Source organism: Abramis brama, assembly GCF_963993115.1.
Source record: "Abramis brama genome assembly, chromosome: 5".
Lineage (NCBI taxonomy): Eukaryota > Metazoa > Chordata > Actinopteri > Cypriniformes > Leuciscidae > Abramis > Abramis brama.
The window spans coordinates 42,787,084-42,859,172 of record NC_139967.1 but is presented as its reverse complement, the minus strand read 5'-3'; the positions used below and the strand labels follow the sequence as shown (position 1 = coordinate 42,859,172).

The 72,089-nt window shown below is 37.1% G+C and overlaps 2 protein-coding genes across 2 annotated transcripts in view; both read right to left on the bottom strand.

The window, feature by feature from the left end:
- Positions 1–6,179, bottom strand: part of rasl10b (RAS like family 10 member B) — a 16,165-nt gene extending 9,986 nt beyond the window's left edge. Inside the window, exons 1-3 of the mRNA XM_084115902.1 lie at positions 5,894–6,179; positions 4,719–5,097; positions 2,034–2,158 (exon numbers count right to left, since the gene is read on the bottom strand). Coding sequence (XP_083972028.1) covers positions 2,034–2,158; positions 4,719–5,006 — 413 coding nt within the window. The 5' untranslated portion in view covers positions 5,007–5,097; positions 5,894–6,179. The remainder of the gene's footprint in view (positions 1–2,033; positions 2,159–4,718; positions 5,098–5,893) is intronic.
- Positions 6,180–12,209: 6,030 nt separating this feature from the next.
- On the bottom strand, positions 12,210–69,164 carry ap2b1 (adaptor related protein complex 2 subunit beta 1). The gene is made up of 22 exons (XM_084114175.1): positions 69,026–69,164; positions 68,480–68,534; positions 66,428–66,533; positions 66,197–66,332; positions 65,867–66,112; positions 63,964–64,154; positions 61,499–61,720; positions 61,177–61,297; positions 60,049–60,144; positions 59,636–59,751; positions 59,102–59,267; positions 58,283–58,381; positions 57,320–57,579; positions 55,421–55,613; positions 46,277–46,318; positions 44,230–44,376; positions 40,916–41,061; positions 37,226–37,355; positions 30,507–30,591; positions 30,253–30,339; positions 19,739–19,893; positions 12,210–13,565 (listed from the first exon to the last, which is right to left on the bottom strand). Exons 2-22 carry the CDS (start codon positions 68,514–68,516, stop codon positions 13,491–13,493), a joined length of 2,856 nt encoding a protein of 951 aa, XP_083970301.1. The 5' UTR covers positions 68,517–68,534; positions 69,026–69,164; the 3' UTR covers positions 12,210–13,490.
- Positions 69,165–72,089: the final 2,925 nt, after the last annotated feature.

Genomic DNA, 72,089 nt, shown 5'->3' with positions numbered 1-72,089 from the left:
TGACAGCGAGCCACTTCTGTTGGTTATTAGCAGATCAGATCAGTGAATCGAACTGGCTCATCCTCCTCCTATTGTGTGTTCGAGGCTGTGAGGCAGTGTTGGGCCAAGGTGACTTAATTGTGTTCTGCCTGGATCAATAAAACATGAATGTTTGACACCGGAACTGCCTGTCTCAATGCTCAGGCCTTGACGCAAGCGAAGCATGACAGCTGACGCCATTGATTACGCTAAATCTGCCTGTGAGTGACAGGCTCAGTGCTGACGCCCTCACTGACCGTTTAAGCCAATCGGTGACTGAGCTGAATTTAAATAAAGATGGAGCATCACTGTTACTGTGTGTATTACTTTGATACACATGGCATTTTAAATCCTATTGCGTAAGAAAAATAAATGTATTAAAAGATATATTCTCTGAAAGCAAGTCAATACATGTATAATATAATATAATATAATATAATATAATATAATATAATATAATATAATATAATATAATATAATATAATATAATATAATATAATATAATATCAAGTCAAATTTATTTATATAGGGCTTTTCACAATACACATTGTTTCAAAGCAGCTTTACAGAAAATCTTGAGATTAATGTCTATAATATCTTACAAATTTATATAAAGAGCTGGATGATAATATAGTTACCAAAAAAATGGTTACCTTTTTTGATCAAGATCAGTTAATTGAGATTTGCTATATGGTATATATTAGCTTATATGAGTGTACTGTAAATAGAGCTGTGTAATAATACAGTTTTTACATTTTGAGAAAATGTAAGTTTTGACATAAACTCTAATGCTCACAATAATTGGTCTGGGATTTCTATTTCCCAATTTGCTTTGCCATGACACTTGAAAGGGACAGTAAATGCTAAAATTGAGTGTTATATAATGTTTTCTGAGCAAGATTAATGTTAAGTGGGAGATTAAGTAGTGTTTAATGTTTTGCTATGATTATTTGGAAGAGTTTCTGATATGTGTGGTTTTTGGGGTACCAATGCAATCAAAGCATTGTGTTACCATTTAGCATTTACTGAATTAGCAAGTTAAAGCTAGCCAAGTTGAGATCACATGATAATTTTAAGTTAAATGTATGAATTAGTTTACTAAAATATTTCAAATTACCATAATAGCAATTCAAATTTATGAGTACAAAATAAAAATCTGCCAGTTCTGCTTTGAATTTCTTCTTTTTTTCTCAAAAAAATTGGATATCATGTAACTGATTACATAATTATTATTATTTTTTAGTTTTGCCAACTTATTCGGATTCACAGTGCAATATAAACATCGTATTATTATACAAATATCATTTTCTTGTTTTAATGATGTTTTGTGATATTTTTACTGAACAAAAATGCTGATTATGATTAATTGTTTCTTGCATTTAACTAATTTATTAGTTCATTTTACTCCTATAAATACACCATTTGGTCTTGGATGGTTCAAGACACTGTGTGACAAATTGGTCTCACATGTCACAACATATCATTTGCACAAAAAGTCCAAGATATCCACAGAGATTGTAGTATATTGACTATAAAACTAAGTTATTTCATCAGAGCTAAAAAAAGAAGGGTATTCGTTCCCACAATAACAATCAATGATATCAAAGAGAGATAGTATGCAGCCAAAAACAACCACAATTAGGCCTCATCATCAAACCTGCTCAGGGTACGAAGCAAAAAGTTTTTGAATTGGCTTTTGAAGATGACCTTTGCAATCAGCAGATGGGAAAAGAAGGCATTTCTTTTGATTTGGATCCAAATGATGAAGAAATGGCCCAGTGTGCTGGCAGCCCATGATTACAGAAGGGTCTCGCCTTTTGAGCGTAATTACAGAACGTTGAAGAAAAAAAGGGTTGAGAAACATGCAGGAGATAAAGCAGAGCAGAAAAAACTGGGAATGGACAAAAAATAGAGATAATTCAGGTGTAAGCAGATAACATGAAGAGAGAAGGGGGCAAAGATGTAAAGGTGTGAAGGAATAAAAAGAAAATTAAGCAAATATTCCCATCACGTACCTGGTCTCTAAGATCTGCTGCCGCATGCTTTTGACATACTCAAAGCTGTCGAAACAGCAGATGTCGTAAACCAGAATGTACACATGAGCGCTCCGAATGCCTCGACAGCAAACATCTGACCATTCCTGCACAGACATAGAGCACATTATAGCAACACAAGACCTTGATCGTGTGAAACACAAAGCTCAGTTTACCCTATAAAGCCTCCTATATCATATTTGATATGCAAACTTCTAAGGCCTCTAAACTATAAACATGTACACAATCAACTACATGCCATCTGGTGTCTGATTGATAGTTTATACTTTTTTAGCAAGTAAAAGGCCTTTTAATTCTAAAAACATGCAGGTCCTTGTACATGTATCTTTTTGCTGTAAAATCTTTACTGACTTTTATAAAGTAAACATAACATATACTTTTATATTGTTCGTATAAGATGAAGTTCAAGTTTACTTGATCATCCATACATCATTATTTAGAAAATGATGTTAAAACGTGAGTATCAAATATGATACATCTAGCTTTTGAGGAACCTTTACCTCTCAATCATCATTGCATTATATGTTTGTCCCCTGCAATAAAATCTAAAGAGCTTTTATCATAAAACTAAGCATTTAAATATAATCTTACTAAGACCTATTATTGGGAGATATAGAGAGACAACTGATATTATTGTATTATATGCATTTTATGCAAAACTCACTGATTTACACTTCAATCAGAATTTAATAAATATCAGCAACTGCATCAAACTGCATATTTCTGCTTAGTTTGGGCCTCTGAATAAAATTGAGGTGTTTTTCCTCCTCAAGTATGAGCTCCATATTTTCACAATACTATATGAGCCATAAAAGCCTGATGTATATGATAGATATGAATATTTTTTTAATGGTTCACTAAACTGTTCCATTTAAATCAAATCTCTGACCTTTCAGATAAAATAATAACACTAAGCATAAACAAAACATAACATTTTCACTCTTGAACCTTGAGATTCATATTACTCATGTTCAGATGATTCATTCAGAACCTTTCTGAACTGATTAATATGAGGTAGTTATAACTGAAGGAGCCAGGAGTGTAACAGGTGATGCGGAAACAAGAGAGATAATGATCTCCCTATTCTTATTCTCTCCATTTCTTTGTGTATATCAGCCATGTGAAGAATGATAGAAGGCACACTGACGCCACATTTAGCACTTTACAAACTAATTATGTTTTATTGGAGGGTGCTTTTTCAGATAAAATCTAGTGGTTAGTCAGGATTTGGGGATAAATGCTCGCTTATGCAGTTTGAGAAAGAAAAACAGTTGTCTTTTACACCTGGTATTTAGATGAGTTTTGTTAGATCGGATCGCAAGTAGACGAGGGAGACACTTTCCCGTTTACACCTGGTCTCTTTTGTCCACTTTTAACCACTTCTGTCCTGATTTCTTCGAGGGGAGGATCTATGGGCAAACCAAACTTGGGTTTTCAGACGACAAAGTTTAAATCGAATGTGTTTTTCGACTACCTCTGGAAGTGGTTAAAAGTGGACAAGCTCAAAACGCTTTAGACCTCGTTTACACCTGTATTTAGTGTCGTCCGCTTGTGATCCGATCGGCCAAAACGCATCTTAATACCAGGTGTAAACGGCCCTAAGTAATGATAACTCAAGGTAACCTCTAGCTCTCTGACATTAAACTCCAATTGAGAATATAATTATAAATGTAAAGTTATGAAAGAATCCTCTCTTCCCATTGTCACTAATTCGAGCACTGAATCATTGTGACAGCACTGAGAAAGAACAGTGAGCTGAGACAAAAGGCCTTTTGCTGCTCAAGTGGCTCTTTTATCTTTTCAAGCTGTCTGAAATCACAAGTGTTACGCAGAACCATGAGCTCTCAGGTTACTGGTTCATTATAAACCAATCTGCAATACTAATGCTCTTACTGTGCAAAACGCAAAATCACTGAAAAGATTCTGTTTAATTGGCCCTTCATAAACCTCCATCACCCTCGGAGACTGTTGCTGATCCGAATATCTCATAATTGTATAACATGCAACTTTTATATAATGTAAATTTTGCATGGATATTACATTAATGTATGAGTAAATTAAGTGTTTCATTGCAACACATATGTATCCCTTCATAAAACTGAGGTTAACACGCCACTGGAGTCACATGGATTACTGTAATGATGTCTTTACTACCTTTCTGGGCCTTGAAAATGGTAGTTGCGTAGACTGTCAATGCCGGGACAGAAAGCTCTCAGATTTCATTAAAAAGATCTTCATATGCGTTTCAAAGTTGAACAAAAGTCTTACGGGTTAGGAACAACACGAGGGTGAGTAATTAATGACAGAATTTTTGGGTGAACTAATGCTTTAAGTGCTTTATATATTATAGAGTATTACATATACGTTATGTACTCTGATGCTGATGAGAGATGTAGACGATTGCACTAGGGTCAGAGTAACCGCCTCGTTTTCGGCATTGCCTTTATTATAGTCAATATAGACTAAAAACCTTACTGTCCATGAATAAAGTTTTTTCTTCGCTGCTTTTACGTTGCCACCAGTGTCAAAATCAAACCTACGCCCTTTGTTTGGGTATCTCAAATGTGCTTTCTCTAAATGTGCTAAACTTTGTCCAGACACAAGGTCAGGTCAGAGTCATATTTTGTGGTATGTTGGGTACCGTACCTGCAGAGAGCTGCCAGGAAAGCTGCTGATGGCTGGGTAATCTGTGATCTGAAGGTCATGCACATGACCATTGAGCACTGCGGCAGAGAGATGCACCCGCCGTGTCTTACTGGACACCGCCACCTCACTGTAGTCATTATGAAGAAAGCGCTTCACAATGGCCGTCTTGCCCACCCCCTGAGCTCCCAGCACTGCGATCCGAAACTGAGGGGACATCGCCCTGTTTCCGCCTCGCCCCCGGTGGGCCGCCCCACCCTCCCTGCTCTCGCAAACAGCTGGCCAGTGCATTCAGAGGGGCACATGGGCAGCACATAGTCCTGACTGAAGCGCAGAAAGCAGTGGTGGCCACAGCACAGTCCCATTCATAGGCCAGCAGTCCCTGCAGAAAGAGGAACAGGAGAGAGATGAAAATGACAAACAAGAGCCCAACTCAACTAAAGAGAGAATACTCATTTGATATCATTCACTTCACATAAACTGACACAAAGACACATTTAAATAACAGAATATTAATAATAATAAATGAGAAAAAAACAAAATATTATAAAAAAAAATATCAATATTCAAATCGGGCACATTATTTAATTCCACATGTGCACTTGACAAACCTTTGACAATATGCCAATATTTTTTGTAGTAATCTAAGCATCTATTGTGTTTATATATCATAATCTGATAATTCCATTAAATATCACAATGTATTTATGATATAAAGCACTAAAATGGGGTCAGGATGATTTAAATGGAGCATAGATATTAATAGAAATTGCCACATATAGGCAAAAGACACGGGCAGCAGGGGACAGGATGCATGATGCTATCCAATAGTTTACTATGAATCTTCTCAGTTTCAATCTAAGTGATAAGACTAATAATACGACACAATGCTTATGCAATGGATTCTCTGCATCCAATAGAATAAAGACACACGTGTCATTTACTTGTTCATTTACTTATATATATATATATACATACACACACAATATATATATATATATATATATATATATATATATATATATATATATATATATATATATATAAGCGCAAACCGTACTATATATATGTATATATATTTAGAACGCATGACAGTTTATCATTCTCATAAAGCTTTTTAGATTTGAAGCGCGCGACTGTCGGTCCAAGCGTATCGCGCGCACAACAGCAAGACTTACCTTATGTACAGGTGAGAAGTTGCATTCTTCGTGAGGTTCGGGCGGCTGAACACCTGCTCGATCGTTCTCTTCGCGTTCTTACTCTCTGGTCGCATTCAGGTGCAGAAGTAACCATCAAACTGTCCTGGAGGAATATCCTGTTCTTCCCGCGTCATGTAGACCTCGCGCACTGCACGGCGCGCGCATGTTTGACCGTGTTGTTAACAGACAGATAAATCAACGCTTGCGCGTAAAATCAGAGAGGCGGACCGCGTCGAGCCCTCGCGCCTCACCGGGTCAGCGTCACAGGTTAATTGAATTTGAAAAAAAAGCTGAGAGCTCTGCTTTGTCTATGGCAAGCCTTTTTAACATTTATTCCTTAAAACAGATTTCTGTGTTACTAATGCTTCTCTCTTTTTTATTATACTAGCGAGTTATCCATTAGTGACTATTTCAATTTCACTACTGTTGAATTATTAATTATAGCCTACTAGAACGTATACTAAAACCAACTAGTAGGCCTACTAATTCAATAAATATCTAGTCTTTGGTCTACTTTTATATAGTATAGTTATATAGTAGTTTTTGCAAAACTCTAACATAATACGTAAATACCAAGTTCTGACATGAAACTCTAGATGGCACACGCTGATAGGTCCTTAACTCATTTGGTAGCGATGCATTGTCAGCTACATAGCCCAGCTGATTGGTTGTTGTATCAGCGGCCAATGAGCTGCGGCTCAACATTCAAATACCCTTAGTGTTGTCCTTTGTGCTTTCAGAAACCCTCCACCTTCCCCAGCTCCACCTGTATAGATCTGCTACAGGGGTTTAATCATGTATGTTACCTGAGCAGCAGCAGCACCAGCATGTCTTTAATGTTAACAATGTCTGTGAATGTACTGGCAGTAGCAAGTCTCGGTACTTGCTCTGCAGCAGCGTGTTTGTTCACCTCTAGGAGTAGCCAATTTTTGTATCTGAACTTTTCAATCCAAATGGTTTAATCTTTAATTATTCTAAGTTCTTTGTAAAGCAAGAGATTTCTGTTGGTTACTCCAAAAGACTCAAGGAGATCTTATGTTTTTTAAGGGTTTTCTTTTGCATACTTTTGTCACTCAGTGGATCCGTGTAAGACATTTAAACAGTGCTTTTAAAAAACAAGTTTTGTTTCAGGAGCAGTCTGTTTCTGTGCCATTTCATTTCTGACTGGAATGTTTTTGTAAGTGATATTCCCTGGAAGAAATTTGGACATTACCTCATAAATACTTAATATCTAACAAAGAGAAGTTAATTAATAGATTTTACCCAGATAAGGGATTTGAGTTGTTACTGTTGTTACTGTCTTTCAAGCATAAAAAAAAAAACACCAGCAATATCCACTTAAGTAAATTATACTCAACACTATTCACAGAGACTAATGGCATGACTGGCTGAGTTCACACAACCGGAATTTGGTTGTCACTGACAAATTTTTAGCTTAAAGTCATCATGAAATCGAAATGATAGACATTTCTTGTTTTTTTATGGAATATTGCAGTATTTATTCTAAATGACTTATCCGTGCACATCATTATTAGTTTTTTATTCATGTGCCCTCGCAATCTTTAATCAAAATAAGTTCCCCTCCTTCTTGTAGTGACATCTCTTCTAATCTCTGATGATGTGTTTACTAGTGTGAGGGCGGGACAACCTGTCACTCACATGAGATCCACCAATAGCAAACCACAACCAATCAATCCAATCAATTCCCAATGGATATACATAACAACGGGGGAAAAAAGCTAATTCCATTTCATGCTGACTTTAATATGATTGCGCTCATAAATTTGTTTGTTACGAGCATGTCAACCACATTCTATAACCGAACTGACACTTGCAAATTGTCAGGACTTACAAACTCTGCATTCTTGGCAAGCATGCGCTGTAGGAACGGAACCACACTGTACAGCTATTTGTCTTTCATGTCATATAATAGTCCTGTGTTAATCATGATGGGTTTCGTTTACTCAAAGAGATAGAGAAATGAGTTGCATTCATCTGAAGATCCACCGGAGCGGCGAGGCGTACGGATCAAAAATCCTCTTTACACTCGTTGTTGGTTCTTTAAAATATCTGATGGATGAACTCATGCCTCAATTGGACACATTTATTTAATAACGTGCTCTCGATTGTAATAAAACATCCCTCATCGATCAACATTATAACACACATTCAATACTGTATCTTACCCTAATAGTTAGTTTTAAAGAATAAATGTTCAAGTGGCTTGCCATAGTTGTCAGCAGCATTATGTCTCCTTGCGTAAATGCGCTGCGCGTGATGAGCGGTAAATACCAGAGAGTAAATACCAGCACGCGTTTGAAGAGCATGCGTTATGAAAACTCATCACTGACATGCAGCACTTAAACACATGGAATATTACCTTGAAATCAATGTATACCTGATCCACAGCAATTGTCATCCCCCTCTCAACGGCTTGTTTATTTGAATGATTGCTCATAGTCATTGCTATCTGAAAATGTACACTCTTCTTTATCAACCGACTGTTGAGTACCATGGCTGTCTCTTAGCAACCTAATCTTTCTTCTGTTGCTAAGTAACCACGTGGTTCTTACCTGTTGGCTTCACATCAGTCATACAACCCCAAATTGAGAAAAGTTGGGACATTCTGTAAAATGAAATAAAATCAAGAATCTGTGATTTGTTAATTCTCTTTAACCTTTATTTAACTGACTAAAGTAAAAGTTTTCACTGACTAACTTAAGTGTATTTTGTAAATATAAACAAATTTGGATTTTGATGGCTGCGACACAGTCCAAAAAAGTTGGGACAGAGGCATCTTTACCACTGTCACATCACCTTCCCTTTTAATTACACTTTTAAAATGTTTGGGAATTGAGGAACTGTGGTCGTCATTGTCCGATTCTTCTTTTCATGATGGGTCATACATTTTCACTGTGTTTCGGATCATCTGTGATGAGCTCGGGCTCAGAGAATGTCATTTCTGCATTGAACAGATGCATAGCTTTCTCCTTGTCTCCTTTTGCGTAAAACTTAAGAGATTCAAGTTGCATTTCTTGACGCAGCGATGGACTGTGTTAAGTGACAAGTTTTCCAAAGAACTCCAGAGCACATGTGGCTGTATTTAACACAGTAGCATGACGGTTTCTCATGTAATGCCGTCTGAGGGCTCAAAGGTCACACACATTCAACAGAGGTTTCCCGCCTTGCTCTACATGTACTGAGATTTCTCTGGATTCCCTCAATCTTTTCACAATATTATGTGGTAGATGCTGAAAGACCCAAATTCTTTGCAATCTTGCATTGAGAAATGTGATTCTCTCATGATATTTGGTGGTGAGCCATGAAGACTGAGATGCTCCTTTTACTCTCAGTCATGAGACCATCACCTATTACCAATTCACCTACTCACTGTGGACAGTTTCAAAAGAGTTTAACTTGGAAATTCTATAATCTTTTCACTTTTATTTTGCCTTTGTCCCAACTTTTTTGTAGTGTGTTGTAGCCATCAAAATTTTTTTAATTTGCAAAACATGTCCCAACTTTTCTGGATTATGGGTTGTGACAGCGCTGTTTGAAGAGAGCAGGGTTATGGTTAATCAATCCCATTTATTCTGCTAATGGCTGAGCTTATTCAGGCCATAAAAGTCTACAGGTGGCGATTACATTTAGTTATGTTTAAACAAGAACAGATTTCCAGTGAACTGAATCCACAAATTACAGTAAACAAGACGTTAATATTTAGCAAGTGACATTTTATTATTTGACATTTGACATTATTTTGTCTATATTTGCTAAGCTAAAGCTGCACGTTTTTGAGCAACACGTGTTTCTGAATGAATCAACGAACTGGTTGAGTGATTCTGTGGCTCACTCGTACATCCTCGTGTCCGAATATGCCTCGTCTCTACTATCCACCTTTTTTTGGTTGCACTACAAATCGTCTGTCAGCTTGACTGAATGAGCTGAAAAAATGTCCTGCATGTTTTATTCTCAGACGTCAGGTTTTAATGTGACTTGGTATAACAAGAATATCTATGGCAAGAGCTCATTTCAGTCGCTGCATTCTTTTCCTCCTCATTCTTTTCTTTTTTCTTTGTATTCCGCTGTAACAGTATGAAAAAAGTGTGGTCTGCTCTCGTGATTTATTATACGATATATCGCATGAATAATTCATTGAAATGCACTAAGAATCTCTTGTTTTTCTCCCCAAATCTTCACATCTCTTTCCAGGTTTGTTTTCACACGGATGCTTTAAAATGTAATCGTCTCCCCTATTAGCAGTGTTTACTGGAATGCTTCTAAAGCAAATAAATACAATTATTGTGTCAAAATGTCACTTTGAAATATTATGTTCCAGTAAATGAACATTTTTGATTGTGATTACAGTGATTAACACATCCAAAATATTTCTGTGGAAATAATAAGGTTATTCATGGTTTGTTGTGGTAACTTGTTAATGCTTTTACACTTTTACAATTTCCTTTTAATGTTCGATTGTTGAAGGTGAGCAGAATCCTCTCATTACCCCGTTTTTGAGCGAACCTTTTGCTAATCGTTTACAGTTTAACAGAAGTTACTCCCATAATTCAAGCAAAGCATCATGAGGTGTAGGAAAAACGTGGATATAACATGAGAGTCTACCATCCCATGAGGTCATGACTCGTGATGATCATGCCAATATGGCAGATTCAGTATCCAGATTGTTTATCCCACACGCATGTAAATAACATACTTTACTAACAGTGCCAAAGTAAGTTCTTCTTTAAATGTAGACTAGAGTGACAGAACGCCATTTTGGACGCAGCGAGTCACTAGTTTGCTCCTGTATAAATCAGTGTTTTTAAATTAATCTTATGAGTGAATTATTGAATGATTCACTCATAAGACATATTAAGTCAAATTTGCCACCACCTATAGGCATAATGATGTCATTTACAGGAAAAGTCACTAGACAATATAGCTTTAATAAAATAAAATAAAAAAGCCAGTGTTTCTTCAGTTTTCAAGGCCTTCAGGGCCTTCAGTTGTCCAAGACAAGGAGGCCTCATATGTAGGTTAATATATTTTTTTCAGCTGTAATTATGATGAAAAAGTTACTTCTTTAAATTACACAAACTTGCACTGTCAATAGATTAAAATAAGCACAATTAATTTTGTTATTCCAGAAGTTCTAAATGCTCTTCTCAAACAATGAATATACAGTGAATTTTCCAGTTATTCTTGATTACTGGATAAGGGTTTTTAAAATACACTACCAGTCAAAAGTTTGGAATACATTATATTATTGTTTTTAATGTTTTTGAAAGAAGTCTCTTATGGTCACCAATGCTGAATTGATTTGATCATAAAATAGTCAAAACAGGAATTTTGTGAAATATTATTACAATTTAAAAGAACCACTTTCTATTTGAATATATTTTAAAATATAATTTATGTATTTATTAAATGTATTTATTCAGCAAGGATGCATTAAATTGATCAAACGTGATAGCAAAGACATCTACAATCTTACAAAAGATTTAGATTTCATGCTGTTCTTTGTAAATGCCGTTCTTTCGAACTTTTATAGTAATTTTGACTGTATTTCTGATTAAATAATTAAGTATACATGAACACTACACTTCATATTTATTATTTTAGGGCTAAGAATCACACTTTTAAATGTAGGAATCCTGGTTCTTGAATAAAAAAAATAAAATGACAGTTGTTTAAGTGTTATTAAAATAAGAATTTTGAAGCTTGTTTTGACTTATTTCAAATAATTTTAAACCATCGTGCGACCCCCTTTAGCCAACTAACCCCTTTTGTTGTGAGTAGCTGCAAACAACAACAAAAAAGCTATAAGTAATGTGCAAAGATGCCAGTATGACTACAGGTGGACAAACCGATCTCAACCGTTTGAACCGTCTCAAGAACGCACCTTAAATCTCAATACTGTGCATGTGACATATAAGAGCTGTTCAGTATTCAGTTCTGGCGCTCTTGCAGACCTGAGTGATTACGACATGCCTGTGTCACCTCCAGCACAGAGCTGATCTCATCGAAAATGACACCTATCTATCTATCTATCTATCTATCTATCTATCTATCTATCTATCTATCTATCTATCTATCTATCCACCCATGCATCCATCTATATTTCACTAGTTTAGTATATATATATATATATATATATATATATATATATATATATATATATATATATATATATATATAACTAATCTTAAATTATGCAAATAATATAATAATAATAAAAATAATAAGAGTAAAAAGGTTAACTGAGAAATTCATAATGAAAAACATAACGAGGGTGCACGTTTGGGAGGCCAACACTGCTGACTTTATTTTGAATTACAACGATCCATAAAATAAACCTAGAGAAATTTCATCAGACTTTTTGTTGAATTTGTGCATGTCAGACTTCACATTTCATTACTAGGACGCACATTGACAGTATAAATCATAATCATTAAAACTTATATTTGCACATATAAAGGTTAATGTATTAATATTTCACCTTCTTATACAAGTGTTCTACTGGCAGATGTTTATTGGACACTGCTTACATGCAGGTTCACAGGCACATTAGCAACTATGGCAACAAAAAAGGTTCACATTTAGTCACCAGCACCACCATGAAGACTAATAAAGTTGGGGGGGGGGGGGGGGGGGCACTCAACTCTACTTAACAGTCCAAAAGTGATTCATCCTTGTATCACTGAGTCTATGTTATTGAATTTTTGTTTTTTTATTGCATCCATATGTTAGTGTATTAGTTGTAAACCAAAGCGGAGCGAGGTTGTATAATAACGTTGAACAGATATTTCTAACACTCCAAAAACTACCGCACAAAACCTACTCACTTTCACAAGCACAATATATCACATATGGATGGATTCAGTCTGGGAATTAATATCAGATGACCCAATTATACAAGATTGATAGAAAACATGTTTTGAGTTTTTTTGTAACACATTAAGTTGATTCATAGCAGTTTCAACGATATAAGACATTGATGGAGTGTCGACATGTTCAGCAGTGGTTAAGCTGAACAAGATAGACAAAACATTAAAAGGAATGTGACGTTTTATGTTGGTCAAAGCATGCAAGGCTAATAGACAGCTGGCAATGTAGTACAATCGCATGAATTAGCATATCAGAGAACGCATGATGTATATAAAAAAAACCGTACTATTTTAGGGGATATAGTGATTTTTAAGTGGTTACCATTAAAACAGTCTTAACTTGCTTCAGTTTAAAGATTTTACTCGTATACTTTTGCCTTCTTCGCATAAGATGACAAATACAGGGCATGGAAACGTGAAGTACTGACAATGCGTTCAAACAATTAAAAAATATATAGCTGTGTTCCAAAATTCCCTTCGACACTATCAACAACATCAAGACATTTGGCTAGAACGGAACATGTGTGATTCACGCGTAGTGGGCACATTGAGGAAACTGGTACCTATAGATGGATTTAAAACAGTGGCAGAAAACATTGGAGAGCTGGATCCTCGGCCACAGAGGTGGTGGTGGCTGGTTGGGGAGGAAGGGACGAATATGTAGAGAGAAAAAAGGACGATAGAGACGTTCAGTTCTTCAGAATGGCATCGTACATCTGGTACACGTACTGAGACACTTCTGGAGCCCTGCATTTCAGAGACAGCTGAAAGAGAAAGAAAAGCTGTTTAAATGTGGATTGCTCTGATAAAAACTGTAACAAAGTGCTTATTTGGGTACATAGTTATACAGAGTAAAAGACAGTGGTTAATTTCATACAAAAAAAATTATTATTATTATTAATATGAAAAATTTAAATGACAGACAGAAATGGTCAATTATGGTTTCTAAATGTCTCACGATTTTCAACTGTTAATGCTCTCAGCAGCCACTCAATGTGGTCGACATAATTGTTTATTATCTATTTTTAAAAAGGGGACCTAATATGCTCTTTTTAAAAGTCTGAATTTCTATTTGAAAAAACACATTATTTTCACATATTTGACATTGTTGCAACTCTATGAAGCCCCTCCTTCCGAAAAGCGCAGTGTGCTCTGATTGGTCGGCTGGACCAGTGTGTTGTGATTGGTCAACTGCTTCCAGTGTGTTTTGGAAATGTCACACCCCTTAACATAACCGCAAGTTTCAACACACCAATGCAACTCAACCAGGCCTTTATTTTGCATATGCCTTGGGTGGGAATTATTTAAATGAGGAATACTGTAACGCATGTTCCCTGAAGAACACTCAAGACTACAATGAGTTCAGAAACAGTAAAAGACACTGATATAGAGAATAACTCCCTTTGGAGTGACTTTGAGCTTTGTAACTTTGCAGACCTTTTTCATGCGCAAACAGCAATATTACACACTAAAGGAAGTTGAAAACGTAAAAACGCATAATAGGACCCCTTTATTGTAGGCTGGGTCATATTTTCTTTTACGCTGCATAATTTTTTTACGAGTTTGCTACCAAATTATAGATGAATTTGCACCATAATATTGTAATGTTGAGTTTGATTGGAAACACGGCCTGTGATGGCAACAAAATATATTGGAAGTCTTTTCTCTTCATTTTTGCAAACACAACTATGCATGATGATCATACAGCAGTTATTGAAAAATCTTTATCATTGTATTTTTACCCTTCTGTCCATATCCCTATCAGAACAGACCTTAGTCTATTTTTAGGTTGTGATCCACCAGATGATAATCAACACCACACTTTGATGGGCTATTTTCTACAGGTATATGTTTAGCACTAATATTTGCTATGAATGACTGCTTAGTCGAGTTACAGCTTTTCACTACAAACCTTTGAGTGCAGTTGGATAAATAAAATGCTACCCATAAAAGTGTTAGAATTAAAGTTCCCTTTAAGACCATTAGAAAATCTGCACAGACTAAAAGCTAGCAATTCTTGAAGTCAAATAATTTGTTAATCTGCATGTCCAATAATTTTCAGTTTGGAACTGCAAGGACTGAAATCCTAAAACAATATGGATTTTAAGTTAATTCATGATAGCAAGAATAGTTTCTGAACATAAGTAAGCCTGTTATATAGTATATCACTACTGGTATATACACCACTTGGGATGTTTATATGTGTACAGTACCGGACAAAAGTTTGGAAACATTAATATTTTTAATGTTTTTGAAAGAAGTCTCTTCTGCTCATCAAGCCTGCATTTATTTGATCAAAAACAGAAAAAAAAATTGTGAAATATTATTACAATACATTCAGAATTCATTCTAATATGTTTATTTGATACTCCGTTATTATCAATGTTGGAAACAGTTGTGTTTCTTAATATTTTTTGGAACCTGTGATACTTTTTTTCAGGATTTCTTGATTAATAAAAAATAAATAAAAAAACAAAAACTTTTGAACGGTAGAACAAAATATTTCTAGGATCATATGACACTGAAAACTGGAGTAACGGCTGATGAAAATTCAGCTTTGCATCAGAGAAATAAATTATATTTTAAAGTATATTAAAACAGAAAACCATTATATTAAATTGTAATAATATTTCAAAATATTACATTATTTTTTAACAAATAAATGCACGCTTGAGCATTACAGACTTTTAAAAAATATTAAAAATAGTAATGTTTCCAAACTTTTGACCAGTACTGTATACACACACACAAACTATGCTATTGACATAATTTGAAGAATTTACATAACTGACATAAACAGAGATTTGCATGAATTACAAAATTTCCCCCATTTGCTAAAATGACAGCAGCATGAACTCCACAAAACCTAATGATCATGATTTGAGATGATACAAAAAGTATATTGAGCTTCAACAGAAGTAAGAACATTTGACCTTCTGTACAAAGAGCCAAATGATCACTATCAGTAGTTACTTGTTTGAAATTAGATTTTGAATGTGAGTCTCAGACTTTCGGACTCCACTGTAAATAACTCCACTGTTTTTTGTAATTGTATTTCAGTATACAATAAAGCATCCTCCAAGCGGAGGTCTACCAACATTTCAAAAAAATATATAATTTCTTTGATTAACAACCCAAAAACAATGGCACAGCAAACAGTCTGTTTTTCTCCTCAGGTGGGCAAAGAACTATATTCACCCTGAGGAGCAAATATAAAAAATAAATAAAACCGATTGCTCTTTTGGCTCAGCTTTTACTATCAATTCCCACTTCCCTTTAAATGTCACCATCTTCAGATCGACCGAAGATAAATCTGTGACTTTTTCTTCAACTGATTGCACTGAACAATCCTCGGCCCGCCAGGAACATAATCCCTCATACAGCAGGGCTTGTATTGGTTACCTTACTTGAGGAATGTGTTTCCAGAGGTCTTGGCAGACAACAGCACTCCATCACTGGCTGTTAGGTCAAACCGCACTGGTTCGACGGAGTCCAGTTATCATCTGTTCAGATCGGAGCCAGATGCTGCCAGGATACTGAGGGCTGAAGTCTCATTAAAAATCAATTGTCTGGGATCAGGTAGGGTTTCTGATCGCACTGATCCGTCCTGGCCTCAGGGGGCCTCAGGCAATCAAGCTCAGCAGAGGTGTCTGAACAGATGCCTTCTGAATAATAAAGAGGGCTCTATTGCTAATCAACCGATTAATCTATTTAGCAGCCTCTTAATTTGGCCACCAACTTCCCAATGGAAATTTATGGAGTCCATGGCAGCTTGCTTTGCTGGCCAGTCAGTCGGGATTGGTTTTATATGTTTTTGTCCAAAGGACTAAGGTGAGAATACTTTTTACTCACTTGAAATGGAATCACAAGTTGAAAATAAATCACTGAATTATTTCAACTGTTCAATCAGATGCCATTTTTATTCTGTCCACCAACTGCAAACTACAAGCACAGGATAGTGTGGAATCAGAGGCGGTGAAGAAGCATCTATGCCAGGGATGTGCGCAACGACTAATTTCATTAACGTTTAAACGGAAATTTTGCAACTATCCACCGGAGAAAGTCTGTAGGCCTATATGTGATCCATTCGAAATAGATATAAACACTCAAATTCTGCACTGAATGCTAAACTTATAAACAATGTATATTAATTTTAAATGAATATACATCATTTATTCCTTACAAGTACTGTTAAGGAACCGTAAGCAGAGCCAGAACATTTTCTTTACGATTCCTATCCCTACACTACAATTACCTGCAAAGACAGCATTATTCAGGCTTCAGACGCTGTCCATCTGCTGCGTACACACATTTACACATCACTTCATGCTTAGCAGTCAGTTGTGAAGATCTGAAGAGGGATTTTCTGTCTAGCTTGTCATAAAGCCAGTTTTATCCCAGTGCTTTGCGTTTAAAGAACAAGCATTAAAACTGTCGAATGTGATGCTGTAATTTGGCTCACCCTCACTCATATGATTATAACAAACCACTGTCAAATGTGCAGCTGGAGCTTATCCATCTCCAAGCAAAGGTTCACTGCAGGTGCTCAACTTGTGTTCTGTGCCTCACTGAGCAAAAGACTATTTCAGTTCACCAGGCAGAGCACTGTTCGGCCGCTGCTGTTTGGCTCCACATGAATTATAAAAACTTGAAAGTGCAAACATTGAACGGATGATGAGCACTCATTGCCATACTTCGCATCTCAATTTCAAAAACGCAACCAGATTTGATATCCGATGAGAGGTTTGTGAAGAACTTCTGATATGAGTTTCATGAAAGAAAGAAAGGCTGAAACTACAAAAAGGTTAAGAGTAGGGTAGGCAATGTTTTTCATAAAGTCTTTTTGTTATTCTGGTTGAAACTCTGTTCACACACATCCTGACAGCAATCAATAATATAAGTCGTCTAAATATATATATATATATATATATATATATATATATATATGAAGAGTTCAGATGCAAAAGCCTCTAAGTGCCATCTGAAATGTTCTTCTAGAATGATAATTTTTTATCAAGCTCGTATATTTAAGTTCAGTAATTTCACTTAAATGACAATTAAAGGTCATTTAATTGCCATTTAAGTGAATTTACTGAACTTAAATATACAAGCTTGATAAAAATGATAAATTTTACATGTATATAAAAAATGTGCATGTATGTTCTGTGGAAGTCCCAGGACCAAAAAATGTTTGTCCGAATGTCTGCCTGCCTGTCAACATATGTATTTTCAAACCTCGGCGCATCACTCTGCAGCAGTCAGGTGGTACAAGTCAGAGCACTGTAAGTTCACGCTCATTAATATTGTAACGTTACTGTTGTTGTAATGTCTTTTGGAGGAGACGTGGCTCTGGAGACGCTCTGAAGGGAGGCTGTTCTAATGCTTGCTAAGGCTAGCTTTCCCTCTCCAAAATTGCCTACTCTAGCTTTAATGATGTTTTTAAAAAAAAGTGTACAAAACTAAAATGCCTTTTAACTCTTTCCCCACCATGGACAAGTTTTTCTTAGTCTTCAACAAAAACGCAATTTTCTCTTTTTTTTTTTTTTTTAATGAAACTTACCACATTTAAGTGTTGATAAAAAATAATGAATGAAGATAAAATGAAATGCATTGCTTGCTTTTGATAAATTGACTGTTTACATGTTCATTCAACAAAATATTCTGGGGGGCATGAACGTTTAATGAATATTATCAAAAATGCTGCCGCTGGCATACAATAAAACGCTGGCGGGGACATAATTAAAGTGTTCATTTAAAAAATATATATATCTCATTTCACTTTCCAGTTAGAGTTCTCATGGGATAACATCTTAAATGATGAAAGTACATGAAAAACTATTATTATACTATAACTATACTACTATAAAACTATATAAAATTCCATTATCATCTGTAAGCAGTTATTGCATTCTGCTACTGAATCTTTCGCAGCATCACATCAAAAGAAATGACATTTTATCCAAGCTAAGTGTCTGCAGTCACCAAAGTTGAATGTATTATTCTGTGGTATCTAGATGTTTTTGTCTTAAAAAGACAATAAATAATTTCAAATGGGTTGTTCTTATAGGCTGCGCTCAACTAGCGTAGTCTGATTCACAAGTGAATGACTCTTAAGAGCTGGTTCTTTTAATGAACTGGGCAAAATCAATCAAAGGTCTTTGAATCAGATTAACAAATTGCTTGCTGTATCTGTCAATGCTGTTACTGAATAAACATGTGATTCACTTATAGAGTGCATGTTCTCTCAGAGGCACACTTTAAAAGAAAACAAAAGTAGAATATAGTTACTTAACTTGTTGACTTAATACAGAATCACAGAGGAGAGGATCAAAAAAGTCATACATAAGCAGTCTGTTACATAAGCAGAATCTCATTAAGTGGCAGCCAACAAGTTTTAGTCAACAAGTTTTGGACCAAAAGTCATGCATGTTGCTGTTTGTGAAGATAATTCAGGAATGTTCCCCAGGGCACTGGGGCTCCATGAGCTAAAACAGGGATCAATACTCTACCTGTCGGCGACAAGCCTTTTCTGAACGCTTCATGCTGCTCTTGACCTTCCTGTTCATTTAATGCATTAGGCAAGCAAGTCGAGCAGAAAGCACGGTTTTCAGGGTCATGAATTTATCAGGTTTAAAAAGCCTGATCTTCGAAGCAGTGAATTACATAAAGTGCTGAATTAAAAGGTGCTGAAAACTTGGAGTGGATTGGTGGACAAATAAGTGGATATACAAATAAAGCAAGTATTATGTAAATACAGTATTCTGTCAAAGTGAGGGGTGAAGGATGTCCTTGAATATGTTCTGGACAACGTCAAAAGCATTTTGTTTGTCTAGGGACAAGATTTATTTTGCTCTTTTGTATTAAATTGGCAAGCATTCGTCGAGTTGGACTTCATTTGAATACCCAATTGTTGAATCTTCGTGCTGTGAGTGATTACCGTGTAATTGGGATTGCCAGGTTGTATGCGGAGTTCGGCGAGTATCCAGATCCCGTTGGTGAGTTTGAGCGACTGATACAGCATGTCCTGGCCTTCTACGTTCCTCTTGGCGATGGTGTAGATATTGTTGTTCTGCAGTTTGCCTGACACCGTATCTGCCAATACCAAAGACAACTGGTTACCCAACAAAACATTCACAGAAGTCTCTCAACAGAATACAGTATAAGCAGAAAAAACTACCATCCATCCAATTTAAAAACCCCATGAAAAGGCCTGATGGACACTTGCATTAAATATTCCCTAAAAAGTAAGTACAAGTATTCCCTATTGAAACAAGAAGAGTACATAGCAATACATATATTTTTTAAATAACCTGTTTGTACCATGGATGAAATCAATAGAGGCTCTTTAAAAATTGATACATTTCAGCCAGTTTCTTCACAACCAGCTTGTGGTTGGGAAAGTAATAAAGTATGAGCATTAGCACAACCAAAGGCACACAATTAACCGAAATTTGCTACTTGCTATGTCCTAATTGGACACAGGTGGTGTTTGGGAAGTTGACATGTAATTTTACTGTTCTCAAAGAAAACAGACATACATCTTTTGTTTCTTTCACCATTTGGCTGGAAAAAAAGGCTTTGTCTGCAATCATAAAATTATCTATTCAAATTAATTTTGAAAACTTGAAATAAATTAAGATAAATTTGACCAATTAGACAGACACACAGACACAGACACACTCTAATTGGGTGCTACTTGACAATTTAAGTATTACCCTAAAAATGTAAAATACCTGCGGTTATTTTTCATTTGTAGTGCGGTAATTTTAATTTTTAATGCTTATATGAAACTACTTCAAAATGTATTTATTCAGTCCTGCAGTGTCACAGAAATTCAGAGATTTTCCGCTTGAATATTATGAAATATTACGGAATACTTCATAGTCCAAATACTTCACATACAGAACCATTGGTGATTAAAAGTGGTGAAAATTATGACCTATTAGATCATCTAAGTAAGATATACAATATGTATAAAGCTCTTCGTGTTAGTGTTTTTTTTTTACTATTTTTCATTTCATCATACCATTTTACCATGATCAACTACAACTACAACTACACATTTTATTGGACAAAACCTTTTATGATCAACTAAAAAAACACATTATATTAGTGAACATGTTAACAAAAACCTCTTCCTAACATTAGAAACTAATCTACTGCATGCAGATTAATGTCTTAAACAACAGATTAATTTACACATCACACTATGACCCTGAGTGATGCTGTTCAGACACTACTGAGCCATATCACTGTGCTGTGAGAGCATTGGAGAGCGTGGAACGAGAGAGAGAAGAAATGATGAAACCCCTGGCAACAGAGATAGATAAGCGCTGAAAGACAAGGACGGGCCGCAAACAATGTAAGAGCAAAGTAAAGGGGCACAATAAAATCCAATCGAGTGTTTAAAGAGGGGGAAAGATGGATTGGGGAAATAAAAAGCCAGAAGGGTCATGGGCAAGGAAGATGAAAAACATTTATACACAGACAGAGGGAGGTCTGAGGACAGAGTCAGTCAGTCAGCGGTTATATAAGCCACAGAATCAGGTGATGACAGCTGGTGTTACCAACATGTGGAGTGTGCTGTGACTCACTCCAGTTCACACTGACTGACTGCACACACTACTGCTGTCAATCCTGTGAGTCTGCCTTCACAATACACAGCGGAAACACAGAGGGAGCTGCTCGAGACTGGGTGAGGAGGGACACAGCGTAATATGTAAGGAATAATTGATGACGGGCTGTTGAATTATTAGAAAAATAATGCAGCCCCGACGCTTATACTACGGTTACCATTGTTCAGATGATGTATTTCAAGATGTTTGTCAGGTTTTTGTCCTTAAAGTAACATTATGGAGCTTTTCAGCCTTCATAATATATTTCCAAGACCCTTGTGATGGTACATCGACTTACAATAGGTTGAATGACACGTTTGCCAGAGCCTGACGGGTCTGTATCGCTTTTACTGGCACTACGTAACTTCAGGGTTCGGGTAGTAACCCGAGCACAAAAAGAACAACAAAATTTCGACTGCTTTACGGCATACGTCACTTCCCCCACCACTTCCTCAAATTTGGAAGTGAGAGGCCAACCAGCGTTTGTTTTCGGCTTTCGTGCGTATGTTTTTGTCATGGGGGCTGTTTACACATGGCCACTTCATGCGTTTTCTCAGATCGGATAGCTATCCGATCGTGAAAAGACCTGGTGTAAATGCCCTCCGAAACACATTCGAGATGGATTTGAATCCGATCGCTCAAACCACTTCAGGAGGAGGTCTGTGCCGCATTCCAGACGAAACTGGACAAGTGTAAATGCATCTGGTTGTTAAAACCACATATGTAAATTGTACTCCTCCCAAAAATGCTAAAAATAAATAAATAAAAAAACGTGTGAGAGCGTATTATAGGCTATATGTTATAGCCAGATATGACGACGCTACTGGAACACGCATCACCGCAGATGAGAAGCTGAGCATCTATTCATTAAGCCAACGTGCAAACTATCGCAAATCAAAGTGAAAGTAAGTCGCAGACGCTTAACACACAATTATCATCATTAAAAGTAAAGAAACGAAATGATCTTACCAGGGCTGTTACTGCTCTCTCTTATTGCGGTCTTTGATTTTGAAATTTTAGCTGATGATCAATAATGCAGTTCATATCTGTTGCTTTCGGTGACGTGCACTCCATTAAATCTGCATATAGCGCGAGAATTGAAGAACGGATTTAAATCCGTTTCGCAAAAACACATTTATGTGACCAGGTGTAAATGGAATCGTTTTGATAAATCAGATAGCTATCCGATCTGAGAAAACGCATGAAGTGACCAGTAAATAAATCTCTTATTTGTAAACTTGTTTGCATTCTATGTTGTATGTTGTTGCGCTTGTAGTATGTCATTTTTTTACATGCTGTTCATTCATCCATTGCTGATAATTAGACCAGTCCAATAATTTCCACATATGTCTAGCTAGCTTTCGATTATCAGAGCTGTTAACAGACTTGCTAACAAACACTCGTTTCTCTTACGTGTTTTTTGCGTTATGTTTTATTGCCTAGCTTGCCTCACGAACTAGTTTGCCAGCTGAACTCAGGTGTTGTGAGGTGTATTTATTACGTAGTCCTGAGGGATATCAGACGACGCTGTTGATGTTGATTCAACAGTTTTCAATATCTTACATAGTTATTAGGACATAAATAAGCCTAACGTAGAGGTTGTAAATAGTGTAAACGAGCACAATTTGCAAACGATTATGATAAATTGCAATAATCATGTCTTCGGAGTCTATCTGTGCCTGTTCCATGCCCGACGCAGGTACCGGTGTACAGGGTGGGAGGTGGTTGTGGGGGGGTGGAGGGGTATTTACAACAGTGCCAGTATTCCACAGCGACTCTAGGGGTCGCTGTTTGACAAAAACACAATTTCTACACAGTGTGCCTTTAAAACGGTCTTGTGTGTAGGACAAATTTCTTACGCATCTAATCCCAAAACATAATTTTAGAGCTAATAACGGAGACTTGAGTCACTGAGAGCAGTGTGTAGTTATTAATGCAGTTATTAGAGAGAGAGAGAGAGAGAGCGCGAGCTTAAGCGTGTGTGAATTACCTCGGTCTGTGCGTCTCTCAACAGTGTTCGGCACCAGCGTCTAGCGAAACTATGTTTATCTGCACCTCGCTAGTGAGAACCGTCATGTAGCTTTTAAGTTGTTAAACTATTTTACTGATAAAATCATCATAGCAGTGCTGACAACACGTTTCTGTGCGAGTGTGTGTCCGTATTGTATGTGTGTTTGTTTGAGTAGGGGAGAGAGCACGAGAAAGAGAGATGTGTTTTTCCATAATAACTAATAAATGCATTAATGCATAAATAAAACCATAATTTTGTGGCTAAAAAACGTGGAAATAATTGGTTGTTTTTTACGGTGACCGGGAGGGGACATGTTCGGTTCACTTAGTTTTGTCGTGGCCACAACATATAAACTCGTGGGAACGTCATATGAAGTCGTGGCCTCGAGATCATATGTTGAGGGAACGATATATTTTTCTCGTGGCCACGAGTTATGTTGAGAGTACCACACTGGTCAATACTGTACATATACAGCAGTCAGAGATGGAGATGACTGATGAAATAACATTTTACTTTGAATTAGGAATGTCATATAAAGATATAGTGCGGTCTCTGGCATTAAGACATGGGTACGTAAGTGAAAGACACCTGAAGAGCATTCTTAAGTTGAATGGGCTTTTTCGTCGGAATTGCTTAAGTGTACTAGTGGGTTTCATGGAGGGGTGAGATGTCTACGTCGCAACATCTAGCTACTGGGGTGCTCTCAAGGCTCGGTGCTTGGACCACTTCTCTTCTCCATCTACATGTCATCACTAGGATCTGTCATTCAGAAACATGGTTTTTCCTATCACTGTTATGCTGACGACACACAACTCTACCTCTCACTCCAGCCAGATGATCTGACGGTAGCTGCTCTCATCTCAGCCTGCCTGACAGACCTTTCCTGCTGGATGAAGGACCACTACCTTCAAAGACTTACAAAGACAGAGCTGTTTGTGGTCTCGGCCAACCCAGCACTTCATCACAACTTCTCCACTCAGCTTTGTTCGTCAACCATTACTCCCATCCAGGACAGCCAGGAACCTTGGAGTTGTGATTGATGATCAGTTAAAGTTCACAGACCACATTGCTAGAACTGCCCGAGTCCTGCAGATTTGCCTTATACAACATTAGGAGGATCAGGCACTTCCTCACAACTCACTGTCCAAATTTTCGGCGGAAATTTGCTGGCTTGAATGAAATACTCGGGTCACGAATAAAGTCCCGTTTAAGGCAGTAAACAAAAACAAATTATGAGAAACTTAAATTAACAAATAACAAAGTAAATTATGACCGGGGTAAAAGGAGGAGCCCGTATCGCGTGTGAAGATTCGGTTCCCACGTTATAAAACTGGTAGCCATGAGAAACGTATGTCATTCACTCAACATACGATCTCATGTCCACGAGATGTTATGACGTTCCCACAACTTAATATCACATTCCCACGAGTTTATATGTTGTGGCCACGACAAAACTAAGTGAACCGAACATGTCCCCTCCCGGTCACCGTAGTTTTTATCCTATTGTTGACTATATTTATTTGCTCGGTTAGTGTCTTGTGGGTTTTGGCTCTGTAAGCTGTAAAGACCTTTGAAATAACTGAAATCATTTGGTGAAGTGATATGGAACTGTAATGCTGTCAAGACCAGCCTGGAACTACTTTAGGCCCCGATCACACCAAACTAGGGAGACCAGACGTCCCGAAAAATTCGGCATAGTCCCGAAATCTAAGCTGTTGTCCCGAATCCCGAATCCGGCCCTAGTTGTCATGAAAATTATACTAAAGCAAAATCTTGAGTAGTTATTGTCTGATAAAATATTAAAAACTGTCCGTGGAGGTTGAGCTGGCTGCTCATTGGCTGCAACATCTTTTTTGTTTCTTTTGTTTTTGCACACAGTGCCGCAACCAATCAATCACTCCTTTACGACTGGCTGCCTGCACATTCACTGTCCTTGCGACTGCTGCAACTTGCACTCTCTTCATCTAGGCCTACTCTATAAAACAAAAAGGAGCAAGTTGCAGCAGCCTCGCGGACAGTGAATGTGCAGGCAGCCAGTCGTAAAGGAGTGATTGATAGGTCGCGGCACTGTGTGCAAAAAAATACTTCGGCCTAATGTCTGATGTCGGGTTACACAAAGCAAATCATCTACACAATTATTTAGTTTTCTTATTTACTGACCGACAATTTAGTTGTAATAATAATTTTGGCATAAGGCTTATCAGTGTTCTAGACTATAGCCTGAAAGGTCTGATTTACGCACAGTCCGCTACAACAGTCATTGGGTTTTTTTTTTCACAATGTTGTTTTTTTGTGGCAGACTAAAGACTAATGACAGACTGTTGATCTTTGAATAAAAATATATTTTATTATAGGCTATGTAGTCTAATATCATAGTAGGCCTTGCATTTTTTCAACTGCAAAAACGAGGCACCTGGGGCGCATAAACAGCGTGCAGAACGCTCACTGCAATAGGAAAACAATTTAAAAAAGGCGCCTCTCACTGCAAAAATCGCGTTTGGTGTGATTGGGGCCTTAGCCGTGCGTTTTCCTGAAAAAAATGGCAGAGCTTAGAACATTCGTCATCAGAATCAAGCATTCAACAGCCCGTAGTAAAATAATACAGATTTGCTCAAGGAAATGCAAAACATGCTGCCACAGTGCTAGGGTGTTGTGGGTGCCTGCCATGCGGTTGCTTAAGTGTACTAGTGGGTTTCATGGAGGAGTGAGATGTCTACGTCGCAAAGTCTAGCTACTGGGGTGCTCTCAAGGCTCGGTGCTTGGACCACTTCTCTTCTCCATCTACATGTCATCACTAGGATCTGTCATTCAGAAACATGGTTTTTCCTATCACTGTTATGCTGACGACACACAACTCTACCTCTCACTCCAGCCAGATGATCTGACGGTAGCTGCTCTCATCTCAGCCTGCCTGACAGACCTTTCCTGCTGGATGAAGGACCACTACCTTCAAAGACTTACAAAGACAGAGCTGCTTGTGGTCTCGGCCAACCCAGCACTTCATCACAACTTCTCCACTCAGCTTTGTTCGTCAACCATTACTCCATCCAGGACAGCCAGGAACCTTGGAGTTGTGATTGATGATCAGTTAAAGTTCGTAGACCACATTGCTAGAACTGCCCGAGTCCTGCAGATTTGCCTTATACAACATTAGGAGGATCAGGCACTTCCTATTGCAGTATGCTACACAACTCCTTGTCCAAGCCCTTGTTCTATCCAGACTGGACTATTGTAATGCTCTCTCGGCAGGCCTTCCAAACCTCTGCAACTGATCCAGAATGCTGCGTCAAGAGTGGTCTTTAACGAGCCGAAAACAGCAAAGACATTCAAATGCACATATGTACTGGTAATTGGTAATGCAGAAGTTAGGTCAAAAGTAGTCTCAGCCTCAGATGTCACACCCACGGACCGCTGACTGAACGTCTGATGCATATGGCACACTTAACAGAAAACACTTCAGGATTTTCGAAGTCGTCATCTGACTAGTTGAATTCTACAGGGTGCCCGGGAGATGAGTTTGTAGCGTTCGGTTGTCCGCCTGGAAACAAAGATGCCGTGACGCCAAACCCCCTCAAGGAAGAAGAACGCTTTTGTGTTTACAACTTTAACAATGAGTGCTTCACAGTATCAACTAACTAAACGCTGGATTTTTAAAAGTATGTTAAGTATGTAAAGTTCGCGGCATAGTTTTACACAACAGTCTTTTATAGTAGGGACATTGATGTTACATTTTCACGCCCCTAAACGTGACGCGGAACAAAACGAACTGTGATTGGTTGCTTTACATGTCAGTCAGACGGCCTCTTTGGCGGTGCTTGGTCAATGAAAGCTGCTATGGAGTCTAGACCTTCTGCCATCAGTCTGAAGCTCTGGCTACACGAGACTAGGTCAAAAGTAATCTAAAAGTAACAAAAAAGTAGTCAGAATACATTACCAAAAATGTGTAATGTAACGGATTACGCTACTAACATTACTAATTTTCTCACTCACACACACACAGGCTAAAAAGATCAAAATAAATGCATCCCTAGTTATATACAGCTAGAAGTAACCCATGTCCTGTCCACACCAGAGATGAGAACCTGTGGCATGAAGCATGAATTTGATTATTCTTGATCCTCTGTAAATGTACAGGCAGCAATTCTGCAGCATATCAATGAGGTTTGTGAACGGTTGTAAAACATTAACGCTGAAAACTAATTAGACATGTTTATTTTCTGCTGAATTAAGCGCTGAAATTATTCATCATTAGGAATGTGCTGATCCACGGACATGAACGCATGCCATCCTCCTGGACTCAAGGACTGTGGCTGCATTCTGATAAAGAACAAATCAACCAGTCTCAACAACAACAAAACATGAAACAGCTGCCTACTTATTCAATTCTATGGGGAAAAAAATCAGTCATTTACAAATATCACCAATGCACACAGTGTGAGGAAAAGGCATTCGGTTATATCTTGCCCTCGCTTGTTTGCTCCATTAGGTGGACATTGTTATTCAAGTCATGGCAAGCTAGAGTCAATCAGCATCTCACAATAGCAGTCGATTATTCTCTACATGCTAATAAACACGACTGAAACTGAACTGCATGGCTTCTCCAACCAAAACAAGGCATCAGAGTGAAAAAAAAAAAAAAAAAAATCAAAGCCTGGATTTGTCAAACTACTGCTGTTTAGCGTGCCACTACATGCGTCGATCACCCTACAGGCGCTTTATAGTCATGGATAAAATTGCATCTGTGTGCCATGTGTGTGCTTGCTAAAATGAGAGCAGATGAAAGCAGGGGAAGTGAGATTGTCTGACGTCTAGTAATTAAGGAACCTCTGGGCGTCTGATCAATAATTTCAGCGAGTGAAACAGGCTCTCTACGCTGGTCCCTGTGTTCGGCTGTGGCTGTATGCTCAAATTGGCTCCAGGTTGATGAATACAAATAGCAAGCTGATAAGCCTAGAAATAAACCAGCTCTGTCAAAGTCTGTGCACACAGCCAGCCACGTTCCACAGCATTTTTACATTGCCACCAGACTAAATAATTAACTATGAACAATAACGAAATGGTGGGAATGCTTTTTCCCCCTTTCATTGGCGTCAAGAGACTCTTTCTGCTTTTTTAAATCTGAAAGCTCACACAGTACACAGTGGATGCTGTAGTAAAGCTTTAAGCAAACAATTCAACAATATTGATGGTTTAATATCAAAGCATTGTGAAGCTGCATACATAAATCGAGAAAGGAAGCTATTCAAATATATTCAGGACTATGGTGAGCCTTGTGCAACAAGCTTTAATACTAGGGGTGTAAAAAAACACTACAGTAAGATTAGTATGTATTACACTGTCATGTCTTATTCAAATCAGAATACAATTCTTGACCGTTTCTCTCTCTCTCTCACACACTTGAATATGTGGTTTGCGGGGACTCTCCATAGGTGTAACACCGTGTCCTAACCAGACGCGATGCGATAAGATTCCAGAAACAAATAATTTGTCTGTGAACACTAGACGCGACGCGACTGCGAGATGCATCAAAATCAATCAATACCCACAGCCAATCAGAACAGCGTGTAGGCGGAGTCTCACGGCAAGTGCACAGCACCAGAGAGTAATCTTAACGGCACTCGCAAGAAAGTAGCTACATAATCAAATTCACAAATATTACACCATTTAAACATGATTAAAAATACATAGGCTGAGTTACTAAAACAATCTTTGTCAAAGAATACACTTGTTTGTTCACAGTTTGAACGTTCTTGTTTCCATTTGATTAATTTCAAGATCCGAGGTGAATAATCCATTGTTGCTTTCACGGCTACAAAGCTGGGAGCACTAAATGATATTCAAAGTCACATTACACACTTTTAACATTAAACAAAGCACATAAACTGTACCTGAGATTATCATTGCCACACTTTGTGTTTGTTTGGCTGGTTAGGACAAAAACTCTGATTAACATGGAAAAGATACCTTTTATCGTGTGTCGCGGCCCGTGTAGTTAGGACACGGTGTGGACACATGGTTTTTATACTGTAAAAACTGTATATTCTATCCCCTAACCCTACCTATCACAGAAAACTTTCTGCATTTTTAAAATAAATAAAACACAAAAACACACAGTTTAGTATCATTTTTAAACCATTTGGATTACGAGGACACAGGAAGTGTCCTCATAAACCACGTGCAAGTATACACATTTGTGTCCTCATAAACCATATATACAGACACACACACTGTAACTGTGTTTTCATTTTTTTTTGGGGGGGGGACTGACTTTCCATAGACGACATGATTTTTATACTGTACACACTGTTTATACTGATTCCCCTTACACTAACCCTACCCCTAAACTTACCCATCACAGAAAATGTTATGCGGTTTTACATTTTTGAAAAACATCACTTAGTATGATGTATAAGCTGTTTTCCTCAAGGGGACCAAAAAATGTCCCCACAAGGACAAGGATTTTGGATATTGCCGTCACTGAGGCATTCATTCACTCGATTAGTTCAATCGGCTGATTCCCTTAAACGGCTTGAGCTGTATTTGTGCTGTGAAAAAAAAAACTGTCTCTCAACCACAGACACATTGTAGCAGGTTGTAACATTCTGCATCAGGAGCCAGCTTGGGTTTAGGCAGAGGCCAAAATACAAAGAGGTAAGAGCGCTCTGCCAAACAGAGCAAAGAGACCTTTGCAGCTGCCCTGCTATTTGCAAACTTTCCTCTCTGCTAAATGCCTTTGATTCAGTGACCACTGATCCATATGTTGCAAAACACCTACACACAAACTCGAGTCATGAGTAGTGCACGTTGAGGACTACATCACCTCACCTGCGTTTAAGTGGCATTCTTTGATCTGGTACTGCAGCTCATTCTCGTTTGGAATGTCCTTCCATGTGGCCAAGAACACCTGACGCTCTGTTGAGGAAAAGTTTACAGGTTATCATATGAGATTGGCCAATCAGTGTCTATAGTATGTTCAATCCTGGCTACATCTCATCAATCCACTCTTTTATTAAGCCTAAGCTCAATCAAAACCGGTGAGCTGTTTTTAGAGTGAGCATGTGTGCGCAGCGTGCTCGTACCCATTTTGCCGTCCTCCACGAAGAACACGTTGAGAGGGATCAGCGTGCTGAAGTAGAAGACATCAATATTGTTTTTCACAGCCACCTGCAGTGAGAAAGGTTGAGTGGTCAGACTTTTAAATACACTCCACCGTATAAGTGGACTAAAACGCCTCTGCAGCCTGATTGCATTTTTGATACAACACTATTTTCCAAATGGAAAAAGCTTTTAGCTGCACGGAAAATGAAGGAATAGGAGAAGGGGAACAAGAAGAAAGGCACAAGAGCATAAGAGAAGGCTAGTAGAAGTCAATGGTCAGACCCATTTGATGAGTTCTTTCATATTTTACACAAATGTTATTAGACTCTAAACCGAGCCATGGAAATCCAATGAATAAATTATGGCATAATTGAGCTTTTCTATTTTTAGACAACCAGTGTGTCTATTGATGGCAAGAAAGTTTATTTGTATTCTTGTTTATTAATAAAAGCACAATGAGCAGACTTTTTTGTTTTTGTTTTCTGGATTAATTTAGAGGAAAATGTGTTATTTTTCATGTTTTGACCAACAACTGACAAATAGCTAATATTAAAATGCTAGATTTTTGTCCAAATAAATAAAAAATAAATATCTAAAAACTAAAATTAATCATTTTAAATGCTAAAGGTAAATTTAGGCATCACAGCCCTTATAATGTACGGTGTTAAAAAAGATTACATTAAACAGTGTTATTAAATTACTAGCATTTTTAAAGAGTAACTAAGTAAGTGTTAGATGATGACAAATGTAATCTTAACAGAAAAAAATTGAGGAAATTAGCATGCACAGTTAAATATCCGATAAAATTGCCGATAAATGTAAAAAAAATCATCTCTAATATAGGCCAATAACCAATATAGTAATAATAAATTGTTTATGCATACATAATATTTAATAGTCAAAAAATAGAAACATATCCATGGATGAATTGTACACAATAAGATCTATAACATGCATTTACAAAATAGATGAATTTTCATTTCATGCCAACTTTAAAGTGGACCTATAATGCTTTTTTTCAAAGTCTTGATTTTGTTTTTGGGCTCTACTAGAATAGATTTTCATGCTAGAATGTTCAACAAACATGTTATTTTTCAAATTTTTGACATAGTTGCAGCACCTCTCTTCCCAGTCTGTCAGTAACACTATTTAGTTCCTGTCTCTATGAAGCCCCTCCTTCCAAAAAAGCACAATGTGCTCTGATTGGTCAGCTGGACCAGTGTGTTGTGATTGGTCAACCATGTTGAGTGTATTTTGGAAATGTCACGCCTCTTAGTATAACCGTGAGTTTCAACACACTACCAGGCCTAGCCCCCCTTTTTTTTTGTATAGGCGGGAATTACTTAAATGAGGAATATTGTTACATGTTCTTTCCCAGAGGAAAACTCAAGACTACAATCAAGGTGTTTTTGCTTACTCATTCAGAGAATTACTCCTTTTGGAGTGGATTTGTGTTTTTAAACTTCACAGACCTTTTTCATGCTTTAACAGCAACATTAAACACTAAAGAAAGTTGAAAATGTAAAAAAGCATAATAGGGGTCCTCTTTAAATTTTATGGAAAAGGGTGGCTGGAATTCTCTTCAAAATGTCTCCTTTTGTGTTCCACAGAAGAAAGAAACTTGCATAGGTTTGGGTGAGTAAATGATATAAAAAACACCTGTTTAATTAACATGGACATGGTCAGGTCATAGCGTCACCCAGCCACTCAAAGGGCAATCAGTGCTCATTAGAAGGTTGAACTCATTAACACAAGCCATACACACTCTGCAGGCAGCTCTGTTTAATAACAAAGAGCCAGATGCTTGACACAAGCAACAAGGAGAAAAGTCACAGAAAGGGATCCTTAAACAGAAGATCAGATTAACCAAAGATATGAGAGGATGAGAGAAACAGAGAGGTGGATGAGTGTCAAGGAGATGGAGGAAGGATATATGGTGGGACATCATGGTGTAAACAGGGTATCTGCACAATTTTTAAAGTCAAATTTAAGGCTTTTTAAGACCTTTTTAAGACATGAAGAAATCAAAATTAATACCGTACATTAGGGGTGCGCAATATTGACAAAAATATGTCTAGATATTTTCAAAGTTTTGTTGATAATAATTAAATGATATTTTACTGATTGTATTTTTGTACTGGTACCCTGGCTGGTTTAGGCCTGTTGTTGACAGAAGACTCATGAAGATATTCATATTTTTTATATTCTATGCAGTGGTCACAGTTCACAGTAGTGACCGAAATTAACATTTTTATTAAGGGGCAATATTTTCCACCTTAAATTGATTTCCAGGGGCATTTTTCACCTATAAATGGATATTGTTTCTAAACGTATTTAGAGGTATGCATCACCTTTTATGTCAAATTCTAACATTCAAATTAAATTATATTAGAATAACACAGTACCAATGTCAAATTAAATCATTAAATTAAAATCCATCCTTGCAGTGCAGAGGTGACACAGAAGCGGCATCAAAACTGGCATTACTATATTTACACTTCATTTACAATTGCATAAATAAAGCTATTCAATATTTAAATATGAAATGATTTATAATTTTAACGTTTTAATTAAAGGATACTTTAACCCTTTCACGCATAGTGGTCACTACAAAAAAGCATTTTCTTGAATTTGCACGGGTTTTTATGGCAAAGTTGCACATCAATCTCTTCATTGGACCCTGGTGCATCATCCTATAAATTGCAACCAAGTGGCAAGCCTTTGTGTTTCGATTTTTTTCCCCCTCCAAACCAAGATGGCCAAGGGTCAGTCAGACATGCCAAGTTGCTCTGGAATATCCACCCATTCCTTCTATCCTAGGAGACTCTTGTAGGTAAAAAAAATATTGCAGCATCAAGCAATATCTAATGAGTCATATCACAGTAAAATTTTCCAAGTTTTGATTTTAGATTGAGAGAAAACTCTGATTAATCACATGTCCACTGTAGTGGACGTCATGCATCAATTGCTATATTTCAGCTACAATTCATAATTATAATGTGAATATTGTTTTTGAAATTTAAAACTTAAAAATTAATCTGCAGTGACTTTTTTTACTGTAAATAAATGTACTGTATTATTAGAATGTAATTTTCATTGACATCGAAAAAAGTCATGTGATTACATAATGTATGACACTTGTAATGCATTACTTTACTTGTTAGATCAAAAAGTAATCTGATTTCGTAATGCATGTTATTGTAATGCGTTTTTTTACTCATAACATCAAAGTAATCTGATTACGTAATGCATGTTACTTGTAATGCGTTTCTTTACTCATAACATCAAAAAGTAATCTGATTATGTAATGCATGTTACTTGTAATGCGTTTCCTTACTCATAACATCAAAAAGTAATCTGATTATGTAATGTGCGTTATTGTAATGCGTTTCCTTACTCATAACATCAAAAAGCAATCTGATTATGTAATGTGCGTTATTGTAATGCGTTTCTTTACTCATAACATCAAAAAGTAATCTGATTATGTAATGTGCGTTATTGTAATGCGTTTCCTTACTCATAACATCAAAAAGTAATCTGATTATGTAATGTGCGTTATTGTAATGCGTTTCTTTACTCGTTACATCAAAAAGTAATCTGATTATGTAATGTGCGTTATTGTAATGCGTTTCTTTACTCGTTACATCAAAAAGTAATCTGATTATGTAATGTGCGTTATTGTAATGCGTTTCTTTACTCATAACATCACAAAGTAATCTGATTACGTAATGCATGTTACTTGTAATGCGTTTCTTTACTCATTACATCAAAAAGTAATCTGATTAGGTAATGCACATTACTTGTAGTTAATTACTTGTTAGATAAAAAAGTAATCTGATTAGGTAATGCATGTTACTTGTAATGCGTTTCCTTACTCATAACATCAAAAAGTAATCTGATTAAGTAATGCATGTTACTTGTAATGCGTTTCCTTACTCATAACATCAAAAAGTAATCTGATTATGTAATGTGCGTTATTGTAATGCGTTTCCTTACTCATAACATCAAAAAGTAATCTGATTATGTAATGTGCGTTATTGTAATGCGTTTCTTTACTCATAACATCACAAAGTAATCTGATTACGTAATGCATGTTACTTGTAATGCGTTTCTTTACTCATTACATCAAAAAGTAATCTGATTAGGTAATGCACATTACTTGTAGTTAATTACTTGTTAGATAAAAAAGTAATCTGATTAGGTAATGCACATTACTTGTAGTTAATTACTTGTTAGATAAAAAAGTAATCTGATTAGGTAATGCATGTTACTTGTAACACATTACATTACTTGTATCATCAAAAAAGTAATCTGAATGCGTTACGCATGTTACTTGTAATGCATTACCCCCAACACTGATCATTTCAGATGAGATTGAAAAAAACGTATCGCTAGGTTTTCTCAGAGGAGGGCTATGATAGAAATGTGCATGTCCATCTTGAACATAATCAGAATTATCAGCTAATAAGGGTAAATCTCCATACTCTGGTGCACTGGAGGGAGCATCTGAGTGGTGTCCACAGTTGTACCTTGACAGACTGTAGAAAATTCTGATGGAATCACGTCCTCATGTTCTGATATCAAAGATACGCGAAGTGCAACTTGTATGAAGTTGTATGAAGCCTTTGCAATATTTTGCATTTATATTTTTTGTATATATTTTATAGTTTTCACATGATTTGATATAATTGTATTGATTAGTTTGTTAAATTCACATACTTTATGTGTTTGATTATTGTCTTATATTTAATATATTATATCTTAAAGGGATAGTTCACCCAAAAATGAAAATTCTGTCATCATTTACTCACCCTCAAGTTGTTCCAAACCTGTATGAGTTTCTTTGTTCTGCTGAACACAAAGGAAGATATTTGGAAGAATGTTTGTAATCAACAGATCTCGGTCCCCATTGACTTCCATAGTAGGAAAAAATATATACTATGGAAGTCAATGGGGACCGAGATCTGTTTGATTACAAACATTCTTCCAAATATCTTCCTTTGTGTTCAGCAGAACAAAGAAACTCATACAGGTTTGGAACAACTTGAGGGTGAGTATATGATGACAGAATTTTCATTTTTGGGTGAACTATCCCTTTAAGTTTAAACCAACCGCATGCTGTCCACTCAAGTGGACATCTGAAGATCTCTTTGAAAAATTTGTAAAAAAATAAAATAAAAATCAATTCTTGTTTTTCATGCACTAAGAGCAATAAAAACACATAGGAAAAAAATCCTGACTGAGGTTATCATAATTCATGCATGAAAGGGTTAAATATGAAACTGAAACCACCAGTAGGTGGCGGCAAGTCACTGTCTTAATAAGCGAGTTGTTGGAGTCAACCGATTTGTTCAAACGGCTGATTCATTCAAAAAACAAGTGATTGTTCATTGAATCGTTAAAATGATTCGTTCAAAACGCGGATTTCAGTAAAAAAGAAAAAAAATATCATCGCTGTCTGTTGGACCACGGCTTCATTATGAAATTCTCGTCGGCAATATAAAGTGAAAATGGACAATATTGTGTCCAAAAAGTAACTCACAATGTTAACTTTATTGTTAATTTAACTGTTGTATAAAATAAATAGCACATTTGCAATTGTGCAAAGGAAAACGGCACTCTTGCTCATGTGATATTCTAATATAACAACATATAATATAAATATAAGACAAAAACTCATTTGGGGACATCTATAAACTGACACATCACGCAGTGAAAGTAAAGCATGAGAGAAACGTGATGTCAGCTCGCACTCGCAGTGCCTCGTACATAGTTAAAACAATGATTACAATATCATCATAGTTCATAGACAACATCGCACACTCCTAAGCACATAAAGACTTAACTTACAATCGAACTGACATTTACTCGTTTTCTTCTCTCTTCTCACGTGCAGGAGACAGACGCAGGCTGATATACTGCCGTAAGTGGCGCGAATTGTCACGTGAACAAGCAAATCCACCAAGATAGAATTAAAAAAATAATAAGAGCCTCTAATTAGATAGTTTTAATTTCGAAAGCATTTAGATAAGTCTAAGTCAAAGTGTCATCTAAAATTTAAGACCTTTCATAAATAAAAATAAGACATTTTTTAAAAAATATATAATTTTTAAGACTTTTTATGGCCTTAAATTTAAAAAATCTAATTTAAGACCTTTTAAGACTTTTTAAGGATCCGCGGGGACCCTGGTAAATGTTAAGGAAGGAGCAAACTCAGATAGACATCTAAAGATAATCCAACACTCTGTAGTATAACTAATGAGGCAGAAACATGTCGATATAAATCATATGAAATGACGATGATTCATTATGACATTTGTATCTGATTGATTATCAGCATTAGTAGACCAGATGCCGTGGGCAAGTGCTCATTATCTAGAGTGTTTTAAAGGCATTAAATTGAATGTTTTGCAGCTGCTGTTCACCCAAATGATCTCAGTAACTAATGAAGCACGTGGGGACAACTGACTCAAATAATCAGAGACAATAATATTGGACAAATGTGCCCGCTGTGCAGTTGAAAGCTTGGAGGTTTGGATACACAGTGATGTAATTTAAACATTAACGGCATATTTGGAACGGTTTATTTCCTGTGGGATGATTAAGGCAAAGAAAGGGACCTCAGAAGGGCCCACTGGGCCGTGTGTGGGTGTTTATGGGGGTGTAAAAGTATGTGGCAAAGGGCAGTAATGCATCGTACCTGTAGGTTGTTTAGAGGGTCCATCTTCATCACAGGTCCGATGGTGTTGAGAGGGAGGGAGATGTCGATGCTCTGGCTGGGCATCAGTGGAGTGTGAACGGGGAGAGGTGTGGTGGGGATCACTCCAAAACTAAAGACAAGACAACAAAACGGGATTATAGTGTCTCATAGCTCTACTTAATGTATCAGTTACAGGCAGGGGTGTGAAATAATGATTTACAAATACTCATATTACTGTGATAAGTAGTTTTTAAAAGATATTTGATTTTTAAGTAGTACTTTTACTTAATTTCCTTCCGTTTGTGTTTAATAAAAAAAAAATCCATCAACATGATTGGATAGGGAGAGTAATCGGGCATGTGTGTCCATGGTTTGCAGTGCAGTGTGTGTGTTCACTACTCACTGCTCCTAATGTGTGTGTGCACTAACTTTGATGGGTTAAATGCATAGGACAAATTCCAAGAATGAGTAACCATACTTGGCCTTCACATCACTCACTTTTCGAACAATGTGCATTTACGTTTAAATTTGTAACATTCAGTGGACTGGAATTACAATGTAGTTCGTGTTAGCTCACTATCTCGGCCTATTTCAGTGCATTAGGGGAGATTCACTGTTTGATAATATTAGTGATTCTCATTTCTTTATCTCAAAACCCTAAAACTGGCAGCGTTCTGGAGAGAATAATCTCTCTTTTAAAGCCATCTCTAGTGTGCGAGACTGAACTCTTATGAATTTCATAAAGGTTCTTATAAAGGTTTTTGTATTCTTTGCACTGTTCTGAACTTTGATATTTCATGTGATACAATAGCTTGCTCAGTGTTTATTAAGGCCTTACAACTGATTTTTTTTTTTTTTTTTTAAATAGTGAGTGTACTGAAAACGTTTTCTTCTCTGTAATAGTCTTTCTGTGTTGTTTTAATGTATTTTAAAAAGTTGGCAGTCAAAATGAAAACTGTTAAACCAAAGATAGAGAATTACAGCATGCACCCGTTTTTCTACATTTTTAATTTGCACTGTAAAGTGTCTAATATAAGTGTAGAATCGGCAGCTCACTACTCACTACACAAGAGTACTTTTAAATACTCAAGTTACTTTACTTACTTTTAATACTTTTTACTCTTACTCAAGTAGTTTTTTGGACATGTAAATTTTTACTCTACTCACACTACTTTTTTGGGGGGAAAGTAATGGTACTTTTACTTAAACACTTAGCAAATGAGAGCAAAAGTTAGAGTTGCTGGCTATGTGGCCTGTAACTTAAGAATCAAAAAACAATTCAGGGTTTAAATAAATAACCATGTAAAAATTATTATTTAATCCTAAATAGATCTTTAGATTATCTAAAGAAAATTACCATCAGAAGTTTAGTTAGGAAATGGAAAGAATTTATAGTTTTGTTATAATGGCAAAAAATGTATACAAATTCTAAATAAACAAATTATAAAACACATTTAAAAAATGGTAAAAAATAGGGATGCACGATGATATCGGCACAACATCGGTATTGGCCGATAAAAGCTTTAAATGACCATCATCGGCATCGGCCGATATGAATATTTCTGCCGATGAGCCTTGCCGATAGGGTGGCGTGTTTCCTATGTGCACGTGACGACCGTGAACATAGCATGAGCACCAGCAACTTAAACTTCCAACATGTGGAGGCATTTCTAGCATGAGCGTCAGTTTGGTTTGAGATGTGCTGGGGACAGAGACGCATTTGCAAGTGCATTTTCAGAAGTGCTGGGTACAATGACGCAGTATTTTTTTTTCTCTTTCGTGCAGGTCATGTTTCGAAAGACGATGTCCTGTAGCTTACTAATGTAAACTCTCCAAGCTACTATGCTCTCCACAGAGCATAAAATATTCATTTTATTTTATTTTTCGTGTTCGCATTTATGAGGAAAAACAGTGACAGTTCTCGGTTACGGACGTGAGCGCTCTGAAAGCGGCACTAATAGAGACTGCTTTAAAACTTCCACAGAGACCTCAAACAGAAAGCACAAAGCCTTTCTAAAAGAATTTCGTTTTGTATTAATTGTATCTTAATTTTAAAAAATGTTTCATCAACCAATTGCCTGGATTTAGCCTAATAAATAATAAGTAGCCTAAACCAGATAATAGATATCACGACATGGAGGCGCGCGCATGAACTGGAGCTCGTCTCATAAATGAAACGAAACTCAGCATATCTTACTTGCCTCACAGACCTGATAAATATATCTATTATCTACAGAACGTTTGAAATCATATTTTTAAACATAACAATTCAAAACGAAAGAAAACTATGTAATCCGAAATGTGCATTTCTCTCTGGCGCGTTCACTAGCCTACTCCGAAGATCGCGAGTCAGTCAACTTCATCTTTGCAGCCGACACAGAAAACACTTGTTTATTAATAAACAATTAAAATGTCTCCTTGCCATATTTGCCATATTCATAATCATTACTTTTGCGATTCTTTGTGACAGCTTTTAGTTGCTTTTTTGGCAGCGCCACCCTTACATGTTACAGTACATGAACGGGTCACCACCGCATCAGCACCGAAAACAGGGGAGCATTTGGTAGACCTGTTCAAGTAGGAGAAGATGTACATTTTTTTATTTGAATTTTTTTTTTCTATTTATTTTACTTCTAAGGACTGAAGTTTAAAGTCTGAACTTAAAAATAAACTGTGGCAATGGCATATCATTTATTCTCCAAGTGAAATAATTTACCTATTTTTCAGGGGTGAATGTCTGTCTACATTTGTAAAATTATACATTTATGGTAGAATCAAATGTTGTTTTGTTTGTCTTGTAAATTGCCTTATCTACAACACATGAGTGTAATACAGTAAAGGTAGTACAGGAGAGAGACTTGGATTTCTCTTCAGTAAAATTAAAGTGTAAATATATCAGGGGGAAAATGTGTATATATCGGTATCGGTATCGGCATCGGACAAAATTAGTTTGAAAATATCGGCATATCGAATATCGGCCAAAATGCATTATCGTGCATCCCTAGTAAAAAAGTAATGTTGTGAAATATTATTAAAATTTAAAATAACTGTTGCTATATTTTAATCTATTTTAATTCTATTTTAATACATTTTTGTGTAATTTATTCCTGTGATGACAAAGCTGAATTTTTAATGCATCATTACTCCAGTCTTCAGTGTCACATGATCCTTCAGAAATCATTCTAATATGATGATTTGATGTTTAAGAAACATTTCTTATTATTATCAATGTTGAAAACGGTCGTGCTGCTTAATGTTGTGGAAAACATGATGCACGTTTTTCAGGAATATTATGAACTTTAAAAGCATTTATTTGAAATATAATTTTTTATAACATTATCTTTACTCTGGCTTTTGTGCGTCCTTAACAAATAAAACAATTAATTTAGATCTAAAAAAATCCAAACTTTTGAATGGTAGTCTATATTAAATATGTTGTTAAAATATATATTCAACAATATTAATTTAAAAATCTATTAACCAAAAAAAATCTATATACAAATTATATATAATAATTTAGTATATAAAATATAGCATGTAGCCTATTAAATCTAATATTAATATATAACTAAATAAAAAATGTACTGGTTTTATTTATTATAAATCAATAATTACTCATAAATATAAAACCTTAATTTTGGAGCATGGTAACAGGAAAATATGCCACAATGATAAATCACAATCACAGACCTGTTCTTGTTGAACTGGATGGCAAAGTCAGTCATGTGCTGCAGGGCTTTATTGGTGAAGTTCATGTCCATGTACATGTGTCCCTGACGCCGAGAGAAGGTTCCAGATATCTCCAGTCCTTTGGCCTTGACTGCTGGCAGCCATACCTTCAAAAACCACACCAATGAGTGTTCAGTGTACCCATTTTACAGTCTGTCTACTGATTAAATTAATGCTATGAGGCTCTCTAAGAGGACAACTAGACCTTCTAAACTAAAGGACACCTAATAGAGGAGTCTGACATCCACCCACACTCACTCACCCAGACACTGTTGCTTACAAGAACTGAGCTGGCATCCAAAATGAAAAAAGAAAATCAGATAAAAAGAGACAAATTAACATATAAATATACGCAGCATGAGGCACCCAGGTATTTGATAACTCCACAAGGTAGGTCATAAAGTATCCTAATAAGGAGTAATTGTGCTCTGTCCTACTCCACTGACCTACTCTGGCTCTAATGGAGCTCTTATTAATGATGATTCCCGAGACTTCAGTCCCCAAGAAGCTGTTCTGCACGCGTTTATTTATGTAGCACATGAAGTTAATTCTCATGCTGGAGAATGAGAATAGACTGATCTGCACTTTTTGTCCTCGCAGGAAAAAGCCCTTCATTGTAGATTAAAGGCTGCTGGGAAAATGTGACCCAGTGGCACAAAGTGCTGAAAAGACAGCAGTTTCTCCCTGAAGTTGGAGGGCAAGAGCTGGGCAATACTTGTTCTGCGGCGTAATGCTAATCCATCAAAGCGGCCACTTCGAAGAAAATGACAGGCAAGTGTGTCAGTATGTTAGCCTGGCTCCGCCCTCCTACGTACTTCCGCTCAATTTTCATTTTCCTTCAGTATTCCGTCTGGGTTTGCGGTATATTCGTGGGTTTTCTCCGACCAAATTTTTACCGGTCCAATCAGCGAACAGAGGGAGTGGCTGAGAACGATGACGTTGAGGTCGTGCGCTAGTTTGAGTTGTAGGGTTACGTCACGACCAAACGTTAGCGATTGGTTATGGCAGATCCAGAGTGGCTCTGGGCAGATCCAATAGTTTTAACTATTGTCTTCAAGGAAGTTAACGCCTGTCAATGGAGAGTGGCCAGACTCTATGTACAAATGAAATGTACGAGAGTCTAGAAGGACCAGGCTATCAGTACGTAGCTGGAAATAAGAAATGATGGGCCTTGCTGGTGGGTGGGTTCAGCTCTTTGGAGATTTCCAGTGCCTTCAGCTGGATGACGGCTCTGGTTCTGGGCTACCCTTGATTTATTTTTTTCGGCTACGTACTGATACACTTGCCTGTCAGTTTCTTCGAAGCTCCGCTTTTAGGACCACGATAAGCTTTTCTTTGACTGTTAGCATTTTTAGGCTCGCCATCTTCTAACATTACACTCAGACACACCACATTTCTTGGCTGCTTAATGAGAGTTGTTTGACTCCGCTGCGTTTATCAGTCCTGGGGGAAACACGTATTTGGTGAATGATTGACATGTAAAAGTGTAGACCTTGAATATAAAGGTGTTTTCACACTGGGCACATTTGCTGCGGTCTGAGTCCGAGTGCAATTGTTCCTGGCGCCCCCCCGCAGCGTTGGTTTGGCTTCAATTTGATTCTATCGAAGTTAGAGTTGTACGATTAATTGTTAAAAGATCACGATTTCAATTCAAACACCCACGCAATCTCATTCATAAATGATAACGATTCGCCTCTGTCTATTAAATCTTTGACACCGGAACATTCAAATCTGTGCTCGCTCCCGCTGACCCAGAGAGAGCAGTTACCATGTCTAGTTATGAAACAGCTTCACAAACAGTCTTCTCAAACACACAATATCGTTATTTTTGTCTTACAATAATTAAAATTATAACAGAAGTACTGGGATAGTACACCAATGTCAACAGTAGTGTAATAGAGCAAAATAGAGCAAACTCCATTTTAAAAGTAACATTGAGCTTCAATTAACGATTGTATCGATTACATTGTTATGCCACTAGGGGGCGGCAAGTGACTGTTAAATGTATTTGTCATTGAATCATTCATTTGAGAGATTTGTTTAAAAATGCTGATTCATCCAGTAATGAAACAAGTTAAGTATTTATGAGTGAGTCATTGAATCATTCATTCAAACCATTTAAAAAAATAATAATTCATTCAAATTAGTTAAACATTTAATTAAATAGACTGCAGCAACTAAAATTTTGTCAGAAACTCTAGTAATTTACATGTTATTTAGTTGTCTGTTCAGAATCGTGATCAGTTTGAAACAAAAAAATTCATGATTCTCAATTTTTTCAGAATTGAACTTCTCTAATCGAAGTTTATATCTTACGTCATCACAAACGTGCGCGCCGCACGATAGAAAACAGAACGCAGGTTAATATATTTAGTTTTTTCTTAATTTGGTGCTAGTATGCGCAGCAGAGTAAACAACACTTGGGTTTACTGTATGTGTCGCATAAAGGCGGCTTTCAGCTGCTTGCGAACAGACTCTTTTGAGGAGACAGTTGATTGCCATTCATTTGCCGCCCTGATTGCACTCGCTATGAGCGATTACACTGCAGGCTTGTATCAAAGATAAATCATCAACACTAGCATCCCTTACATGTGTTTTATTGAACTAAATACATCGCCTTTGGCTAAAAAGCATTAGCAGGTTACTTTTCTTCCTGAACAAGCGCGCACCCGAGTCCGTGTTGCTTTCACATTCACGCGAATCATGGCACAGTTCGAGGGCAACCGAACTCAGACCACCTCCTTCAGGTAGTCTCAGGTTCGGTACCAATTCTTCATGCAAACCGTGCCACGTTCCGAACTAAACTGCCAGTGTGAACATGCCCAAAGACGTCCCCATTTTTTCAGATGTATTTCCAAAAAAAAAAAAAAAAACACTGCCTTATATTCGGAACAATACGGTATTTTAGAAAGCATAATATTAATATTGTTGCCTATTATTTGGAATGAAATTTGCACTGTGAATGTGGCTGTAATGCCTAAAATGGCATCACTAGGTTCTGAAACAGAGCTAATGTTTGTTTGTCCTATTGTGTCAGTGGATTATTATGGAAAAAAAAAGTCAAGTTCTTGTTTTCTGTAGTTCAGAATTGGTGAATCACTAATCAAGCAACATCTCTGGTCTGACTTTGATCTTGACTATACACGCTTCTCGGTATGAGGAGTTTGGTGAATTTGGAAAGGTTCTGGCTGTCTTCATTGGTTGGCTGGCTGCTTAAAGATCAGAAACAAAGGTGAGGGGTTATGGTTTAAAGATACGCGGCGAGTAGCACTCACAGTTTTAGGTGTCACATATCCTCCTGTAGCAATGGACATTCCTGTGGACAACTCAAACAGGTCATTGAGCCCACTACTGAGAGCAGCAGGTGTAGGAGACGGCGCAAAAGTGTTGGGCACCGATGACGGGATGAAGTTTTGGCCCACCTGCGTGACACACACATAAGGGTCAAAGGGTTTAATCTACTTCTGTACATGTTCATGTAACCCTTTAAACAAAAGCAACAGGCTTTCTTGTTATGAGTTATGAGTAGGTGCAGAATTTGAGGAAAATTGTATTTTGATATTACGGACAAACTACATAAGAGCAGTGCAAGATATGAACAAGAAATGTAGGTAAAAAAAAATCTGCAGGGTCATTCCGTGTTAACACAACCAGAGGTCCATGGCAATTTTATTTTGATTTTGATTCTGGTGGAAAATACAAAAATGAAGAAGAAAAACAAATTATTAAATGCCATGGATGAATATTTACTGAGTAATCCACTATTTTGTAGAAGGGGGACAAATTTCACCTGAGATTTAGAGCCAAATTACAGGGGGAAAATTACTTTAGAAAGATGATAGAAGATAACATTATTATCCTATTTTTACAGAGATTGGTAAGTCTATTTGTAACATCAGCTGACTTTAGCAATCCTTGTTGTATTATATGCCAATGGTGACAGTCCAAAAATGGGAAAAAGCACTTTTTCGAAAAGTGTGCATGCCTATAACTCAAGAAGTATTATTAATAATAATAATAATAATAATAATAATAATAATTCATTACATTTATATAGCACTTTTCTCTGCACTCAAAGCGCTTTAAATAGAAGGGCAGGAATCTCCTCAACCACCACCAATGTACAGCATTGCGACGCATGCGACGGCAGCCAAATTGCACCAGAACGCCCACGACACACCAGCTTATTGGTGGAGAGGAGACAGTGATAGAGTCAATCAGTATACAGTATATGGGGATGATTAGGAGGCCATGATGGACAGAGGTCACTGGGCAAATTTGGCCAGGATGCCGGGGTTACACCCCTACTCTTTTGAAAGACATCCTGGGATTTTTTGTGACCAGAGAGTCAGGACCTCGGTTTTACGTCTCATCCGAAGGACTGTGCTCTTTGACAGTATAGTGTCCCTGTCACTATACTGGGGTGTTAGGACCCACACAGACCACAGGGTGAGCGCCCCCTACTGGCCTCACTAACACCTCTTCCAGCAGCAACCTAGTTTTCCCAGGAGTCTCCCATCCAGGTACTGACCAGGCTCAACCCTGCTTAGCTTCAGTGGGCAACCAGTCTTGGGCTACAGGGTGATATGGCTGTTGGCTATTAAAGATATATTAATATTCTTTTAGATTCTGATTTTTAATAAACATTTATTTTGATATCTCCATTCTTAAAGTTCTATATGGTTCAATCCCAGAGATATGGGGATCTCAGTGTGACTCCATGAGTTACATTTCGTCACCTTCCTAAAATAATTGGCCAAGTCATTTTTTCAAGTTTCTCAGAAAACACAAAAAAACTGAACCAATAATTGAAAAATGACTTAGGCAATTGTTTTAGGAAGGTGACGATTTTAGACATTTTCAGTGGTCAAAAACCAAATGTGGGTTACTTTGTATACAGCTGAAACAAAGTCATTTTTCCTCTCTTGTAATTTGGCTTCAAATCAATGAAAATAATAATTTTAACCGCCCCATACAAATTAGTGGATTACTCAGTAAACATTCATCAATGGCATTGAAAATTTTGCCTTTCATCACCATTTATGTTTGTCTTTCTTTAGAAGAAAACAATTCTTTCTTTAGCTGAGAAAAGTTTTCAAAAACAACACAGAATGAGCCTTCAGTACTTCAAAAACATCTTTAGAGAAGTTACACATCTTATCACCACAAAGCAGAATGGACTTTTGTGCATGCAGCAGAAAAAACCAAAGCAGGACACACAAGAGGGCATCTATTCTATAAACTATTAATAATCAATGAATAGTGCACAGCATGCTGAGAGTGGACAGGCGGATACGAGCGGAGAGAGAGGAGCTCACTTACTGCAGGACTGCCCCCAACACCTCCTCCCAGATCTCCCCCGAGCTACAACAGAGAACAGAAGACCCATTTCCAGGCCCACAAACAACATGAGAGAGACAGAGAGAGATGTAAAGGATCCATTAATAACAAAGATTTTCCTGTTTACAAAGGAAGTGATGTCACAAACAATGATTAAAGCCTGAAATTTTGCACTTTTTTTCTTGCCATGGTTAAAATCAACCTCAAAGAGTCCTCTAGCTCATGAAAGAGGCTTTCCTGTGGGAAGTAAGAGTTGAGCGGTGTTTTCATGTTGCAGGGCTTTACTGCTGCCAACCCCTCATCACAGTAGTTAGTTAAGACTGAAGATGAGCAGTGATATTTCACAAGCTGAAATATGCATTAGAAGTGGCAGTGGAATTTAAGGAAAATTTGCTTTGTGAGTGAAGTTAATGCTCTGGATGATATAATCCTGAAATACTGAAGAAGAAAAATATCCATAAATCCACAAGCCTTTCTGAACATGATGACATTTTGAACACTATGAAAATTCTGTCATCACTTACTCGCCCTCATGTTGTTTCAAACCTGTATGACTTACTTTCTACCGTGGAACACAAATTAATATATTTTGAAGGATGTTGATAACCATACAGTTTTGGTGATCATTGACTAGGGCTGCATAATTTGGGAAAATAAATCAATAAAATAAAATGAAATCAATAAATGCAATTTAAAAAGTGTTTTTAAAGAGCTTCAGGTTTGCAGTGCTTGTTTTTAGGGCTGCACAATTTGGCTAATTGTGTGATTATATCAATATGACTATAAATAAATAAATAATATTAAACAAAATAAGAAATATTACTAGAAGGAAAATTCTCAAAAAAATTGTACCTAAGAAAAATTATATAATAAATAACGTTTTACATTACAATTGTAACATTACAATACTTATATTTGTGCCTTAAACATTTAACCTCTGAGCTTTTATTTTGGTGGGAAAATGTATGGTACATTTTTTTGGTAACAAGAAAATGCTTCTTAGTAAAAATATGGGGAAATGTTCCACAGAAATAAAGTCATACAGGTTTGGAACAACATTATTGTGGGTAATGATGACAAAATATTTTTGGGTGATCTCCTTTCACTTTCACACTGTGTCCTAACAAAACACATGGTAATTCGACATCTCTTTCACTTCGATTTTATTGGTTGCTTAGATTATATTTGTGCACCGAACATCCCCGCCCATAATTAAGTCATTGAATCGAAGTATATTAATCAAATATGGATGAGGAAATGATGGAAATGTAGAAATATTGGATATTTACCATCAAGATCCACAAGGAAAACAAAAGCAAGGACTTCCCCTGGAGATGCATCATGGAAGTCATGAAAACTCTTGTGTGTTTGAATCAGTGCAGTGAGTTTCAAGTGCATTTAGAAAGTAAATGCGTGGCGACTAAAACTCTGCATATTCTTTCCCCAAGCCCACATTCCTCTTACTGACCTTCCGCCATACGGTCACCTTGATTTTCATGGCGAGAAAACCGGCATGATTAAACAACCTAACAGATTCATACTCAGCAGGACACAAATCTCAAGCTGAGCCATAAAGTGCAACAGGCATGATTTAGGGTTTGGTAGAAACTGAAGGTTTTGCCAAATGCAACTGATTCCTAATGTGATTCAAATTAGATGTACTCTGTGCCCCAGACATGCTAAATGTCAATGTTAATCTAGCTAGAGGCCGTTGAGACTGCAAGTTTAAAAATGCATGCCTTAGGCTGCTGAGTCTACAGTGTTCATCTCTTTGAAACATTCTCACGACCTTGAGCACTCAGATGGTTCTGTTGAATGTTCAACATTCCTCGGCTCTGAACATTGTTTCCTTGACAGAGAGATGAGGAACACACTGGTATTTTATTGGAATGACTCATTTAATGACTCAGCAGGAGCATATTCAGTGCATTGAATGCAAGGCTTTGTGCCAGTGTTAAGAGGTGAGTTTGGGCAAGGTGTTAAATTGGGTGGAAAGGAAAACAATTATTTGCAGTTTGTTTGACAATCCATTCCACTTCCTGTATACTCCAATCCATTTTGAGTGCTGGATTTTTGTTCTATTCCATGTCATCAACACATTTACACACGTTTTGTTTTTCCTCATTTTTATATACTACATGGTATATTGTGTTATTTTCATTTGTTTACACACATTGAATTTTCTGTTGTTGCAGGGTTTGAAATTAACACCCGCCAAATGCGGGTAAAAATGACCTGTGGCGGGTAACGCGGTTAAATCACTAGCCAATTTGGCGTGTTATGTTTACTCACTTTGCTGGGGAAGTTCGTGTAAGCCAAATCTGCGCAGATTTAGCACAAATACTCATCATGATATATTAAATCTGCGCATATCTGGCTTACTTGAACATGCCCGTCATACGCAACAAATAACGGCGCGCTTGTTCATTTGCATTAAAGCAATGGCGAAGATTAAAAATCATTTGGTTAACAGATAAAGACATTGTTATCTTCCAACATCCTACATTTTTTTTTAATGATCTTTGTACTATATTGATCTGTCCACCTAAAATACATTTTATGAATATATTCTTATTGTTTGAATAAGAAATGAATATATATAGATATAGATACAGTGATTGGCTGATTAGATATTTACGTTAAAGAGCAGTTGAACAGCTGTACCTAATAAGGTGTCTGGTGACTGTATTGTCGCTATCCACAACACATACTGTTGCATTGATGTATTGAGATATATTGTTACATCCCTATTCCAATCCGTTTTACTTTCTTTTGTAGAACGTACTCCCAAGTGGATATCTTTTAAAACGCCATTTTGCGTTGTAGTTTGGACTGTGAAAACGGAGGTATTCGAAAACGATCATGCATTTTTAGTCATGTGACTCATATTTTACTGCAATTGCTTTACTGCGAAAATTACTGTATTTACTCACAGCAATTGTGAGTAAATACAGTAATTTTCGCAGGTCACACTCACTCAGTGTGACCTGGACGCATCAGTGAAAGGTGAGATATTTTATATGGTGAGATATATATATATACATATATATAGTGTATACAGTGTACATGTATACAGTGTCTTCCTTTTTTCACATATATATATATATATATATATATATATATATATATATATATATATATATATATATGTATGTACATACACATCTCACCATATAAAATATCTCACCATTCACTGATGCGTCCAGGTCACACTCACGCATATATATACACAGTGCAATGCATAAGTGAATACACCCATGCTAAAGTTGACTAAGAAGAGGAATAAAAAATCATATTTTGGAAATTGAACTTAATGCCTTAATTTAAAAAATTAGGAAAAATCCAACCTTTAAGGACACCAATTTTCTTTGTGAATGAATAATGTATCGTAAATAAATAAATGTTCTTCCTTAAAATACATGGTGCATAAGTGAGTACACCCCTATGTTAAATTCCCATAGAGGCAGGCAGATTTTTATTTTTAAGTATTTTTTTATATTTTTTTTTAGGATACTATGCATCCTGATAAAGTTCCCTTGGCCTTTGGAATTAAAATAGCCCCACATCATCACATAGCCTTCACCATACCTAGAGATTGGCATGGTTTTATTTCAGTTAGCCTAATAGCTAGTTTGATTTGCACTGAGAGATGATCTTATGGAAAGTACCCCATGCCAATCTCTAGGTATGGTGAAGGCTATGTGATGATGTGGGGCTATTTTAATTCCAAAGGCCAAGGGAACTTTATCAGGATGCATAGTATCCTAAATTTTTTTTATAAAAAAATACTTAAAAATAAAAATCTGCCTGCCTCTATGGGAATTTAACATAGGGGTGTACTCACTTATGCACCATGTATTTTAAGGAAGAACATTTATTTATTTACGATACATTATTCATTCACAAAGAAAATTGGTGTCCTTAAAGGTTGGATTTTTCCTAATTTTTTAAATTAAGGCATTAAGTTCAATTTCCAAAATATGATTTTTTATTCCTCTTCTTAGTCAACTTTAGCATGGGTGTATTCACTTATGCATTGCACTGTATATATATATGAAAAAAGGAAGAAAAAAAGAAATAACCCAGAATAACTTAAAAATTTAGAAGCCAAATTGGCCGGTGAGTGAAAAGTTAATTTCAAACCCTGCGTAGTAGTTATCAGTTTTGGTAATAAAATAAAAACATCGTCTTCCTTGCAGATCATATATTAAGTGTCTGCATAATCTTCATTATTGACTAGTACTAGCTACTTGAAAATTCATAATTCATTTCATAATGATGTCAGACTGAGACAGATGCCATCGAGTGAAGGAGTGAATGAGCAGTGAATCTCAATGATGAGTCCATCACTAGTCTAGAGACGGGATTGCAAAACCTTTCCTTACACCCTGCTCACCACGACTTGAGCTAGAACAGCTCCTTCACACAGCAGGCGGCCGGTGTCTCAATCCTGGTTTGTTCAGGGCACCCGTGCAAGGCTGGTATCTTCTCCAATCTGGAGAGAAGATTGGCCTGAGTAGCAGCACCTGCGCTGCCCAGATATAAACTCTTTACATGTGCCATGCTGGAGGTGCTTCCTCCTGAAGCAAGATGCCTGCTTGACAAATCCTATTATTCACGAGGAGGAGGAAACAGGCCTTTTGTAGCTCCAGGACAAAAGATATGGACAAATTGTTTCTGGATGTGAGGTTTCTGGCATATATCCGCAATATTTCCCACAATACTCATTAAAGGGATTGTTCACCCAAAATGAAGATTCTGTCATCATATATTCACCCTCGAGTCATTCCAGGCAGTATAATTTTCTTCAGAGAAATGCAAAAGAAGGTATAATGCTTCATTTTTTAAGCTCAACAAACCCTGTCCCCATTTACTGTCACTGAATGGAAAAGAGCAGCTAAGGCTACGTCTACATTAATCCAGATGCCTTTGAAAATGGCGTTTTCGTTTCAAAGCGGTCTCCATCCGTACTAGCGTTTTCAAGCGTTTTCCAAAAGTTTCACATCCACACTGAAACATCGGAAAACGCCAAATTAACCGTATTGTGCATGATATTCTTCCAGCAGGATCATTTTATCTAGCAAAATATCTCACCATTCACTGATGCATCCAGGTCACACTCACGCACCATTATATGTTTGGTGTAAAACTGCTCTCATGTTTTGCTGTAGGACAGCAAATTGTGAGTAAATACAGTCATTTTCCTTACTAAAGCAATTGCAGTAAAATATGAGTCACATGACTAAAAATACATGATCGTTTTCGAATACCTCCGTTTTCACAGTCCAAACTACAACGCAAAATGGCATTTTAAAAGATATCCACTTGGGAGTACGTTCTACAAAAGAAAGTAAAACGGATTGGAATAGGGATGTAACAATATATCGCAATACATCAATGCAACAATATGTATTGTGCATAGCGACAATACACTCACCAGACACCTTATTAGGTACAGCTGTTCAACTGCTCTTTAACGCAAATATCTAATCAGCCAATCACACGTCAGCAACTCAATGCATTAAGACATGTAAACGTGGTCAAGAAGATCTTCTGATGCTCAAACTAAGCATCAGAATGGGGAAGAAATGTGATTTAAGTGACTTTGAAATGTAGAATGGTTATTGGTGCGAGACAGGCTATTTCAGAAATCTTTTGGGATTTTCACCCACCTCAATCTCTAGGGTTTACAGAGAATGGTCAGAAAAAGAGAAAATATCTGGTGAGCGGCAGTTCTGTGGGTGAAAATATCTTGTTGATGCCAGAGATCAGAGGAGAATGGCCAGACTGGTTCCAGCTGATGGAACAGTAACTGAAATAACCACTGCCAAAATTTCCCATTTAAACATTTTTTGGCTCTTTTCAAAGTAATGAGCGTATTGTATTATGACATCGTTATCTGGTACCGAACTGAATCGTCACATGACTATTGTTACACCCCTAGTTTAAAATGACTTGAGAGTAAGTAAATGATGACAATATCACTTTTTGGATGAACAATTCTTTAAATGTAAATGTTGGGATAGTGTGCTGGAAATTGTATTTTATTTTTTTCAAATTGAGTTTTGGCAATAGACTATGTGCAAGGTAATTGTTTATCAATTAAAAATATATATGGCCAATGTTTACATTTCTCAGTGTGTTCACTTTGTCCTTTTAGAGAGCATACACATCCAGATTTGCACAAACCACAACCAAACATTTAAATCCCCACTTCGCTTCCCTCAGGAACTGTGTATGTGTGAGTTGAGTGAAAGATTTCATGTGGGTTGATAAATGCGAATAAGGCAGCAAGACATTCAGCCCTGGGGTTCTGGTGCTGTGGTTGCAGTGGGTAAGAGAGCAGGGCCTGTGGCTAGAATGATATAATACTTTTGAGCTATTATATATACCATACACACAATCTCTCCACTACACATCGAAATTAAAAACTGGTAATAAACATTATGTTATTATAGTAATTACAATAACTGGGTAATAACTAGGTGCTAACCCATGTAAATGCATGAGATTAGAGATATAGAAACAAGTAAATTAGTGATATTGATCATTTGTAAACATGGTCAGGTGTTCTTGCTTCCATTGAAGCTTAAGGGTGTGTTCACACTTGGCAGGTTTGGTTCGATTGTGAACCAAACTCTGGTGCGATTGCTCTAGAGCAGTTCATTTGAATAAGTGAACGCTGCCATCCGAACCCTGGTGCGCACCAAGCAAGCCAACCGAGACCCCTGAAAAGGGGAGCTCTGGTGCGATATGAATGAAATATGAACACAGCACAGACCAAAGACATCTCAACGAAACAAAAATAGGACATGATGTCGCTGCGATCCTAAAAAGGGCAGAATGCTCAAGGATACATGGTTCTTCTCGTCACAGGAGTTATGTTGGCCATTACAGTTCGGTACAGGCATTAGAACCGCCACTGACTTGCAGCAGATCTTCATTTGTGTGTGCAACAGAGGAATGCCTGATGCTTTCGACTCCTTTACACATTTTATAAGCTCTTCATGAGTTCTCAGCAGGTCAAAATACCATCATATGTTGGCTATGCACATACAAGTGCATTTAGCCCAGAACACAGCTTTGTTTTGGATGTTTGGTAAGATCTGTCGCAAAACATACGTTATAAAAGCAGTTTTCTTCATTTAGCATCTTTAGGTTTGCTGTTGTTTGCAGTGTGAATGCCAAGCGAACCAGGACTAAAATGTTGGTAGCACTTTATATTACAGTCCTGGACTTTTGGTTCAAACCAAAAGAACCGAACGATAAGTGTGAACACACCCCAAGATACTTTTTGGATCTTCTCAATACATTGGGACTAAAATACATTCTTTTAGTTCATTATTTGTAATGATAAAAACTGAACTGAAATTTAAAACAAATTCAAAATGGATGCATTTTCACTAGTGGTCTAGTGCACGACATGCACTTTTGGACTGTATGCCTATATATCTAGCGTGATCAGTTTCCCACATTATATTTCATGTTTGGATTTGCAAGCAATACTCAGCATTGGGTCAATAAAAGATGAGCGTTTGATTGGAATCACATTCGCAATCACAATCCCCTTCCAGTTAAAAAGAGCTGACCTCGCTGAAGACCACCAGTGATTCTTCAATTTGCTGCTCACTGTGATCAGGCAGAAGCTTGTGAGATGTGGTGGCCATGGTAACGAGTGTGGTTATTGCTCAAATGTGAAATATACTGCTGCAATAATATCACACTGCGCAGAGTGCCCTGAAACCCCTCAACCACAGCTGCACCAGTGAACACACTGCCCAGGCTGAACACAAACCACCAGAGAACTAGTCAACTTCAATGGAAACCCTAGTTATTCTGACAAGAGCAACAGCTGCATGGGCATCTCGGAGGACACGATTGCAAATTTGAGCTCACTCTTACAGGAATATCATTACAAAACCTATTAGAAATGGAATTACACAAAATAAAATGAATGATTAATACTTAGAACTAAAGATGCCAGCAGGTTTTTAGTTTTGTTTTGGCCAATCTCAATTCCGGACTTGCACACAAACTGCATTGCAATTACTTCCCAAAATGTAATTTGTGTGGATATATTACAAAGTATGCTCGAAATGTAGTAAGAAAAATATAGCAATGCTCAAAAAACAGGTAGAAAAAAATTAATGTAAATGTAAATATGAATTGGGGGTGGGGGTTTATATGAATGTATCTCTGAAGGGAACTGACTGTCTTCAGAAAAGTTTTGATGGCATTTTCTTTTCTCTTATATCAGTATATCTCGCTGCTGTTCCATAAGCGCCACCTACTGTCAGAAAGTGAATTTGCAGTTCATCTGCTGTTTTTGTTTTGAGCAGGTGTGTCTTATGTAGCGTAATTAACGGTTGCCTCATTTTTAAATGGCTATGGATATTTTTTGTTTAAAGCCAGTTTGCCTGTTATAGAGCAAATAAACAACAAATAAATTTGCTTAAAGAAATAAAAGAAATCGGCAACCGGTATCGGTAAATTAGCTTGTAAAGAAATTGGAATCGGCCATGAAAAATCATGATCGGTGCATCACTACTTAAAACATTTCTACTGATTTGTTTAAAAAATTAGCACTCCCTATTCACAATTAAGTGACCATAGTTTCTGCTAAAATACCACAGTTACTACAGTACAGGTGTTAGTACTGTAAAATCATTTTAAAAAAAATATGCATCTCCATCAAACAGCATTTCTGTCACTGTTTAATTTCTTTTCATGGTGACAGAATATTTACTTTTTTTCCGTTTTCCCAATAAAAAAAAATTGAAAAAAACTAAACATCCTTAAAATAAATTACAAAACTTAACATAAAATAAATTACAAAACTGAGTGAGGTTAATGCTCAAAACACACACAAAAAACAACCTTTGAGGTAAGAAAAATAAACATAATTAAATATATTTTCTCCAAATAAAACAAAATTTGGCTAGGTAAATGTTTCAAGGCTGTTTTTTTTGCAGTGCACAGTTTTACTGTTGTAACAGTAACTGGAGTAACCATGGTACTCTTACGGAAAATATGGTCATTGTAAATTGTTCTAAGGGTCGGTGGACATTAAGATCATAAAATAAAAACCACCAACAAAACATATAATTATAATTTAAGAACACGCACCAAACTGTCAAGACCACCTCCAAGGAGATCCACAGCGCCCATCTGCATAGAAGACACCTGGGGCACGTTGACGGGGGGACCGAGATCCAGATTAAGCAGGTCTCCCAAGAGGTCACCCTGAGATGGAATAACTTGGGGTTGATCGATGGAAGCAGCTTGGCCAGTACTGACTGGACTCTCCCCGGTGTCGATACTGCAAAAGAATGATGATACACACTGAGATGTGTAACACTAAGTGAAACTAAGTGAGCAAAAGGATGGGGCTGACAAGTCCTTTTTTCATTGTTTGATGGAGAGGACAACGCAGGTTCTGTGTGGCACTACTTACGATGAGTCCCCCATTGTTTTACTGGACTGAGACTGATTCAGAGAAAAACAAATGACAGGGATGCCAGACCTTTTGGCAAAGACTTACCATGACTTTGTGAATTTGAGTTGTGATTATAAGATTAAGGGCCATATTTACTAAACAGGAAAAGGAGGGACCGCAATCCCATAAAAGTGCAGATGGGAGTGGAAAGTTCTGCAGTTGATCTACCGACAATGCACACATTAAAGAACACAGAGGCAGCAGCTCATTTACAATATGACCAACGCAATCTACCAAGAGCAGTGCAAACTAGCACAGGGTCACAAACCAGCAAAAAGTATCTTGGCAAATGCTAAGTTTAGATGGCATCTTCCTCTGGCACTCCAAATAAATGAACATCCAAATAAATGAGTGGTGAAAATTCTCTCCACTTCTATCACGCACTTGACTTGTTGCCTTTGGCTTGCTCAGTTGGGGATATTTTGGGGATATTAATTTAATTTTATCAATCAATAAATTTACACTAGAAACAACCTTGTTGTGTTATTTTGGTTTAATGCTGTGAAGCTGCTTTGATGCAATCTGTATTGTGAAAAGCGCTATATAAATACACTTGACTTGACTTGACTCTCAGTTCTTTGCGGTTCCTCCTCCAACAGCAACTATCCCAGCCATGTCAAGCACTAAATAGGTCAAGACATGCATTTTTTAGGCAGTAAATAGTCTCAGCCTCAGACATCACATCCACAGACCATTGGCTGAAAGTCTGATGCATAAAGTGCAGAAAATGGGCAACGCTTAAGGAGTTTCGAAGTGGTCATCTGGATTTTAGCGAGACGCGAGACGCCAGGAAACGGGAGCCGTTGTGACGCCAAACTCACTCATGGAAGAAGAAATCCGTTGTGTTTGAATGAGCGCTTAACAGGATCAGCAAAACGCTGGATTTTCAAAAGCATGTGAAGTTCTGTTGCAGTAAACTTAAATCTTGAATGAATCATTTATTAGATGTACAACAGTCTGTGTACAACAGGGACACAGACTTTACGTTTTCATGCCCTTAAACATGACCCAGAACAAAACTAACAGTGATTGGTTGCTTGACATGTCAAGTCAGATGGCCTCTTGGGCGGCGCTTGGCCAATGAAAGCTGTGACAAACTAGACCTTCTGCCATCATTCTGAAGGATGGCTACGCAAGACTAGGCGTTAAAAAAATGGCACAAACACCAGTAAACTGACTACCTCAAACGATAGTAAATCACACTGCATGATTTAAATACTCCTCCCATAAATTTTGCATCTGAAAGGGAAACTCTGTAGGAGTGCATATGCAATAAATTCAGCGGCAAAATAAATAAATAAATAAGTGTCCACGCCTTCCATCATTAAATTTTCATTGCATGTCTTCAGTAAATCCCAACAGTAGTTGTTGAAAGCCAAAAGAGGGTTTGCGCTGGTGCAATCTGTTATTATTGGCCCAAAGACTTGTTAAACCATATTACAGAGCTCACACTTACAAAGAGCAATTTCTAGACAGCCAATGAAATATTCAAGACTTTTAGCTAGATCTTGATTTAGCTGTCTTAGTACCTGCCGTGCTGGATGGGCAGATGTTTACGGTGAATGCCGTGGCTTCCTTCCACAAAGGCAGTGGGGGGTTTGTGGTAGACGGAGGCCAGCGAGCCGATGTGGCAGATGAGCTCGTCCAACAGGGTGGGCTCAATCAGGTCCGTCTCCTCTGAGATCAAAGGCTTCTCAGACAGCACGACCTCTTTAGCGGTCACGGGGTCGGTGGACAGCAGACGCCAGTAGATGTAGCCACGATCACGCAAGTCAGGGTTATCAGAGTCCTGAGATGGAGAACGAGACCAGGTTGAGAGGAAAGGAAACGTGACACTGACAGCCAGACACTGAGCTCCTTCTGAGATGCAACACTATGATGTGAAATTTGTGATGATGTGTAATGCTAATGTTTGAATAAACAGTTGGGAAATAAATCGCATGTGTATCGGTATATTAAATCCGTGCATTCAGTCTTAAAGTGACAGCAGCATCATATTCCTGCTGCCGTCTGTTTCATTAATGTTAATTACTTAACAAGAGACAAAGAGAAAATCACTCATTGCTCTTTAGTAGATTTACTAGGATTAATCTATATTTAATTTATACAGTCAAAACTATGCAGTGTTGTTTTACATTAGATCACTTTCTGTTCTGTATTAATTTGTATTATTATTATTATTATTATTTCACAGGAATGCTGTATTTGTTCATTTCAAAGCTGTCCCTAACCAACTCTAAGAGAGAGAATGGAATATGTTGAACATGTTGCTTGCCTATAAATAAAGAGTTTTTAATTCAAGATACTTTCTCATCTCTTAACTGTTTTATACTTAAAATACATTGTTGTTAAAAAATAGTGTTGTTTATTTTGTTGATCTGTATCAGTGATCATATCGGTCAATACTGCTTCCAGTGATCGAAGCACACCTGATCGAAGCACACTTAATAGTAGAGTAACACTATGGCTTGTGATGCTCAAGCACATCTCACCTGAGTGGCCAGACTGAGCACTTGCTGAACCAGCTCTTGAGTCTCTGAAGGCTTCTTCAGAAACAGCTTCACTATGGCTGTCAGGAGAGTCAACTGGACCTGAAAGCAACAATGCAGTGGATACCTTAAAAAGTCCCTTCTTTTAAAGAAACTGTTTACCATAAAAAAACGAAACTAAGCAAATCAAAGCACAAAACAAAAAACACATACAAATTGACCTGGGAGGTATTCCAGAAAGCAAGGCTAACTTACCGTCACATATACTCTGAACTCTCGGTTGATTAACCCAAACCTTGCTTACACAAATTCAGCCAAACCGGAGTATGTTTCACATCGCAAGCATCAACGGAGCATGAGCAGCACGTGTTATGTTGCTGCCCAAATCAATGAATGAGAGCGATTCGCATCAGAATGGAAGCATGATGACCCTCTCATTCATTAACATGGGCAGCAACAAAATACACGTTGTTCAGTGTTCACACTCCGTTGACCCCTGGTTGTTTGAATCGAGATCGTGATCTTTCAATGATTAATCGTGTAGCTCTAATATACTGTATATAACATACAATTTTGCGCAATCTGTCACACCCACTGGAGCCTAATCAACAGGGCACGTATGCGCTGAATACCTATGAAGTAAACTAACCCTGGAATATAACCTGCGCCGGAGCAAGTAAGTTGTTATGGCTACTTACCCTGTAAGTTACCTCAGGTTTTGGAACCGAAAGTTGGTTATACGCTTACTCGGAGTAAACCCGGGTATGTCACAAAACCTGCTTTCTGGAATACACCCAATCTAAAACAATAACGATGTCAAACCTGAGTGCTTTCATCATGGAAGCCCTCAAGGAAACTCTCCAGGAGTTCATCAGCATTGTCGATACGCTCTGCATATTCGCCCACAATCCAGATCATGGCAGCTCGAGCGTCGGGCTCATCCAGAGAGTCCAGGTTTTCACACAGAGTGGCAATTATGCTTTCATATCTGTGCATATAACAGAGAGGTGATTCAGCAGGAGATTAATTACATGCTCTTTCATTCTACATGGACCTATTTTTTTTTTTAGACAAAATTATATACTCTGTTCCAAAACCCAGTGAGTTGTGTACACAGCACTTTAAGGGTCACAGGTGGACTTCTCGTGTTATGTTATCTTAGTAATGCTGAGATACCTCATTTTAGTCTAATTCTAAGGCATGTATTCTTTACAGATAAGACAATCCCAGAATGCATTGTGACAAGCTCATGGAAAAAATAAAATCAAAGAAGTGGAGGGGACAAGAAAAACTGTAATTTCATTCAGTACTGAAAAGTATCAATAAAAATAGCTCAGATGAGAGTTATGAACTGACTTGTTGGGGTATTTGCGGAAGATGTCCCTGATGACCACAATGGCCTCTTGCACAACATAATTGACTTTGGTCTGGATGAGGTCCAGCAGGGTGCTAACACAACGCTCAGCTGATTGCTGTACACACAGATATAAGAGAAAACTCAGTCACAGCTATAAATGAGAAAACTCGTCAAGGCACTACAGCTCTTTGAACACAATATGCAACGAAAAAAATCAATGGAGATTTTTATGTTTGTTGTTATCATAAAATAACAACAAACATAAATCTTTTTTAGTTTTTTCTTATGCTTGATGTTAAGTAATCAAAAAACAAGCTAAACAGCAGCGATTTATCAGACATTTCTATAGAGACTAAAGAATAAAGACATACAAATGTAGGCACTTAGGGATGAATAATGAGGCAAGACTTACCTCCACTTTGATGGCACAACGGCCGATGGCTCGAACGGCTTTCCGAACAAAATCTACATCCACCTCAGTGGCATACTCTTTCAGTTCAGCCAGTACCTAGAGAAATCAACATTTTTAGTGGATTTCTATAGAAACAGACTGTGAAAGGCTGAATGACCTCCACAAATGAAAGAACAGGGAATCGGTAACTCACAAGGTAATAAGCTCAGGGGGAAAAGTGTGAGAAGAGTCTAATATTATCGTCTAACAAACAGAGATATTTACGGGGGAAAAGGCTAAATGACATGATATAAGTAAATGAGAAATATAACAAAGATGAAATATATTATAACGAAATGCAACGAAGCAATTTGTTGTCAGATTCAGTGTAATCAAAGCTGTCATTTTATCCCAGGCAGCTCAGTTACCTTAGGTATGGGTTTTAGTTAAACACAGTGACAAACAGTCACCGAATGGAAAGTGTAAGAGACCATGTTCCTTTTATGCACACTTCTAAGCAATATGTAATAATTAGAGGGACGAATTGACGATTTGTTATAATTTGTTATCTTTGCAACACAAACTGTGCACAATCAATTAAGAAAGTAAAGGGCAAAATAAAAAGAGTACATATTTAGGTCTTTCATACTCGTACATAAAGGACTAAATCAAATTGCAGCCCATTTGCACATCAATTAATATTACAGTGTTATATAACATTCAGCTGAACATGTAATTTTTCATTTGAAGAAAAGTGCTGATACATTTTCCTGTTAATAAAATCTAAATCTCAGGGGAATGCTAGAAATGTCCTAGCTACATTTTTTTTTTTTTTTTTGCTATCATCACAGTAAATGTAGGACTGTATAGAGTGTGATTTCTACATTTACATATGTGACAGTGAAAATAATGATGCAATTAATTCAGCTTTAATTAGAGTTGCAGAATAATCTATATTATTTGAACTTTTAAAGCCCTGGATAAGCTGACTGCCTCTGCCTACTAATGAGAAGCACTGACTACAAGTTGTGTCTCTGACTATAACGGACAACATTGATGTGCTACACAGTTTTCTTGTTGAATATCCTGTTCTCGGAAACATTATGCAAGTAAAACATAATGACTTGAGTTAAACATCTTTTGAAATACCTGGGCAATGTTGGCATGAGAGGCCAGGCGGATCATAATGTCCAGTTTCTCCAGCTTGACGTAGATGGGGTCATTGTACTTGACAAAGAACACTTTGATCTCTTGCTTCAAGATCTCAGGCCTGCAGGTAGAGAGAGATCACCGTCTTATTCTCAGTCAAAACATTCAGAATTGCCAAGCAAACAGACAAATGGACAATACTGCCACCTAGTGACTGCATTTAGTCATCTACGGCAGAGACTGAGTGATAAGCACATTAAAAACTCTTAAACTAGTTCCACAGAAAACAAAAAGGACTGAAAAATAAGGACAGCAGTCTAACCGTTTCTGCACAATAAGGTTAATGTTCCTGAGGGCCACATATTGGACCTCTGGTTCCCCAGACAACAGCGTGACAAGGGGAGGAGAGAGCTTCTTCAGAAGAGTGTTATAGTAATCCGAGTCTTTGGGCAGGAGCTCCAGAAACTTCATCAGTACCTTCACCGCCGACAGCACCACAGCCGAGTTAGCATGAGAGAGACGTGGAGTCACACGCTCACAGATACTAAAAGAGACAGGAAGAGGGAGTTATACTTAAGAGTGTTTTCATCTGTATTAATCCTGGTTTTTCAATTTTGTATTTGGAATAGGTTGATTATAATTTGTCATTAACAATTTAAATCTTCCCTGTAACATTAGTATGTTTTTCTTAGTGGGCAACACACAGCGGAAAGTAATATAAAGTGTTGAGTCCATCAAGGTTCTGTCCTGAGTCCTTCTTTATTTAGTCTTAATGTTACTTTCATTTGATATGATCAGAAATCACATAGTATATTTTATTCCTCCACTGGTAATAGAACAATTGCACATTTCACAAAGCTATTTCAGCCGTACTGACTACTAAAAACGGAAAGGTTTTTCTTTTACGTTTTTCGCGTACAGATCAACAATGCTGTCAAAATGATCCCTGTTCACACGGATTCGTAAAAACTGTGTATTATGCATTCTAGGCCAGTAGTTGGCGATGTCACTTTGTAAAGAAACACTACGCGCCTATAGAGTGAACAAGAAAATACACATGCGCGTGATGTCACTGTTTTCATAAATTCACATTTTTTTGTAGTTTACATGGAAATGATAACAGTATCATTTTCAAAAACGTGCATTCTGAAACCAGTTTTCAAAAGTTTGCGTTTTCAGGCCCTCAAAACTCTGTTGTGTAAATGAACGGCCAAAACAGATAAAAAGTTTTTTCATTTTTAGTTGACAATGGTGTCATGTAAACGCCCCCTAAATCAAACCCTGCATTAAAAAAAAAAATCTGGAAAGACCTTGATTTGAATTTCTCCTGTTTAATCTTTCTATGAAAATATTGTGAAATCTATGCAGCAATTCATATTTCATAAGAACTTTGTATGGCTTGTATTGCACTATTATGCATGCTGCTATTTAAATTACATATGAATTCTATGAATGGAATCAAAGTGTTAGACTGAAATAGAAAAGGCAAGTCTTTATCCCCCAACAAATCTGTTTATCTCTTAATAACAGTCTGAAAAGGAAAATGAATACCATGTGAATAAAATGTCACATGCTGTCTTAAAATTGAGGAAATTAAATCAATAGTAACATGCAGCTCACTCTAAAGCAGTACTAATTAATTTTATTGCTGTTCTACTCTTAAACTAAAAATAAATAATAATGTTATCATATTCCTGGTGTATATAATTAATCTTCTTCAACTGACAATCCAAGTACAACAATCAGTTGTTGACATTTACCAGGTAGAAAAGGCCTGAGCGTAACCTGTCAGAGCAGACAGCACAGGTTTTTTACAGCCTCTAATCAACAAGTAAAAAAAAAAAGAAGCTAATTCATAGTAAAAGGAGAGAAAGAAAACTTGGCTGTAATGTAATTAACTGCTCCAGACCTTTAAGAAAAACTGATTTCAGAAGATGTCAGATGTTGGTTGCCACATTCACTTCTAAACTGGGATAATAAAGTCTAAACATATTTGTTTACCTGGGCATTCTCCAACTAAGCACTGGGCACTGTATTATTTTTTCCTTATTTATTATTATTTCTAAAATACTAAAATAATTCCTTTTAATTTCTTTATCATTTATTAAACTGTTTACGTTCACTTAAGACATAAATGACTCCGTTTACCTGCAAATACATGGTCACTTTGACACATAGGTACGTGTATTTAACCGCTCAAGCCCACATAGGCGGCAATAAGCACTCAGTTCAGTTCTCTCAGACAGCGCTGAGAAACAGTCTCTCAGAGAGCGTGAGCATATACGGAAATGAGTTGTCTTTCGCTGCTAATTGCGCTTCAACAGTTTAAAATCAGCTGTTTTTAGACCGCAGTACTTCAAAACGCATGCAAACTTTAAGCTTTCGAGACTGCGCAGCACAGCAACATCACATGAGCGTAACCGGGATAGAGACGATAGTCCAAAATCTCTACCGGTTGACAAATTTGTACCAGTTAATCGTGTCTACCGGTATATCGCCCACCCCTAATTATTATTATATTTTTATTAAATATACATTTTTTATTTTACAGTTAAGTATTACAATAGTAATTTTGTATTTTTATTTTAGTAATAACTATTATTATTATTATTATTATTATTATTATCTTCTAGTCAAACTGATTGGCTATATAACCACACCATTTTGGCCAAAATTTGCAGCCCTACAAACAAGCAAATCTTAATTTTTTTGGAAACTTAATTCACTCTCCTTAATCTCATACACCTGTAGAGATGAAGAAACCTATGAGGATCTTTAGTCCCTCACCTCTGGGCCTCACGCTCGTCTTTGGGGTTGTAGTTGGAGAGGCAGTCCAGGATGAAGATCTGGCCCCACTCAGTGCACTCGTTGAGGGCCGTCAGGAGCTTATTGATGTTCTGGGGATTCAGGTCCAGGAGGTTGCTGTTGGGGTGAGACTCGCTGATCTCAGACAGAGCAGCCACTGCATTTGCCACAACCTATGAGAAATTCAGATGTTAGTAAAGTACTGTGAATGTGGAGGTATGCATTTAGGGGTGTGCAATGTCTATTGTCTATGATAATATTGTGATTGTTGTTTTAACAATGTGCAATCTGACATTATCGAGTATGTTCCTCATTTTACAAAAACACAGCAAAAGAGTTTACACAAACACTACGGGATGTAGTGTAGTAGGTAAGATTAAGTGCGCTTGCACATTTAGAGTGCACGCTTTCACTGCATTTTCAATGCATTTAGAATGCACCCAATATTCAAGATAAGGGGGCAAAAATACCTCTGTATGTCTTATATATTTATATAATTTAATATAGTTAATCAATATCACACGGAGAGTGCCATTTTTTCCCCCTCCAAATATCAGCATGATTATAAATAGTATTTTGATTTTATACAACAAATAATAAACAAGAACAATAAACAAGATGTTAATATTAAAGGAATAAAGAACCTTGAATAGACACCTTTTCAGTGGGTGCTTAATAAACTGGTAAACATTATATCCGTAAAATGACTCGATGAGCTGTCATAAAGTGCCTCTCACTTTCATTTCTGCCATGGTCAGTAACGTTAGGCCTGTCACTCTGTAGACCGTAAGCTGGATCACAAACAGTACAGAGCCATCCTCGAGTAACAACGAGAGTAAATGAAGACTGCTATGTTCATTCTTACATCCAACAACAAAACACCTCAATCGCTTAGGAGACATTCTTGTCTACAGCTGCTCAAGCGTCGAAACAATGGCAGACTCTGTGTCCAGCTCACCTAGGGCGGGTCTATGCTCAAACTGCAGTGTCAATCAACAGTCGTGGGAGGGGCCTGTGCAAAGTGACATCACATTGCCCTGAATCTGAGAACAGCTCATTCTGAGACAGTGCTTATGATTTATGGGGATTATAAAAAAAGCACTGGGTGGATTTTTATCATTATAGGGTGGTTGTGTACACACACTGCCAACACACATTTATGTTCAAACACCATGTAAAAGTGAATTTTGCATAATAGGTGCCCTTCAAGACAGACAAATGCTTTGTACCTGAATGAATCAGCCGTTTGAATGAAATAGTTGAAACTCAATGACTCACTCATTAACAGTGACTCTGCCTCCTACCTGCAGTTTAAATTTTACATTCAAAGTGTCTTTTAAATCAGTTCAAATTATCAATATTCAACATTTTTAAAACATTTATGAATTTGTAACTGCAGTTTAAATGCATCCATGTCCCTCTCTGAGCTGCATTAAACAGTCTGTGTAAATACATCTATGCCACTTCAGAGGAAGGTTTTGTGTTTCCTCTGCAGTGTAAAGATGAATTTTGTTGATACTGACTTCATTTGATTGGTAGCAGCCCTACTGTGTCTTATTATTCTAACTGAATCTATTGATTAAATGTAAGAATTAACAAACGATGATGCATACATTTAAATAGGTTAAAAATGGCTTTATAAAAGTAAAAAATCTATTTAAACTTATTGGAAAAGATCATTTCTGTCACCGCTGTGAACTGACCACCACAGAGAATATGAAGAATATCAGCTGTTCACGGCAGGTACCAACACAATAACACACAAAGCAAAATATCGTCTAATTATCATTATCGATTAAATCCAAGAAAATACTGAGATATAATGTCTTGTCAATATCACACACCCCTACATGCATTCAGTGAAATTAGATCAAAAGTGTCTAACCATGGGGTTGGAGTCAGCGATCAGGTCCCTGAGAGAATCCAGGAAGCCCTGGTCCTCCACCATCTGGGCGTTGATGTCATGAAGTTTGGCGACACACACTGCGGCGGTCTTCCTCACATAGGGGTCTTCATCCTTCAGACACTTTCGCAGAGGCTCGCACAAGTACTCAGTGATCTTATCCACACGAATACAGCCCATTGTACGCACAGCCAGAGCTCGGATCAGTGGGTTTGGATCCTCGCAGTCCTAAAAAGGGAAAGAACGACTTCAGACAATCTGGTGGAATTTCATAAACACTGATATCTGATCAGATTGATCCAAAAGTCTTACCTTTACAAAGCTGTTAACGGCCATGATGGCCATGTCAGGTTGACTCTTGGCATAGTTCATAAGGTACAGGTAAACCAGTTTCTTCAGTTCCAGGTTATCGGTCTGCATGCAGTTTACCACATCTGGAAACAAGGAACTAAAGAAGCAGTGAAAAGATGTTAGCTTAATTCATAATGTGGGAAGTGAGAGTCCATCTTTGATTGTGCAATGGTGATAAATGAGCCGAAGCACCTGACATCCTTGCCCACTGTCATGGCTGCAATGACTTTTTTCACCGCCTCTTTCCTCTTCTCCTTCTTCTCATTGTTTAGCTCAGCCTTCAGCTCAAAGATTTCACCTGAAACAGCGAGTAACATGATTAGTGTTCATCTTATCTGAGGTTTTCAAAGGATGATACGGATACAACTTCAATAGAACACAACAGAAGCATTAAAGTTCCCAACTTCCCAGATTATGCTTTTTTTACCCCGAATATTACCTTTCATGTAGTGTGTTATATAGCTGTTTGTGAATCTAAAAGGTCTGTAAAATGTTAAATATCAAAGTGCACGGGTTCTTGTCTCCTAAAAGAAAGACCTGATTCTGAACGGAGTCGATGGTAATTCGAACCTACGTAGGTTTTTTAACAAATTTGCATAATGCCAGTCATCCATGATGAGGACTCGGGCACGAATTGATACGGTAAAACCGATGCCATCATTACTGTTGGTATCACTGTGCTGAGGAAGCCTCCGAAGCTGAAATTCAGATATGGTAATGGACGTTTTATTTCTGACACATGATGTAGGAGGTAGAGCAATCACAACAGACTGGGCCATCCGACCAATCAGAGAAGAGTAGGCTTTCATAAAGAAGGGCTTCAGAGAGACGAATCCTTGATCGTTTCAGACACTGTGAGAAAATAAGTGATTCTGCAATGTATATTATGAGAAAATATAAGTGTTTTTTGACCTTGGATGCATGTAAACCTATGTAAAGTAATATTTATTTTACACTTTATTTAGTCAGAATGAACGCAAAAACATTTGATTTATGTTTTTGAAATAGCAACATTTTCCCTTTTAAATTAATTAACAAATTTAAATGAATCACTAGATTGTTCTTGATACGCACAAATCAAATCGATTTATCAAAATTATTTTACACTGTTACTTAATACCCCTAAAATCACCAGAAAACTCAATACTTCATATACATTCAAATAAAATATGTCTTTGACAGAAACGAGTGCACATTCACAGAGGCGTCGTGCTCATTCAAACCGAGGGAGCACGAGCCTCTTTATATTTTTGAGCCAAATGGAATTTTAATACAACTTCCACACAAAAAAAAATATTAATAATAATAATTTAACATTTGATAATTAAGTTCCATGATTAATGTAGGTAGAAAATAAATAGTGCCCTAAAGTAGTCGCCTTTTGAAGCCAAAATGTGTAATTTAGCCAAGGACTGTAAGTTTGACCAAGGAGTTTTTGTGTGCCGGGAAATCCGTCCAAAGTTTAACAAATTATTGAATTGTCAAACACACAACAGTTTTAGCATTTTTTGAGATATGTATTAAGCCTATATATCAATTAAACTTCAAAATTTTGGAAAAATGGTGTATTAGAGAATCTGCTTCCAAATATGGTGCATTTAAAAATATTACAGAGAACAGCCTCTGATTCACAAAATGCTCAAACACAAAGATATCGTGTAGTTTAGCCTTGACGTGTCCAATGCTGATGGGTTAAAATTCATTTGTTTCTATAAACTACATAATCCGTGGAGGACTGATATGATCCAGGCCTTCTAATATTTGTAATATTCAGGAACAGCAAAAGTATGCATTAATAATGTATGTTTTTGCTTCATAATTTAAAAGTACACATGAATTATTACAATGGTAGTTTAAGTAAAGTTATATTATACATCATTATTTTGGGGGTTTTCCCACGAAAAAAAGATCATCAAAAAGTAAATTCTGCTGTTTTCTATACACGAAAATGCAGGGCATTGAGGGCAATCACTGGCAGTCGAGTTCAGTTGCAATTTTGCTTGGTTCATAGTAAAAAATATATATATATTATATCAGGATTTGAATCTGATCCTTATGCATAGTTGCATACTACAAAATTACACCACTAGACTATATCATGTCTCAACAATCTTAAATCTAAAAAACATTTATAAATCAAACTGTGAGAAAATTGTTTGGGGGTTTAAAATAATTCCATGTTAAATCATATGACCATCCCATAGCTGAAATGAACATATTTAAGCAGATTTTAAATGTACTTGCCTTTTTTGTTGGTGGTAAAATACTTGGAGTCAGTCATTCTGACAGCTTCTCAGATCTGAAGAGAAGGGAATCAATTAAAGTAAACACAAAGAACATTAACAGATAAACCTTTTAACAATGCATTAAATCAACAATAATATAATCTCAAAATGTATTTGACTGCCAACTGGCCATTTTCATTAACGGTCATGAAATTAGAAAACAGATACAAATTTGAAACATGTCTGCAATTCCCATTTTCCACAGGAAATCATCAGGAACAGTTATGTTGACCATTTGCTACATGAACAGACAGCAACACAGTAACATAACCACAGTAACAAGACGTTACATAATAAAACATATATGTCAGAAATAATATTTGCAGCTGCACCTCACAACTCTAATGATTTTTAAGTTTATTAATTGGGCGTGACCCAAAATGATCCAGCTATGCTAAGCTAGTGAAAACCAAGGAAGCAGGATTTTATCGACTCAAATACAGGAATCTGTCCTGTCTAAATTATAATGCAAACAATTGATGAAAACACAAAAATATATACGCACAAAGGGATGTAAGAATCGAAGCGATTAATATTTGGTTATTTTTGGAGCTCTTCCCGGCGGGGAGATGGAAGATGCGGTTTCTGCCACAGCTTGGTCGGACGCTGGAAGATGGAGCGCACCCGGAAAAACAAAATGAAGAGCGGAACCAACAAACAAGAAGCATGTGTGAGATCGGAGCCACACAGACGTTACACTAACCATCTCTGTTGAGATCATGAGATAAAGGAGATTCTAAAGCTTTAATTAAATCACAGATTATGCTAAGGTGGCCAGATGAATGGGAATCAGAGAGTAATGCCAGACATTATCATAGGAACCAGAACTGTGTTGGAGGGAAAATAATCACCTCATTGGGTCTTAATAGGCACGAAGAAGGTATTATAACCAGATTGAGGTTGGGCCACTCAGGCCTTAATTCCACTTTATTCTTAATAGGTAAAAGTAATGGCATATGCTCTGAATGTAAAGTCTTGGAGGATGTCACCCATGTTTTATTTAGATGTAAGAAATTTAACCAACTCAGACAGTAATGGAAAGATTCCGATACAGAAAATGACATTCATAATATTTTACAGGAGCAAGGAATGCAGGGACAAAGAATCAAGTATTTCATTATGTATCTTAATGATACTGGTTTAAGTAGAAGAATTTAGTTTTTTTTTGGGGGGGGGGGGGGGGGGGGGGGGTGCTATTGTTTTATGATTTTATGATTTAATGTGTCATTTGCCAACGTCCTTTTTACACACTCCTGTGTAGTAGTCCAGTAGGTGGCGGTATATATCGTAAAGATATGATCTGCCATTAATCAGAAGAAGAAGAGATCATGAGATGCCTTTTTTACAATATGTGGTTATCATGTACCATGGATTTTATACAAGCCCGGCGAGCTTAATATTACATCAGTTCACATTCTGCAGGAGATAATATCACATCAAATGTTATTTGTCTCATATTGCGTGGAAACCAATCAGCTTGATTCCAAAATATTTGGATCTAACTTACATGACCCCAAATCCTTTTCAAATAGTAGTCCTTTTTTGTTACATTAATGTTTAATTTCGTAATTTGAACACATTTATAAGAGAACATAAGTTTGATTGGACTGTAAAGTATGCATGCTTGTGCGTGAATCTTGTTCACTAATAAGAAAATGTTCACAATCGGTCACGTTTCATCGTTTCTAATTGCTCTGTACATTTTGTCTTGTGAAATAAGGAATGACATGCAGGCTGTGAGAATGAACAATCCAAGCCACTGAATTATCCAGACAGCAACATAGTGTCGGCCTAAGTCCGGGCCACATCTGGTACGTGTGGATTCAACAGGGCCCAGATGTGGGCCGGATCTAGGCTGTCTGGATAATTCAGTATATAATTTTAAAAGTACATCTTGCCGGGTCATACTAGGCTTCAACTGATTATTCAGATGTGTGAAATATTTCACAATACAGTACTGTTTTTGCCTTGTAACCCTTCCTTGGTACTAAACAGTTAAGGACCACCCATTGGCCCAACGACGGAATCCAACGGCCTGGCGAAGGTATAATGCGTGTATGTCTTTTCAGCGCTCCAGTGAAGTTCACTTAATTTATTGGAATTTAGTTTTAGTATTACTTTAGCTCTACGCTTAATCTGACTCCAATTTCAAATGATAATCAAATTTAGATCGGATTTCTGATTAGAAAATAATCATAAATATTGATTATGAATTAATTTAGATATTTGATTATTCTGATTATCCCATACTTTCAATTATTCGTTCATTACGGACCTCGTGTCGCTTTGAGACGTCACGTCACGAATGTGCGCTCACGATCACAAACTAGCCAGTCCTGAAATAGTCAGAGGGTGCAGTGCAAGTATTTTACCCTATGCAGCCGCTCACTGCAGACCCATAGGTGTAATTTTTTATCATATTTGCAGCGTACAACATGCTAAGTCAGGGAATAGTCAGAAATCAGAAGGTCTTCCTAAGATGTGCCCCATGCTCCATTCATAGTGCCTCCAGTTTGATCTATCCTGGACAAAGATTTGCGGAAACACCAGACTACACTTTTAATCTACTAAAATGAATGATTTCTAAAACTTCAGAATAATTCAAGATGTAACATTTATTTGTCAGGTAAAAATGTATCATGCCAATTACAGAAGTAAATTATTAAAAGCCAATTCAGAAAATACATGACATCATTTACTCAAAGATGACTCTAAAAGACACAGTAATGTGTCAGGGCTTTCCAACAGGAAAACACTGAAACATCACTATGGGGGATGCCTGGTAAAGAGTCCCAAATATTGCTCTGTCCCCTCGCCTTAAATACCAGACCAGAACAAAAGGGGTTATACAAATGTTGTTAAGAGTTGTTTGGGCCAATCCATTTACCCCAGGGGGGTAGCACCTGGTTTCTTGAGATATCGTAAAGAAATATCAGCCAGAGAGGAGATACAGGATTCTCCTAAGTTCTCAATCTTTCTCATTAAACCAATGACTGCAACGAAATTAAGACCATTTTACCAATCGCACTGAGACACTTAAAATGCTACCAAACATGAAAAGGAAAAAACAACATATTCACAAGATACACCATGTGTGTTATATAGACATTCTTAATGAACTTTCAGTGCCTTGAGGAGGGAGAGGGGGGATGAAGTCAAACAAGGGGACAAGGAGATAAGTTTGGGCAGGACAAGGTTCTGTGCTCTGTCTTTGCTATCTGCTGTCCAGGGTGCATTTTATGGCTTTATTGCTGGGTGCGTTTTGTTTTAGCAGGAAAATCAGTTCTTACAGACCCTATTGACTTCCATAATATTTTTTTTTTTTAACCATCAACTGTCTGGTTTGCGACATTCTTCAAAATATCTTCCTTTTTTTTCAGCAGAAGAAATTCATACAGGTTTGAAACAACTTGAGGGTGAGTAAATGATGACAGCATTTTCATTTTTAAATGAACAATAGCCTTTAAGTTAACAGCTTTCTAGAAAAAGAAGCTGTGGTGGCAAACAATTTTCTATTACTGAATAAGAGCAGCATCTCAGCAGAATAAGAGATCAAATGTCTTCAAAGA

Bases quoted from the DNA above. Each gene is read 5' to 3' on its own strand.
- ap2b1 (XM_084114175.1), bottom strand. From the start codon at position 68,516: ATGACTGACTCCAAGTATTTTACCACCAACAAAAAAG. The intron at 59,752-60,048 runs GTAAGTCTTGCC...CTGTGTGTACAG, and splicing joins GTTGTGCCATCAAAGTGGAG to CAATCAGCTGAGCGTTGTGT. The intron at 30,592-37,225 runs GTACGATGCATT...TTCTCACTGCAG, and splicing joins ACCCTCTAAACAACCTACAG to GTGGCTGTGAAAAACAATAT.